A 53,897-nucleotide genomic window follows, 5' to 3' on the forward strand; every position below is an offset into this window, starting at 1 on the left:
GCAGTCTGTCTCGCGCTAGCCATGTTGAATAAACTTCGCTCTCCTTGTATGCTTACTTCCGCGTGCAAGTCCCTCGTCCTGACCTCGTCGTTTTACTAACGTCACGTCTGCCCTGCCCGTCGCTGATTGGTCCACTCCGCTGTCTGTTTGCTGTGGCTTGCTCCGCCCTGGAAATTGTATCCGCGTGAATGGTGGCCAGACTCAATAGCTGGAACAGCGGTGAGTCTGGTGTACCAGGCAATGAAATAAATCATGAAAAAAAATTTTTTTTTCTCTATTATATATATACATTCTTAAAATTATATGCAAAGCAAATGACTGTCTAAGGTGCTCGAAAAAGATTTTTGACCCATTATAAAAATGTTTTTTCGTTCATTTCATTCATTTTTGTTGGAGTTTTATTGCTTTACAACTTTTATGTATATATAAGAAAGTCAATTACATGCAATGACACTTTTCGGCCACCGGGGGGGGGCTTGCCCCCCTTAAAATCCGCTTATGCTCAGGAGGCTGTAATTGACGGCGCCAGATGTCCAAACCGTTTTGACTGGGATGACTGACAGCGATCATTCACAGCATACCCTTCCAAAAATGAATTGAACGTCTATTGCTGTTAATGACATTGAAATATGAGCAATTACAGTCAGCGCCCCCCCAGTGTAAATGAATGTGATATCAATCCTTGTCAATGGCAGGCAATGAGTTAAACAGTAAATAATGTACTGTACTGTACTTCAATGAAGTATTACTTGCTGCTGTACCATCTTTTTTCAGCAGGTGGCAATGTTTTCTGTATCAAACATGGGCGCCGTCCAATCAGAACGTCGTTTTAGATAGTGGGCGGGGTCTGCTTTGAGTGCCTTGCTTTCGTCTCGCCGAAAGCCACCAATCAGAGGCGAGTGAAGCCAGACACCGCCAAGATCAGATTGTGAGTTGCGCTGCCGTAGCAAGGCTAGCCGATAGTCGATAGAAGAAGCTAACTTGTGGAGTGCACCGGTAAGCACAATTGTCAAGCCGTCTGCGGCCTCACCGACAAATTTATGTGTCACGGCTGCGAGGTTTTGTTGACGTTACAAATGAGGGACCACCAACAAGTTTTTAAAAGCGAACACCGGTGGTCTCCTCAGTAGTAATAGCTGTGCTTAGCTCGGCCGCAAGTTGCTAAGCTGTAGCCCGGTCGGCTAACAAAGCGCCGGTGGCTCTTCATTGGTGACCGCGAGTTAGCAACTTGCTAACAAACAGTCAACGCTAAGCCTCCAATGTTGGTAGTTGCCCCATTCGGATAGTTATTGAAATGAACTCATTTTTCAAAAAGCGCTGTCCTTTTGCCGCTTTACAGTTTCAATGTTTTGTCTCTGAAAGGCGAAGGAGCTCAAAAAAGTCGCCTTCTCAAAGTCTTTTCAAACACGGTTTGGAATGCAGTGAAGTCAGTCAAAGCGTAATGTTAAATTAGTGATGTTCTGTCGTGTAGATTCAACAACGCAAATGACTATCCTAAATCCAGACTTCTAGAGTTTTGACGGTCAGAGAATCTAATCGCGAGGCCACCATTTGGCGTTGACAGGTGTGCATATGACGATTAAGATCAACCCCACAACGGCCGTTTTAAGTAGTGACTCATTTTATGTCACACACGCAGTTTTTTTACTTGTCGTATACGCAAGGGTATATAAAAAATGATATAAATCGCGATACGAACGACCAGATAGAATGTTCCTAAAGTATAGTTTGACTTGTCTCAATGTTTCCTGTTTGCTAAGGATTTAGACCTCCTCTTCCTCCGCTCTCAAATGCCAACAACAACGGCAGCCGTCGAAGAAGGAGCTCTAGTACAAACGTAAGTGCACACAGTCTTCTTCTTTATACGAATCTTAATCCGAACCCTGGCACAAACGGCGTTTCCGACTTCCCGGGAACGAGTGAGGAGGGGAAAACAAGCACGATGTGGCCCAGAATTGCATTCAAAGCGTGCGTTAGCTCCCGAGCTAGCAGCGGGGCTCGATCCAACCACGGTGGGTTAGCGGTATCAGCTAGCCGCACCTCAACAAAAGACTGCTCGGATGGGGGGGGATACGGGCCTAGTGTGCTTTTTGCCATGACGCCTCAGCACTTGTTTATTTATTCTTTATTTTGCTGTTTTAGTCAATGTGCGTGAAGTTGGGATGTTCTGAAATGACCTGTAACAAAAGTTCGTCTCAATTCTCCAAGCAGAAGTAGGCCTTAACCATCCAAAAGTTCGTTCTAAGTCATTTTTATGTTGTGTTGGTTCTGTTAAACGGGGTCCAAACATGTGGTCCCAATCCAAATAGATGGTTAAATTCGTTTGGTAAAATGAAGGGAACTATTTGAGTGGTCGTCCATCAGATTCATCATTTTTTGTTGCACTATTTATCATATATATGTATGCATTTTTTATTAACTCATTGGTTGACATTGAAGGTGATAGACGTCCAATTAATTTAAACTGAATGATCAAGTTTCAGTGCCATTGGCGGCGATTGACGTCCAATCTATTTTGACTGGGGTGGGTTTTAGCAAAAACCATTTACATGTTTTTGTTTTTTTGAAGATTGTGGCTTATAGTTATTGAAAACGTCAAATCCAATACCTTAGAAAATTACAATAAAGCATGAGATCATACAAAAATGGATTTTTGAAGTGCAAATTTTCTATATGGTTCAAGTCAGGGGAATGTGCTGACCAATCGAGCACATTGCCACCATGGTCGGTGTGCATGGGAACCAAATGGGTCCTATTCATTGAAATATATATTTTTTAAAGCCCAACTAAGGCTACGTTCATACTGCAGGTCTTAATGCACAAATCCGATTTTCTACAGAAGCATCAAAACAAATGACTACACATGCTGGCTGTCATCCATCATTCCAGGGCGATCATATTTTGATTTCCAAAAATAGGACACAAATAACAGACATAAATAATCCCCGTTTAGGCTTATATTCTAAGTTTCTGTGAATCGATAGCATGCACGCACTGTCCTTGCATGTCATACACACACACGTACGGGCAGTTTGCCCCGACTCTGCAGTGTAAGCAATCTTGAAATATTGTTCATATAGAGAAAAGATAAAACGGATCATTTTCAGGCATATCCTCAACCCATTTGTATTTTTTTATGACTGTTGCCAAGCCCGAACCTTCCCCAAAAGCCATGTTCAAGGCAAGTTAGGCGCTAACAGACAGCTACACCGCTACCGTAGCGCGCAGTCTCTCTCGCTCTTTGATGGCGTAATTGCTGCATGAATTCCGATTTTGGAAATTTACCAGTTCAGACCTCCGCGACGTTCTGGAAAAATGTGGCCCAGATCAGATTTAAACCACATACGAAAGTGACCCAGATCGGATTTGAAATGGTCATCTTCTATGCAACTTGTCCCGTTGATGCCTCACTCAAGTCAGAAAAACATGAAAAAATCGGATTCGTGCATTAAGACCTGTAGTATGAACGTAGCCTAACTTAACGGCTGCCATTGACGGCGATAGAGGTCCAGTCCATTTCGGCTGGGGTGGCATAGAATGATCAAATGAAACCTCCTTTTTCAATTTCAAAACGAGTTCTCAATTTGTTATGTATATGTATCGTATCATGAGACCATTGTGCATTAATGTGGTTTCACAGTTAAAATGTGCAGATATTGTTATGTAGGGGTTCTTTTTATGAAAGTTCTAACTTACAAATACAGGTAGTCCCTGGGTTACGAACTAGTTCCGTTCGTACACTGGCAACGTAACCCGAATTTCTGCGTAAATTGGAATTAACACTTTAAGTAAATCTCAAAATAACTGTCCAGAAAGTCCAAATGTATTCTGTTTCATGATGGAGAATACACTGCCCTCTTGTGGCAGCGTTAGGTCTGACTGGTTTGCTGCCTTGTATGACTGAAGAGCAGACCCAGATGTCAGACATGGCTAAAGGATAGCTGCGCTCCTGTATGGCCCACATCAGGCTATAAGTTGTTTCAGCTAACATTTTTGTGTATGCATTTGTAATTAAGTTTAGAGCCACAGTTTGTGGAATTACGTGTGAGTGATTTGTCATGAGAATTGTTAATACGTTAGCATTCGTAGTACCGTATTGGCCCGAATATGAGAAGGCCCTGATTATAAGAAGAACCCCCTTTTTCAAGACTCAAGTTTGAAAAAAGGCTTTTTGAACACCAAATTAATTTTGATACAGAAAATAATTACAGTATATCCGAAACAAATGATTATAATTATATATTTGACAGAAAAAGCATGTTATTTTGCCTCATTCAAATCTTAATATCTGAACATTTAAATATGTAAACTAATGTGCAATCACATTCGTAAATGAATGGCTTCTGGTTTTTGAAATGTAAATAAACCAATCTATTGTGATAAAACAACAAAATTGCAATGAATGCATTAATCATCAAAGTGAAGTCTAACTAACTGTAGTCTTGAAACAAATCTGAATAAGGAAAAATATTGCAATAAAATAATGCAAACTGGTTAAACTTAAAAGAGTAGCTGAGATCTGTCATGACAGAAAATCGCTTCAATGATATCTGGCGCCATCTAGCGCCGTGAATGGGGAGAGTAGCTGAGATCTGTCATGACAGAACATCGCTTCAATGATATCTGACACCATCTAGCGTTGTGAATGGGTATAATGTCTAGACCGCGAATATAAGACGACCCCCTCTTTTTCAGTGTTATTTCAATGCAAAAAACAGTCTTATATTCAGGCCATTACGGTATTTAAGGTAGCATACTGTTGTTAGGCAAATTAGGCTAATTTAATCTACTAAATTTACATATTGATCAGACTTAATGGACGTTTGATAGAGGTGTGCGAAATTTCGGATTCTTAGATTATTCTCGATTCAGCCGTGGAAGATTTGAGAACGATTCACAAACGTCCAAATTCCGATTATTGAAATATGCCAAGTAAAGCGGAACTAAAACACAGTCAGCATGGTCTTCGGGACCCAATGAGAGTAAACATCATGCTTGTTATTACCCGGTAATGACCATGCTCAACTCACGGCTCTGGCTCAACTCATGCCGCTAGATTTTAAAAAAAAAAAAAAAAAAAAAAAAAAAACCTCTGCTGACAGCCACTGCAAACTACGTCAACATAATGCTACGGTAGATATCACATGTATAAAGAACAAGATGCGAAATGACAAAACTCGGCGGCGTAAGCAGTACATGTATAGAAAACCAGATGCGAAATGATAGACTTGCCGGCGTTGGTAAACAGCCGCCATCTCAAAGCAGCAGACTTCCCTAAAATACTCCTAAATTGGCAAAATCTTGACTTTATCTTTAAACGATGAAACTGTTTTAAAACCTTTTAAAACTAAATTAGACAGAAGGCAAATTATGGAATAATGGGAGCAATTTTAACAACGTTACCGGTTGATTCACAACATTAAATTACCGGTAATTGTAGATTAAAGCAGTTGATACAGAATGGGGACTTGAGTATTTTTTTATTAACTGTTTTGAACTGTTAACTTGATACTGAAATAATCGTTTATCTAAGCCTGAGAGGATTTTTGTACAATTTTTGTAACTAATGTACGAAACATTAAAAGCAGCTACTGTAAATGCTGGGGGGGGTGCTTCAATAATCGATTTATAATTGAATCGTAGCCTCTGAATCGTAATCGAATCGTTAGGTGCTCTAAGATTCCCACGTCTAATGTTTGAACATCAATTGTTTTGTTTCAAGTGTTTTATTGTTAAAATGCGTGTCATTTAGAACATAAGTGTACATATGTGTGCTCCAGCTTTACAATTTTCAAAAGTGAAGGAAGTAAAAAGCTTTAAAAATCACAATTGCTTTGCTGTCTATAAAGGTGAACAACTTAACGTTTAGTGAGGACAAAATACGTAATATTAATAAAGTAAATAGGAATCTGAAGTACAATAAGGTGGCGAGTATGCGGCAAAAAAAAACTGGAGACAATTGTGGATGAGACTGCGGTGTCACCGCGTAAGTCGAGTACGTCGTAACCCGGGGATTACCTGTAATATCGAAAGTTTAAAAAAATGACTCAAAATCAATTTTGTACAGCTGTGTAAGAAAGTGACATGCTTTTAACTTCAATTTATCGCCTCAAATGTTTATTAAATAGCAGCTGTAATTAGGGATCGAATACAGGGTGTTCAAACTTGTGTACATGTTCATCTTATATCTGTTGAAAGATAGGAAATGTGGCAATTTCACAGTACGCATCTTTGTGTATTGTGGAAAACGAAAGTAGTGGTGTTTGTGTTTTCAGGGTCTGAATAGTGAAAGAGAAGAAGAAACCCTTTTCAAGTGAGGCTCAACTTCCACGGTCCTTTGGGATCATGGCTAAAGATGTAAGTGACTACATGCCCGTGACTTGACATGAAATGCGACCTACTTTGGATAGACACTGGATTATAAAAGGGATATTATTTAATATTTCTGTCCTTTGCAGGCTGGCCTCATAGAAACCAACGGAGAGCTGAAGGTATTCATTGATCAGAATCTGAGCCCCAGCAAAGGTAAAAAGGGATTGCTCATGTTGCAGCGCCTTTGACGATGATCGACGTCCCATCCATTTTGACTGGGAGTGAATGACCTCTCACGTGTCCTCTTAGGTGTCCTGTCTTTGGTGGCTGTCCAGCCTGCCACTGCGCCTGTGGCCAAACAGCTCCTGCCCAAAACACTGGGGCCGTCCAACGTGAATATCGCTGCACATGCACACATGCAACATTTACCACACATGGTAAGTCCTCATTGCTGTGTCTCGCTATTGTGTAAGCCCCCTCTATTATCATTGTGAGGTGACCTGGCCGAAGAGTAGCTGCGAGTTGATCCAAAGCTTCTCAAGCCCTACAGTCAGCAGGATTGTATCCATCATCCCATTACATACATGGAATGTGTACATCATGACAATCAGCTTAGATATAACCTTAGTAAGGAATCGAGTGCCTTCCTTCACATTGTACCGCGAGGGAAGCACAGTGTTAAACCTTTTTTTTTTTTAACTTGAGTTATCAAAGCTGTGTTTTGTTTGTATTAAGTGTGGGTAGTAGTTCATTTTTAACATGTTTTATTTCCCTTCCGACTGCACTCTGTTAGAAAATCCAATCAAAGGACTTACACATAGAAATTGTTCGTTTAGAGTTGTTTGTACTTGGTTAAGCCTTTTTATGTTGCCATTGTGCTTTTAACTTTATCACCAGGCGTGGTTAAAGTATGTAAATGTTTGTACTTTAAAGAAAAGGAAAAAATTTATAGCACTGTTTTAGCCTGGCGTTGGGGCAAGAAAAGCCTGGAGGCCCGCCAGGTTTATAAAACAGTGGGATAAACCCTGACTGGTTATGGCCCACAATATGGCTGTAACTAATGATTATTTTCATAATCAATTAATCGGAGAAATGTTACTTTTTTCAATTAACTTCACAATTTACCTTGAAATTGTTTCAGGCATGTTGTAAGTAACAATGAAGACAAAATGGATGACTGTTTCCTTCAAAAATATTTCATTACAGCTTAACAGACTTAACTGTAGTCCACAACTGTATTGATTATCAAATTGTTTATCATAGCAAGTTGGCAACTATTAAGCGATTCAATTGATTAGCAGTTGTAGCCTTATTATGAAGCTAGTTTAGACAGTAAGATGTCTGAAAATTGGCTAAAATGTGAATTGTTTTCCAAAGTAAAAGCAGATATAATGCAAATATAGCAATATAAATACTATATTTGCTATATAAATATTAGCAGATATATTGAAGAAATGATATCTACAACACAAAAGTTATATGTATGTTAACATTTCAAAAATTTAGACAAGTTTGAGGTGAAGAAAATCCTAAAAGATTAATTGGTTATCAAAATAGTTGTCGATTAATTTGCTAATTGATTAGTTGTCGATTAATCGATTGTTGCACCTCTAGCCACCAATAAGTTTGAATTTTGTTTATTTTGTTCAACTTCCTAATTTTTATGTCATCGGCCCGCCATTGATAACGATGGCTGTCCAAATAATTTGTACTGTGAATGCTCATGTATGTGTTGTTGATGATGCTAGAATAATCATTGTCAGCCTCTCCCAGTCGAAATGGATTGGGCATCTAGAACCGTTTTTAGCGAGGTTTGCCGTGAAATTCACCACGAATTGTCATTCATTTCCGCTGTACTTGATCTTAAAATGATCTTTAACAATCTTGAATTCCATGTGATGAAACCAATACGATTCCTGCTTTACATAAACACTTGGTATTTTTCGCTTCTTCAGGTGATTGGTACCCCTCAGAGGCCAACAGTATCCAGTACTATACTGGTGAACAGCCCCCACACGCCCAATTCCCAATTTCTTACTCAGACTCAACCTTCTGATGCCTCTCCTTGGTCGTCAGGGTAAGTCTTTCAAAGCGCATTGAGAAGTACAGTTTTTATAGATATTAATAAGCGTGACACTGTTTACAGGAAGCGTGGAAAGAAAGGTGAAAAGAATGGGAAGGGCTTGAGGCATTTCTCCATGAAAGTATGTGAGAAGGTGCAGAAGAAGGGTGTCACCACCTACAACGAGGTAGCAGATGAGCTAGTAGCAGAATTCAGCTCAGGCGACAACCACATGTCACCCAATGACTCGGTGAGAGTCGGTCACCTCACAACACAAACATTGGGAACTGTAAGGTGAACTGTTTGAACTATTTTTCTTTTAGCATGTGTATGACCAAAAAAACATCCGGCGACGTGTGTACGACGCTCTTAACGTCCTCATGGCCATGAACATCATCTCCAAAGAGAAGAAAGAGATCAAATGGATTGGCCTGCCCACCAACTCGGCGCAAGAGTGCCAAAATCTCGAGGTACTGATCACTAAAAGAATTATCTTAATTGGTCAAGTTTTTCAGTATACATAGGCAATCATTAGAAGTCTCACCGATTGTCGTTTCTGTTAGGTCTCCATTGTAAGTATTATTCTTGTCAATGGCAGGTGGAGCGACAGAGGCGGTTGGAGCGAATCAAACAGAAACAGTCACAGCTTCAGGAGCTCATACTACAGGTCCGAATGGTTTGAATAATTGAGCTTTTCTTTCCACCATTGTGTTTTTAGGAGGAGGCATTATAAAGCGTTGTGATGCTGTTGATACATTATTTGATGTACCTATTAATCAATCAATCAATCTATTCTTGCAAACAAAGTTATTGTATTAGTACTGTAGTTTAGTTCCCTTTTAACTCTTTGACAACCTTTGGAGTTGATAGACGAACCAGTTACTTTAAAAATTGTTTTGACCACACAGTGACTTTGGCACATTGCCACTTACAAGTAGGGCCGGGCGATATCGCATAAAAAAATTCTAATTTCTTCATAAAAAGATGATTAAATTTTCTCCCCCTTTTTATGGCAACAATAAGATCAAAAGACATACAAATCTCGAATTCCGAAATAGTTTAATATTGCACAAAAGTAGCGTTAAAAAATTAGATATTATATTTTAATTATGTGGAAGACGGTACATTTTCTCAATTTCAGTCCCCAAGGATTGAGGTGTACATAAATGTCATTTCACCAAAATAACATGATTTAATTTCTCGGGCCACACAAAATGTTTGTAGTGTGCTGGATCTGCCCGCTCCCCGGGTCTTGAGTTTGACACCTGTGATTTAAAGCCTACCTGATCTACCGGTCACTCTACATTTCTACACTAATTTATGTTAATGTCACAGATAAACCAGTCTTTTGTAGGCTACATATTTACAGTATACAGTGGTACCTCTATATATAAAGCTAATTTGTTCTAGGACTTTTTTTTGTAAGTAGAAATGGTGGTATGTCAAGCAGGATTTTTCCATAAGAATATGATTCCATTAATTCGTTCCACAGCCCGGAAACCTACACTTAATCCTTAATAAATGCTGCTGGAACTATTGCAAATGGCAGTTACACAGATCAAAACAAATAAATTATGAATAAAAATCTGAATGATAATATAATAAAAGTAGGGCTGTCAAAATTAACGCGTTAACGTGCGGTAATTAATTTTTTAAATTAATCACGTTAAAATATTTGACGCAATTAACGCACATGTCCCTCTCAGACAATATTCTGCCTTTTGGTAAGTTTTACAGCAAGGCGTTTTGTGCTGTCTAACAGCGAACTCTTGTGGTCGCTTTGCGACATGGTTTATTTTTTTCTTGCCAGTTCAATATGGCTGCACGACGTCTCTGTTGTGCTTATATGATCCTCGGAAAAGATTTGTCCGTAAGTATGGTTGTTGTAAAGAATGTACATATTATGTTAATAAGCGAAATGTTATATTTTTTGTATGAGACACTTTTTGTTTATGTTTAGTCAACCTGTATAGCGTGCTAAGCTAACGTTGTTGCTAATGCAATGCTTGTTTACTTTTTTTTGTAGTTTTACGTAAACGGTCTAAAGAGGACAATGGTTTGAGGCCATTTTATTAATAAATCAGATGAAAAAGGAAGAAGTCTGATTATTAAGGCGTCGTTCACTAGCTGTTTAGCTTTGGAAAAAGTAGACACTTCGGAGTGAGGACAGCATAGACAGATTTAAATGACAGTAGAGTAAAATGCCCACTACAGTCCTTATGTACCGTATGTTGAATGTATATATCCATCTTGTGTCTTATCTTTCCATTCCAACTATTTTACAGAATATTTATAATTCACAGAAAAATGTGGCATATTTTATAGATGGTTTGAATGGCGATTAATTGCGATTAATTACAATTAATTCATTTTTAAGCTGTAATTAACTCGATTAAAAATTTTAATCGTTTGACAGCCCTAAATAAAAGTAATAATAAAACCTCTAATAATGTAATGAATCTGGTTCCAATGTGGCGGATGTGTTTTGCGTGGTGTACCTAAACACACAGCGTGGCTCACTTGACAGAGTGAGCGAGGGACTTTTTACTTTCACTTTTGTTCAGCTGCGGCGGACAGTAGGCATGTTTTGTTGCACAAGTTCTGAAATAAATGATTATAAACCTGATGAAACTGGTTTTTTTTGGGGCGATTTTACACCAATAATTGTCACCTTAACTTATAAAGACTGGCGAACGGAGGTAGGAGGGGGACCGTCGAGATGGTGGACATTCTACGGCCATATTGTCGAGCCAGTTCACGGATTCGTGCGCCACGCTCATATTTTTCTCTCATTTCCATCTTCATTTCAATAGTAAGCCTCACCTTTTTCCTTTTTTCACCACCTGCACTAACATTCTTGGAACCCATGTTGATCTTTCACAAGAAAATCCGTCGTGCGTCCGTCTTGCGGGAAAACAAACTGTGGCACTGTCATAAATTGTATTTCGAGCATGTCATCGGATGTAGAAACAAATGCACTGTCAAATTTTTCGTCGGATGTCGAAAAAAATCGGGTGTCAAAGCGATCTTATGTCGAGGTACCACTGTAGATAGTCTAAACCAATATTTTTTTTTTTATGTAGGATGTCCAAAGAAAATGTACTCAACAGGCATGAAAATCTCTCGCCTTTCGGCGAAATTAGCTGTTTTGAAGTCAAAAAGGGTGACCTAAGTGAATTGTGTAGATCCGAGGAGAACATTTTTAGTGTGTTGGGGGGGGGGGGGGGGGTGTTTATTATTATTATCATGTGATTAACTTACTACGTGAATTGAGCACTTCAGAAACCGGCCCTTTAAAAAAGTGACACTTGGACGGTCAGCAAATGCTTCTGGCTGCTTCGCTGACATCCCGTCGACGGTTAATGAAGGGTTAAAAAAAAAACAAAGTCCATCTAACTAACGCCACGTTTTAATGAAGTTGCTAAGCCTGTCGCGATATGTAATGAGTTCATTTATCGCAAGGTAAATAAGAATGAGGGCGGTAATTTTCACGGCTGCGTTTTATCACCGCGTGCGTGAGTGCATACATATGTGAGTGGATGTTGATGGCATATAATACTTTTCACAGATGTTTATTGGTCATTAACACGCCGTAGAATTAGTTGTAACATACAAAATAAGGAAATACATCTATATTAGAGCTGGGCGATATGGCCTTAAGTACGTATCACGATAAATTGAGCAAATTTACCTCGATAACGATAAATGACGATAAATTCGCCCAAGCGGACTGTTATATAATTTGAAAATTTGAATCAATGCATGGAATACAAATTAACCGTTTCTCGTTGAATTTATTTACCAGCTTTCAATTTAACAATTGCACATGCAGTCTAAACATTAAGTATTAAAAAAAAATCTTGTAAACAATAAGAATTCTAGTGTGAACATTTATAACAGCTTGTATGACTTGAAAAATGTACATTATAAAAATCAATATGACGACTGTGCAAACATGTCATTCTAACACAAATGACTTGCAGCTTTAACAGTACACTTCAGACAACTTATTGGTAATGGCTGCTGTGACATAATTATTCAACGCAAGTGTTTACGTCAAGGTTTCAGGGTTTTTTTTTTCCCGAAACATTTTTTAATACATGCACCCCCCCACACAGACACAACCAGATTAAAGCTGTATTGCTCTGATGCCAATGAAATATTTAAGGTTTTATGATGGCAGAATAAAGCAAACACATACAGAAAAATAGCTGTGGCCATTAACACTAGAAGTCCCAGAGAATTATTGTACTCCTAATAGTCCCAAGCAATGGCCGATTTGGCCTCTACCCTGGAAAAACCCAGAGGTGGCCAAAATGACCCAAGTGCTTTTGAATTGGAAAGTCGTTGTCCGACAGACAAGAGCCATTCATATATGGGAATATTAGGAGTATTTGTCTTGAGGAAAGGCCGATTTGCCCTTTGCTGGGTTTTCTAGTGTTAAACTGTCATATATAGGCTTCACTGTTGGATTATACTTTATGCTGAGTGCTTTACCATCATGAAAGCTTTCAGAGAAATCACACAGAGATGCCAAATAACGCGACATAATGATTGCTACATGAAGTCCGTGCCCAGTCCACTCATGAATTTCAGCCGCTTCGACAAGTTTAGAGCCGCTATCCGACTCTTTTCACGTTCATTTGTAGCCGCTGTTAGCCGCTAGCGTTAGCCTGTGGCTTGGCTACCAGAAGAAAGCACTGAAAGCATCCTCTCCTGAAATCATGAGAACCAGGGAGGACAGCGGGTGAAAGCCCGTCTGGAACCCGCCAAGAGTTTACTTAACGTCGGGTGAAAGTTTGGCGAAGCTAACTTAAGCCCGACTCCATCCCGTTTACTTGTAGCGTTAGCCACTGGTGTTAGCCTACCGGGCTTCTGTTTGTTTGGCTTCCTGAAAACCATGTGACTCCATACGTAAGCACACTGCCTGCTTTCTTAAAGGGGAATGAACATGGCCGAACAACACAGAGTCAAAGCGGGATGAAAAGACTATATTTTCTTGTTTTATTAAATTACCGAATTTGCCTACATGGTCAAAATTATGTCGGTCATCGTGAAGAATTTCGGTGACGGTAAATTTTCGGTTTACCGCCCTGCTCTAATCTATATTAAACACTGTAAACGTTAGCATTGCTACATTGAGACTAATGGGGAAAAAAGACAACCTACCCAGATAGCAGACCGACATTGAATAAATGTTGATTTTCCATCAAAATCATCAGTATGGTTGACATTGAAATTTTTTACGTCAAGTTACGTTGAAACAACATTGTTCTATGATATGTCTGGTGACGGTTGGGTTAACATTTTTTTATAGTTGATGAACTAATGTTGACAAATAGTTGATTTATGATTGACCGGGAAATATGATTCAAAAGTCATTGAATTATGGATGAGCGGGCGTTTTCGTCAAAAACATAACATTGATTCAGCGTTGTTCCAATATTATTAATAATCGAAATGATGTTTAGGTTTTGTAAGGATTTCAACGTTGAAACAACATTAATTGAGGGTGTAAAAGTGACATTGATTCAAAGATATGAGATCGACAGCGGAATGTTGATCCAACATCTTTTCAAGGTCGGTCTGCTATCTGGGTACTTTAGCCTGCTTTAAATCATAGGCAGTCTTCTCCAAAACGCTAACCTGCGGTTAAAAGGTGACACTTCAAACATGAAAATTCGCTGGTTAATGTTGTGTATTTGTTAGACTTTTAAAGATTAGAATGATCAGGCAGTTGTGGGTGAACACCGTGTATCACGTCCTTTTTTTTTTTTTTTCCTACGCTACGCCACACACGTCAAACATATACAGTGTATCACAAAAGTGAGTACACCCCTCGCATTTCTGCATATATTTAAGTATATCATTTCATGGGACAACACTGACAAAAAGACACTTTGACACAATGAAAATTAGTCTGTGTGCAGTTTATATAATAGTTTATTTATTTTCCAAAATATAGCCATTAATATCTAAACCCCTGGCAACAAAAGTGAGTACACCGCATGGGAACTACGTACATCCCTAAATGTCCAAATTGAGTACTGCTTGTCATTTTCCCTTCAAAATGTCATGTGACTCGTTACAGGAGTGCTGTCGGCATTGCGAAGTGTAAAGCTTACGGTTAGTGGTTTAGCGAACGTACATACTTTCGATGAACATTTCAAAATAAAAGCACGTCTGTTCGTCATAAAAATAATGATTTCTGGAGTTAATACCACATACTTTAGAATTAATACTTTAATATGTCAATATTATAATACTACAGAATTCAGATTTTACACTAAGAATAGCTTTAAAATGACACTTTTATGAAAAATATGATTGGCAATGAATAATTATTTTAATATTATTTTATATAGTAGTATACTATAATAATGCTAGATTATTTTAAGAATTATTTTGAATAATAAATCAGTGTTCTGAATCTGTTTACATTCCATTCTTTTGCAATAGTAAATGCTATCAGCATTTGACCTCATTGTTTATTTGTGATTAATTATTGTTATATACATGTTTATTTGTACTTTAATAACGAATTAAAGTGTTCCAAAATGTTTTTGTGAACTAATAAGCGTTAACAAAAATTTCATTGCTGAATTGGTTTTAAAAAAAAAAAGATTAGATTAGTCGACTAATTGTAAAAATTGTCGGCTGATTAATCGGGAGAAAATTAGTAATTGAATATGTTCTGGTACACATTTCCTCCACAGCCTTCTCACCTTTTTCACCCTTGACCCATTCATGCCTGACTAAAAATGGATTATGTATATAACTAAAAGCTAATAATGAAGTTATATGCTTTATTGTTAAAACTACAGTATTTATTTGTTAAAGGCAAATTGTTGTTGTTACAGCAAATCGCCTTCAAGAACCTGGTTCAAAGAAACAGACAGCGCGAGCAGCAGGCAAAACGACCTCCGCCGCCTAACTCCATCATACACCTGCCCTTCATCATCGTCAACACCAGCAAGAAAACCGTCATCGACTGCAGCATCTCCAATGACAAGTATGCCAATGAGCCACCTTTCATATGGTGAGCAGAAATGGACTCAATAACCATATTTTCTTCCACTTGGCAGGTTTGAGTACTTGTTCAACTTTGACAGCATGTTTGAGATCCACGACGACATCGAGGTACTGAAACGCATGGGCATGGCTTGTGGTTTGGAGGTGGGCAAGTGTTCTCCGGAGGATTTGAAAGTGGCGCGCAGTCTGGTGCCAAAAGCGCTGGAGCCCTACGTGATCGGTCAGTCTCTGCGTTGCTGAAGCGTCAGCCGTAGATGTTCCTACTTTGAATGATGGTGTCTCTCCTTCTGCAGAAATGGCAAAGGGCCCCATTAGTAATGTCTACATCACTGGAGGGTCCTCAACTAATGGTGCCCGTTACACAGCCAGGTGGGAGGCATTGTTATCTATTTCTTAAAAGGACAGAACATACCTTTATTGTGTGCATCCAAATGTTAAGAATCTTGTTTAACCCTTTCATGCACATTTTTTCAAACCTTTACAGGGTACTCATTGAACTCATTGGCTGCACTAAACGTTCAATCCATTTTGACCGGGAGATCGCTGTCAGCCTCTCCCTCTCATCTAGCACCATCAATGCCATTGAAACACGCATTTACAGCCGGTATTCCTAGTTTAACTGAATTGGACGTCGATCGCCATCAGTGGCATGCAATGAGTTGAATAGTTAGTTTTTATCATCTTTATAATCTATAACAACCTATAAAATTATTCATAATTATAAAAATATAAAAACGATTAATACCGTATTGGCCTGAATATAAGACTGCCCTGATTATAAGACGACCCCCTCTTTTTCAAGACTCAAGTTTGAAAAAAAGACTTTGAACACCAAATTTTTATACAGAAAATAATTACAGTACATCCGAAACAAACAATTATAACAATATATTTGAGAGAAAAATTGTTATTTTGCCTCATTCAAATCTTAATATCTGAACATTTAAATATGTAAACTACAGTGCAATCACATTCGTAAATGAATGGCTTCTGGTTTTTGAAATGTAAATAAACCAATCTATTGTGATAAAACAACAAAATTGCAATAACTGCATTAACCATCAAAGTGAAGTCTAACTGTAAATGGTGTTGTACTTAGTCTTGAAACAAATCTGAATAAGGAAAAACACTGCAATAAAATAATGCAAACTGGTTAAACTTAAGAGTAGCTGAGATTTGTCATGGCAGAACATCGCTTCAATGATATCTGGCGACATCTAGCGTCGTGAATGGGTATAATGTCTAGACCGCGAATATAAGACGACCCCCTCTTTTTCAGTGTTATTTCAATACAAAAAACACTGTCTTATATTTGGGCCAATACGGTAGTTAAATATAGATATAATAACAGTTGCTAAGATTTATTATTCTTACACAACCAAAAAGTCATTTGTCCTATAAAGATTAAGGAAAATAAGTATTTGAACACCCTGCGATTTTTCAAGTTCTCCCACTTATCCCATTTAGGAATGAGGGGTGTGTTTGAAATTTTCATGGTAGGTGCTAGTCCACTGTGAGAGACAATAAAAACCCGAAATCACAGTATGATTTTTTTCAAAAAATTTTTTGTATTATACTGCTGCAAATAAGTATTTCAACACCTGAGAAAAATCAATGTTAATATTTGATACAGTAGCCTTTGATTACAATTAGAGAGGTCAAATGTTTCCTGTAACCAGTTTGCACCACTCCTCCACACAGATCTTCTCTAGATCAATCAGGGTTCTGGGCTGTCGCTAAGAAACTCTGAGTTTGAGCTTCCTCCAAAGATTTTCTATTGGGTTTAGTTCTGGCGACTGGCTAGACCCCTCCAGAACCTTGATATGCTTTTAATGAAGCTGCTCCTTGGTAATTCTGGCTGTCTGGTTCAGGCTATTATCATGTTTGAAGACCCAGTCACGAGTCGTAGGGGTGTGCCATCATAGGCACCCCACGATTCAATTCGATTACGAATCAGGGTGTTACGATTCGATTATTGAACGATGATCACGGTATTGACGATGATCACGGTTATCACGATTATCGATGCATCGTACAGTACTACTTAATAAAGTAGCCGAGCAAATTTATGTCCATTATTTATTGAAAATATCCTAATGATTCAACAGGAATGATGGAAACATGCCCATACAGCAAATAGCTGCCCTTAAGCTGCTTTTTTTTTTCTTTTTGTAAATTATTTATTTATTTATTTATTTATTTATTTTATACAAGAAAGTGCAAAAACATTAACCATTTTAAAGGCAGCACCAGTACTCATTTCACTCAATACAATAAATTTACACAGGTGGAATGAATTCCACATTTTCTGGAAACTGTCTTTAGAAATAGGACTTCTTTTAACCAATATACTTTTGTAGTGTTACTGCTGTACTTAATCATGGTTTTACACGTTCTGCATATGAAATGCACGTTTGCTAATTAGGTTAGCGCTCAGCGCTGTTAACATCTCAAAATCAACAACAATAATGGCTAAACCATACAAGAGGGTTTGTGTACTCACGTCTTACAGACGCACATGGGTCTTAGGAACACACACTCAGGACATTTTGCATTTGACATGACTTGAAACTACTGCTGGATATCTGAAAGACAAGGAGGAACCCCCCCCTAAAAATGTCTCATACACAAGTTTATTTTCTGGTCTTTCGAAAAGGAGTAAATCTCTCGCTCAGTAACCGGAAGCATCATAACGTTGTGCGTACGTCCGTTAAAGGTGTCCGGGCGGCAGACGTGTCTTGATTTTCGTTCCGCTATGAGCGGCTGTCATAAAGTTATGAGGGAAAATAGTTTTTGAACCTTAGAAATCGCAATCGAATCGTCACGTGTCGAATCGCGATGAATCTAATAATTTTTTGGGTAACTCCCTTAGTCACGACCCATTATCAATGCTCTGATGGAAGGAGGTTATTCCCCAAAATCTCACAATACATGGCCCTGCTCATCCTCAATACTGTGCAGTCGTCCTGAGTCAGTCCTATGTGCAGAAAAACAACCCTCAAAGCATGATGCTGCTTCCAGCTCCATGCTTCACAGTAGAGATGGCGTTCTTGGGATGGTACTCATCATTTTTCTTCAAACACTATGAGTAGAATTAAGACCAAAAAGTTCCATATTAATCTCATATGACCACATGACTTTCTCCCGTTAGTCCCCTGGGTTATCCAAATGGTCTTTGGCAAGCTTAAAACTGGCCTGGACATGTGCTGGTTTAAGCAGGGGAACCTTCCGTTCCATGTATGACTTTAAACCATGACATTTTAGTGTATTACCAAAATTAACCTTGGAAATGGTGGTTCCAGCTCCTTTCAGGTTATTGACCAGCTCCTCCTGTGTAGTTCTTGGCTGATTCCTCACCATTCTTGGGATCAATGAGACCCTACGAGGTAGATCTTGCATGGAGCCCCAGTCCTAAGGAGATTGACAGTCAGTCTTCCATTTTCTAAAGATCCAACGGTGGATCTTATATCACCAAGCTACTAGGCAATTGCCCCATAACAATTTCCAGCCTTGTAGGTGTCTACAATTCTGTCTCTGGTGTCTTCGGTCTTGACCATTTTAGTAATTGGGAGTCTTCCTTATTGTATGTGGTGAACAGGTGTTTATATGCAGCTAACCGCCTCAAACAGGTCAAAAAGTCAAGACTCAAAAAGCCTACCTCCACTCCACTCTTCGTTGGACTTTTTAAAGGCAATTAACAGGTTTTTGAGGCTCACAATTCTAGCTAGTAGATACGTTCCCAAATACTTATTTGCAGCAGTATAATACAAATAGCTAAAAAAATCATACACTGTGATTTCTGGATTTTTTTCTTTAGATTCTCACAGTGGACAAGCACCTCCCATGAAAATTTCAAACGCCCCTCATTTCTAAATAGGATAAATGGGAGAACTTCCAAAATCGCAGAGTGCACTGTCCCTGAACAGGTTAATAAACTGACACTATATGATAGGCTGTGGAGGCATAATATGATAATGCAAAAGTGCCTGATACAACCGTATCTAACCACCTGAACCCACCATGGGCATGCCAGTACATGTTTTCATTACTTGATCTATTCATACTTTAACTTTTTAAAAGGGAAATGTGGAACTGTAGCCGGTAACATTAACCTACTGATATAGCAAATGCTTTTTTAATTTGTTTTTGGGGGATAACAATTAGACAATTCACAATATAGGATAAGCTATAGCCAGGGGTGCACATAAGTGGTCCGCATGCGCGCATGCGTACTGGACGTCGACAAACGCGCTGGCCCTCAACGGCTTCCATACGCTTTTGCGTACCGATGGCTGACCACTGTATTTGCGGCGGACATGAGAAAATAACTTCTCAAAATGTCGGAGGCAGGCCACACTGAGTAATTACTTCCGTATTCCCCCACCCCCGTCTAAAGACAGACAGACGACCGAGACGTCACCGGATCTACCGAAAAAAAGGACTTTTGCTGAAAAGTGGCTACAGGAGGCATCATGGCTAGAAGCAAATGATGCTCGCACGGAAATGCGGTACAAAATGTGCCGTGAGAATCCCAATGTCGCCGATAAGAGCAGCGCATTTTATGTAGGGTCAAAGAATTTCAGCCATCCAAACTTTGAAAAGCACGAAAAAAACAGAGAGCATGTGGGAATTAAGCAAACTATCGATGTCAAACAGGACCCCACTCGCCCTATGGACAAGTGGCGGAATAAAGGTAATGAACAGCGACATGCACTGACAAACGTGTTTTTGCTCGCATTTTACAAAGCTAAACATGCACGTTCAATGAGGTCTTATGAGGAGGACATCCCACTTTTAAAAAGGCTTGGAGTTAATGTGGGAGCCACATAATGCCCTTTATTTTGAAATGGTGCTTTTTATTTCTTTACATTTCACTTCAAAGTAATGGCAATTTTGTTGTGCCAGTTGATGTTAATCAAGCATTAATTGTTAATATAATTAAAGTTAATTGGCTCTAAGTAAAGCTTGTCATAAATTTATCGCATCAGGCGGGTCGGCTCTCAAGCTGAATGAGGACCAAGTCACATCTCCAGGTCCTCCTCTGAGAACCTGGGCAAAAAAATTATGTGCACCCCTGGAGTCGAAATGCACTTGTTAAAAATTGTACTTGTATATTTTTTTCTTGCACGTTAAACAAAGTGAAATAAAAAATGCATGCATTTTAACCTGGCACTTTTAAACAAGCACATTAAAAAAGATAATGGTACCATCTATGATTGCAGATTTCCGTTTTTAAGAAGTTTAAAGTAGTACCAAAAAGTAATAAAAACCTCTATTAATGTTATACAAGATAGGTTTGGGTGGTAAGGTACGTTTCCAACGCATTGTTTGAGGCACTAATTTGCCATTTGTATAATTAACCCTTAATAGGGCACTCATTGGCTGCAAAAAAAAAACTTAAATATTTTTTTTAAAATGTTTTTTTTTTTTTTTCATTTAATTCATAAAATATTTATTTAAAATGAAACATTAACATACACAGCCAGTCATCTTAGTTTATATGAATTAGATATCTATCGAGGCCAGTGGCAGCCAATGATGTACACTTGTGGTCTAAAGTTTACATACACTTGTGAAGAACATAATGTCATGGCTCTCTTGAGTTTCCAGTTATTTCTACAACTCTGATTTTTCTCTGATAGAGTGATTGGAACAGATACTTCTTTGTCACAAAAAACATTCATGAAGTTTGGTTCTTTTATGACTTTATTATGGGTGAACAGAAAAAAGTGATCAAATCTGCTGGGTCAAAAATATACATACAGCAGCGCTAATATTTGGTAACATGTCCTTTGGCCATTTTCACTTCAATTAGGCGCTTTTGGTAGCCATCCACAAGCTTCTGGCAAGCTTCTGGTTGAATCTTTGACCACTCCTCTTGACAGAATTGGTGCAGTTCAGTTAAATTTGATGGCTTTCTGACATGGACTTGTTTCTTCAGCATTGTCCACAAGTTCTCAATGGGGTTTGAGTCAGGACTTTGGGAAGGCCATTCGAAAACCTTAATTCTAGCCTGATTTAGCCATTCCATGACCACTTTTGATGTGTGTTTGGGGTCATTGTCCTGTTGGATCACCCAACTGCGCCCAAGACCTGATCTTCGGGCTGATGACGTTAGGTTATCTTGAAGAATTTGAAGGTAATCCTCCTTCTTCATTATCCCATTTACTCTCTGTAAAGCACCAGTTCCATTGGAAGCAAAACAGCCGCACAGCATAATACTACCACCACCGTGCTTGATGGTAGGCATGGTGTACTTGGGGTTAAAGGCCTTACCTTTTCTCCTCCAAACATATTGCTGGGCATTGTGGCCAAACAGCTCGATTTTTGTTTCGTCTGCCTACAGAACTTTCCTCCAGAAGGTCTTATCTTTGTCCATGTGATCAGCAGCAAACTTCAGTCGAGCCTTAAGGTGCCGCTTTTGGAGCAAGGGCTTCCTTCTTGCACGGCAGCCTCTCAGTCCACGGAGATGCAAAACACGCTTGACTGTGGACACTGACACCTGTGTTCCAGCAGCTTCTAATTCTTGGCAGATCTGCTTTTTGGTGATTCTCGGTTAAATCTTCACCCTCCTGACCAATTTTCTCTCAGCAGCAGGTGATAGCTTGCGTTTTCTTCCTGATCGTGGCAGTGACAAAACAGTGCCAGGCACTTTATACTTACAAACAATTGTTTGCACTGTTGCTCTTGGGACCTGCAGCTGCTTTGAAATGGCTCCAAGTGACTTTCCTGACTTGTTCAAGTCAATGATTCGCTTTTTCAGATCCATGTATGTATATTTTTGACCCGGCAGATTTGATCACTTTTTCTGTTAACCCATAATAAAGTCATAAAAGAACCAAACTTCATGAATGTTTTTTGTGACAAAGAAGTATCTGTTCCAGTCACTCTATCGGAGAAAAATCAGAGTTGTAGAAATAGCTGGAAACTCAAGAGAGCCATGACATTATGTTCTTCACATGTGTATGTAAACTTTTGACCACAACCGTAAATACTTGTATTTATAAGTTCTAGTACTAAAAAATTAGTTGTTGGCAGTACCTAATTTCGATTTTTAAACATTATCTAAAAAATGTTTTTCTCTCCTTCATTTAGCGATGGCTGCCCCGACGGCACCATGGCGTCCAGCTCCAACGATTCTCACTACAGTGGCTCTCGCGTGGAGACCCCCGTGTCATACATGGGCGATGACGACGATGAGGAGGAGTATGACGAGAACGACGACGAAGACTAACCTGCGTACGCCTTGCCACTCCAATAAGCACAGTCTCTCAAAAACGCCACCGTGGAAACCAGTCCTGTCACCCTCCCCCCTCGCGCACCCATGCCTGTTTTTCTGTCTGGCTTTTCTCAGGGCTGTAGTTGAGTTATTGAAAGAACGAGGGGGGGCGGCCAGGGGGCAGGTGTGCCCTCACCTCGCAGCTACGAAAGAGGGATTGGAACCGAGAACTGTAGCGTGTGGCCTGACTTAACAAAAAAACTGGCGCCCACAAACAAGGACAAGACATCTTGGGTCACGTAGGCCACGTGAGTCAAAATGTCATTTCCAAGTATGTGGATGCCAGGTCTAACTGAGGAGGTTAAAAGTCTTGAAGTCTTTAACTCGTTTTTATTCAAGCCATCCTATAAAAAATGCTGTTGGAGAATAACAAAAAATATTTATCAATTTGCCACTGTTCCCTTTGGCTATATGATCGTTCAAAATTTTGCTCCAGCATCCTGCCATGTATTCATTGTTGGCAACCTGGCTCCATTATGCGTGTTGATGTTTTTGTTCCTTTTCTCACTCAGTCGAGCTGGCTTCCTTCTGTTCTAGTAGGCAGCTGCTTTGTCTTTTTTGCTAGTTTTTTGTTTTTGTTTTTTTTTGTATTCTGCAGTTACGGAATTGTCATGAGGGCCCTGCGCAACATCTTGGTAGTGTTTTCAAAATATTGGCACCAGCAAGGTAATTTCCTAACCCAGGTTCCTGATAGGTTGAATAAGCTTTGTTAATGACATGTATGAACCCTGTTGATGATTGTAGCTTATTAGTATCTTTAGTGGCCAGTGATAATGATACTAGACCATCAGACAATATCCATGTAACTAATGTGTGGTTGTTTAGGTCTTTGTGTATTCCCATCAAAGACCTCCCTTTTAAAACGCTACACATGTACTGACTTCTTCCAAATACCTTTTTTTCTGTAATCTAATATAAGTTTTCAAATTAAAATATAGATTGTTTTAAACGTTTCTGTATTTTTGGTCTGTTTTTCGATTCACTGTAGTTTTAGTAGATCGACGGTGATGTCTTACCCGTTTCGAAAAAGATTGAAGGTCTCAAATGTAGAGCAAGTAGAAATGATTAAGTCCCTTTTGGGTACAGTTTGGTAATATGGCCTAAAAATCTGATTAAAAAAAAAAAAAAAATTATTGCCCATGCATAGATAGTCCTTTCCTCAACCCTAAGACGAGCAGCTGTCGGACTTCGCCAGCTTTGTAGTTTGCCATCTTGTTCCTATCTTCTTGGCTTACTTCTTGTGAAGTTATCAGTGTTGTGGTGAAAAAGAATGTCACATCAAGTACTTGAACGTGCGCTTATCACAGTATATACAGTATAGCGGCGACCTGTGTGGCTAGAGTAAAACATTAGCATTTGCATTCGGACGGCAAACTATGACTAGGTCGCTAAGTGGTAAATTGCTGTATACTGAAGTAAAAACGGTAAAAAAACAGTCACGTTACCGGACTTCAGGACATTTCTGAAAGGAGCTTGGTGTAAGGTGTCACAGTTGCGCTTTACTAGAACTACCAAGGGTGGATCAGTTGATACAAATCCCTTTTGTATCCAGAGAAGGGTCATCTGACCCTAATCAGCATATCTTTTGTGAGAATTGAGGTCCTCATTAGTCATTCTCATTCACACTCGCAAAACCACACAGTTGGATTGCTCCAATTAGCATATTGAGTGTTTGCAGGGCAGGGGTGCCTTGGCTATGTCGGACAGTGGACCGCTCAGGCAGGCAATTGGGCGGACAGCCTTTTTACATATTCCAAAAGCTGCAGTTTGCCTACAGTACAAGGGACGGCGGTATAAAAAAACAAAACATTTTTTATGTGGTGACATGACACTTCACCCTTTTCCTGGGGCTAGGTATTGGAGGTTGTTGCCGAAGCAATTTTTCCTTCTGCGCTATCTTTGCGCCCATGTGTAAGTGAGCCAATTCCTCTGCAAGATCCACCAAGAAGTCCACCCGTCTCTTATATTCAAGGTAACCCCCCACCCCCGTCACACCTAGGCAGCAACTCCACAGGAATGTGTAGGGGCGTTGTCTGCTGGACTGCTTGTTTGAGTGGTCTATTGTTTGACAAAAGCCAAGTAGTCGGTGAGGTTTCGGGGTCATTTGACGCCTTTCTGGTCTTTCTTTATACCCCCCAAAAAACCTGGGAACTTCAGTGCCTGTCACGATAAGTTTTTGTTGGACAATATATTTACCCCAGAAACTTCGTAAATGGACAATGAATCGGATCGTAAGTCGATAGATTTGACTATATATCAGGTTCACATTTTTATTTTTTGACAAACTCAAATCTTAGAACATATGCCCCAAAAGTCCAAAATCCTAAAGCTTGACTTTAATTTCTTGAAACGTTGAACCCACTTAAAACTATCAAAAATGTAATCAGCAAGGCGTCCCCGACAGCAATTGTTGTACTCCAGTATGTGCTCGCACTCAGTCTGGGGCATCAGGGTGTTAGGAGATTACCAAAAGATGTTGACTCAGGTGTGTGTGCGCGCAGCTGTCAGGTCCGTCCAAAGCGCCGGTTCAGACCTCAGCACCATTTCTTTCCCCAGTCTCCTTCCCCTCTGCCGACTTCTCGCCATGTACCGAGTTTGAGAGGCCCAACAGTCGAGCATGGATATCGGGGGCCTGACCACCGTGGTGGCCAATTCGGCTTACATCAACGCCCGCGGCAGCATCGACGGCTCCAACCCGGCGGCGGCTCGGGACAAGAAATACCATGCCCGTCTCAAGTTGCCTCACATCACGGTTTGCGAAGGTCTGAGGGACACGCTGGACTTGGCCTTTGACGGCGTCTGCGTGGAGCAACCGATTGGCAAACGCCTCTTTAGGGAGTTCCTGGACACCAACCAAGAATATCATGGTGCTTGTCGACTGTGGAGGGACATCGAGGAGTATGACTTGGCAGAGGATTCGGATCGAGCCAAGAAGGCCTCCAAGATTGTCCAGCGCTACATGGACACCTCAGCCAAACACTTCTGCCCATTCCTCTCTGAGGACACCATAAGCAAGGTGAAGAAGAACCAGGAAACTGTTGCCGACGACTTGTTCGCAGAGGCTCTGGCCATGACTCTGGACTATTTACGAGAAGCTCCCTACGTGTTCTTCATGGAGAGCATGTACTTGAAAAGGTTCCTTCAGTGGAAGTGGCTGGAGATGCAGCCCATGGACGCCGACTGGTTCCTGGACTTCCGCGTGCTGGGCAAAGGTGGCTTCGGCGAGGTGTCGGCGTGTCAGATGAAAGCCACGGGGAAACTTTACGCCTGTAAGAAACTCAACAAGAAGCGCCTGAAGAAGCGGAAAGGCTATGAAGTGAGTTCTAGTTTCAACTGTGATTGCCTGATTGAAAAAAAATGCTTATTTAGTGATTGTCATTCAAATTATCCAAGACTGACTTTAACGGTTAAAAATAAATAAATAGATAAATCATGGTAAAATTATAGCATTTGTAGTAGCCAGAATCGTGCCAGTAAAAAAAAAAAAACATAAAAGCTATAATGTAAGAAGAATCGAGACCGTTTTACTTTCATATCTATAGAGAAGTCGGGGATTTAAGCATTTATTCACAAGAATTTTCAACATAAAAAGCTCTTGTGCATTGTACAACTGTATAATGACAATAAAGGGCTATTCTATAATAAGTTTATAATTGAATTTGCTTGTTTTCCTCAAGTTTTAAGTTTCTAATGTGGAAATTGATTTATTAGCTGTTGAAAACTTGCAGTAAATAAAAAAAATAATGTATATTTCTGTTTTGGGCTAAAACGTATATGTTAAATATTGCTATTGATCCTGAAAATATAGGTGATTATCTCTGCATTTGGTGATTTTTGTGCATCTAGTGTAAAATCTGGGAATTTTATAGCCATTTTAAGTTTTGTTATACTTATATAATTGGGATTTTATTAGGGAACGACTTTGAATTTTTTGATGCCGCTGCTCATTGAGACTCATATATGCCTAAGGTAGGTGCCTGTTTTGGTTTTCGGTCTGTAGCAGCTTTGGTTTTGAAAATATTTGAATTTTAAGTTGTTTTTTTAAATAGGCCCCCTAAGAATTGGCCCCGTGTCCCGTCAATATATTATGAAGTCTATGGTCAAATTAACTGCAAACTACTGTGAAAACGACATTTTAACAGTTGTTTTCCAGCCAACGACTGTAAAAAGTACACAGTATATGTAATACCGTTGTCATGATATAAAGATTTTGGACTATGTCTCAAACTAAAAATACTCAATTCCATTTTTGATACAAAACCCCCCCCCAAAAAGTCAAAAGTCTTTAAATGAGTTTTATCACAAGTACACTTGGAGGGTCAAATGGATTGGACGTCTAATGCTGTCAAAATATACCCCATTTCTGGTAACCTGTGGTTGTGCAAAAACCAAACAGCTGAGTATCGATACTGTTGCAATCAAATATTTTATCCAGATACAACCCAAATGTGTGACCTTTCCAAATAGGGCTTGGCAGTCAAGCATGCTGACTACTGAGCTAATAGTCCGGTTTAGTTTAAACCACCAGAATTGTCTTTTAAGTACTTATGGAGTAGTCCCCCCCCCCCCCCCCCCCCCCCCCAACCTCTAGAACAGGTGTGGCCAAACTATGGGTGCGGGTTTTTGTTCCAACCCATCAAGCAGACACCTTTTTATCAATCTGGTGTTTTACTAGTGCAATCAGTTGATTGCAGTCCGCTGAAACCTCATTGGTTAAACTGTCTGTCCTGGATCAGTTGTAACAAAGACCAGGACACATTCCACTGCGGCCCTTGAGGACCAGTTTGCTCAGCCCTGCTCCAGATGGACAACACTTCCTCCTAACCGGTCCTTAGTTGCTCGATAGTCAGCACGCTCGACTGCCAAGGTGACACTGTGGGTTGGGATCCCTGTTGGAGACAATGAGAAAAGGACTGCAGTGACGTTATCACTATCAAGCCTACAACATAGATCTTTTTATACCATGATATTCAGTAAAATAAAAAATTCCAAAGAACTATAGTTTCAACATGTTTTTTTTTTTGTTTTACAATTCATAGTTTTTAGCAGTAAATTATGGCAACTACTGTTTTTACAGTTCATAACCTTAAAAATCAATTTTCGGAATAAAAAGTTGTTAATGTTGCAGTCATTTACAAGGGTTGTGGAAATGTAGTAATCGGTAAAATGTAATCACCAGGTTGAATGCTGGTCTTGACTGAAAATTCTTAAGCCTGTCTTAGCATTCAGTCTGAAACGAACAAAACCCTAAAAAAAATGTGGTCACCAATCAATCAGTCTGCATTTGAAGACAGACAACCACATCTCCTGAACTCTCTTGAACTTTTATGCTAGTCCTATGCCATATTCAATTAACTCTGACAAAATGTACCAAACACATTTCTACCCCATTCTCTACCATTAAAAGCAAAGGACATCGAGAGTGCTGAAACCTGAATTCTCACGATGTTTGCATTTTATTGTTGATAACAGATTTGTGCATAGACTCTCACCTGAGAAACTTTCACTCTCACAAACTGTTTCATCTCCATCAATGTCACTGAAACACGACAATGAGACATTCAGTGCCCAACACGTTTCAGCTTTTTACTGCTCCTGCTAATCATCTTTGTCCCTCCCATTGGTAGCAGTATTAAACTAAGACGGGGATAGAGTGATTAGAAGGGGCTTTATGGAAAAGCTCCTCTAAATGGAACTGCTTGGCATTGTTAGATCTTGTCCTTGACTTGTCTTAGGCCATTGATGACAAAGTGCTTCCAACTAGCATCTTCTTTCCGTCTTTTTTAGGGGGCCATGGTAGAGAAAAGGATTCTGGCGAAGGTCCACAGTCGCTTCATTGTGTCGCTGGCGTACGCGTTCCAGACAAAGGAGGAGCTGTGTCTGGTTATGACTATCATGAATGGAGGAGATCTCAAGTAATTTCAGATTCGGAGCGTTTTAGAGCGCCCACTTGGCTGGAAATGTCAATGGAATTTTAAGATGATAAATTACAAGCTGAAAAGAAATATGACGCTCGCAGTGTTGGGAAATTTCATTTTCTCCGCAAAGTAGTTCAAAGTTCAGTTCATAGTACATCATTGGGAATTTTGAGATACAATCATTGTTCTTTTTATCCCCTTCCAATTTGTTACTATGAGCTCCATTAATTTTACGTTTTTTTGTAAACATTATTTCCATGTTTTTTTGTTAACATTATTTCCTGTCTGTTTGCCAAAAGAAATGCAGAACATTTAGAACATGGGTTATAAAGGTACAATATTACCCTAATTTTCGCACTATAAGGCGCACCTGACTATAAGCCGCAGCCCACCAATTTTGGCACAAAAACGGCATTTGTTCATAGATAAGCTGCACTATATCATGGGATATTTACACCAAAAGATATTAACCGGTAAAACCTTATTTGACAGCGACATCATACGACCGACTGTCATAAGATCAAATGAACCATCATTAAACTTTGAACCAATTACTGCAAAGCTTTATTGCTTCAAGAAGCTTCATTTGGCCATCACTGCTCCCTTGGGGGAGACAGTCAACCTCTGCTGCCACCTGCTGTTGACTGTTGTCATCCAACATGCCTCTTAGCATGCATTGCAGCACTACAGATGTAAATAACAATCAAAAATCATGTTCTGTGCGAAATATTTCTTCAGTTACTGTTGTTTCAGTTACTGCAATTGTTTCATCAATTGCTAGTTATGGTATTTACTAACACTTTATTTGACAGTGGTGCCATAAGACTGTCATTACACAATCATAATTATGACATGTCTCTGTCCTGAGCATTCATGAATGCTTATAACAGATGTCATTAAGTCTTATCCGGCAAATGATCTCACTTTTGAATGGATGCAAAAGATCCAAGATGGACAAAAATTGAGTTAGTGACATAATTTGCCAAATGACACTTAATGACATAAGCAATCTGTAATGTCCATGATAGTGTCATTTCATAATTTTGATGATCTTATGACAGTCTTATGACACCGCTGTCAAATAAAGTGCTACCTAAAAAATCAACAAATAAGCCGCACTGGATAAGCCACAGGTATCAAAATGAAGGAAAAAAAGTAGCGGCTTATAGTCCGAAAATTACGGTATGTGCACTGTTTTTTTTCCACAGAATAAGGCGCAATTAAAATCGTTTACTTTTCCCCCGAATTGACAGCGTGCCTTGTAATCTATTCGGTTTTATGTATAAATTCTGGTTGGCTTACCTCATTCACTTGGATTGATGTCAAATTTATTCAAACTGGGCTAGTGTTCATTAAATGATCATGTTTCAGTGCCACTGACTGCGATAGACGTCCAAAGTATTTGGATGTCGATCGCTGTCAATGGCAGCCAATGAGTTAATTTATAAAAACGTTAAAGCTGACTGAGCAGTAGGACGGTTTTTGATGTGTTTCCTTGAGAGCTGTCAAATGATAAAAAATTTTAATCGAGTTAATCACAGCTTAAAAATCAATTAATCGTAATTAATCACAATTCAAACCATCTCCACAATATGCTATATTTTTCTGTAAACTATTGTTGGAATGGAAAGATAAGAAACAAGACAGACATAAACATTCAACATACAGTACATAGGTTCTGTATTTGTTTATTATAACAATAAATCCACAAGATGGCATTAACATTATTAACATTCTTTCTGTTAAAGGAATCCACGGATAGAAAGACTTGTGGTTCTTAAAAGATAAATTTGAGTACAAGTTATAGTAATTTTATATTAAAACTAGGGTTGTTCCGATCATGTTTTTTTGCTCCCGATCCCGATCGTTTTAGTTTGAGTATCTGCCGATCCTGATATTTCCCGATTCGATTGCTTTTTTTTTTTTGCTCCCGATTCAATTCCAATCATTCCCGATCATTTTTCCCGATCATATACATTTTGGCTATGCATTAAGAAAAAAATGAATAAAACTCGGACGAATATATACATTCAACATACAGTACATAAGTACTGTATTTGTTTATTATGACAATAAATCCTCAAGATGGCATTTACATTATTAACATTCTTTCTGTGAGAGGGATCCACGGATAGAAAGACTTGTAATTCTTAAAGGATAAATGTGACTTTGTATATTGTGACTATATATTGCCATCTAGTGTGTTTGTTGAGCTTTCAGTAAATGATACTGTAGCCATTTAACTTCTGCCCAAATGCATGATGGGAAGTGCAACCATGACTGTGCGTCATGGTACCAATTGATATATCTTCTCTGCATTGGAAAATAACATAGGGTGTTAAGCAAAAGATCAACTATTACCTTTCTTCCCCACGATTATTGTAATCGTTGGGAGAGGGATTGTCAGGCTTAGCCATTTAAAAAAAGGCTCCAAAGGCTGCCAAAATTCACTCTACTCATTTTACGCTGCCTTTTAGTTCTATATACTGTATGGGTAAAACGGCGCCATTATAGATTGAATGCGACAATGCATGAGTGGGTCGTGCAGCGCATGCGTTAATTGCGTTAAATATTGTAACGTCATAAATCTACAAAATATTAATTCTCGCCGTTAACGCAATAAATTTGATAACCCCTACCTTAAGCTTAAACTAAAGACTCTGGAAGAGTGTAACACATTATGTCTGTAACGTTAAATACAATTAGAAAACGATTTAATAAAAAGAAATATATATATTAGGGCTTTCAAAATTATTGCGTTAACGGACGTGAATTAATTTCTTAAATTAATCACGTTAAAATATTTGACGCAATTAACGCAGATGTCCCGCTCAGACAGATTTAAATGACTGTACAGTGAAACACTCACTTGTTAATTGTGTTTTATGGAGTTTTGCCGCCCTCTGCTGGCGCTCGGGTGCGGCTGATTTTATAGGCTTTAGCACCCATGAGCATTGTGTAAGTAATTATTGACATCAACAATGGCGGGCTATTAGTTTATTTTTTGATTGAAAATTTTACAAATTTTATTAAAACGAAAACATTAAGAGGGGTTTTAATATAAAATTTCTATAATTTGTACTAACATTTTTCTTTTAAGAACTACAAGTCTTTCTATCCATGGATCTCTTTAACAGAATGTTAATAATGTTAATGCCATCTTGTTGATTTATTGTTATAATAAACAAATACAGTCCTTATGAACCGTATGTTGAATGTATATATCCATCTTGTATCTTATCTTTCCATTCCCACAATAATTTACAGAAAAATATGGCATATTTTATAGATGGTTTGAATTGCGATTAATTGCGATTAATCACGATTAATTAATTTTTAAGCTGTAATTAACTCGATTAAAATTTTTAATCGTTTGACAGCCCTCATATATACATATACATATATATATATATATATATATGTATATGTATATATGAGGGCTGTTAAAATTATCGCGTTAACGGGCGTTAATTAATTTTTTAAATTAATCACGTTAAAATATTTGACGCAATTTACGCAGATGCCCTGCTCAGACATATTTAAATGACGGTACAGTGAAACGCTCACTTGTTAATTGTGTTTTATGGAGTTTTGCCGCCCTCTGCTGGCGCTTGGGTGCGACTGATTTTATAGGCTTCAGCACCCATGAGCATTGTGTAAGTAATTATTGACATCAACAATGGCGGGCTACTAGTTTATTTTTTGATTGAAAATTTTACAAATTTCATTAAAACGAAAACATTAAGAGGGGTTTTAATATAAAATTTCTATAAATTGTTCTAACATTTTTCTTTTAAGAACTACAAGTCTTTCTATCCATGGATCGCTTTAACAGAATGTTAATAATGTTAATGCCATCTTGTTGATTTATTGTTATAATAAACAAATACAGTCCTTATGTACCGTATGTTGAATGTATATATCCATCTTGTGTCTTATCTTTCCATTCCAACAATAATTTACAGAAAATTATGGCATATTATATAGATGGTTTGAATTGCGATTAATTACGATTAATTAATTTTTAAGCTGTAATTAACTCAATTAAAAATTGTAATCGTTTGACAGCCCTAATACATATTAAAAAAAAGTCATGTCCGATATTTTTTTGCCGATTCCGATACTTTGAAAATGACGTGATCGGACCTGATGGATCGGGATGCCGAACGTTGTGTTGCAACGATTGAGCGACCGCTTGAAAAAAAAAAAGCCTCAACAGCGAAAGCGCGATCCAACCTGGTCCACTCCATGATGCTCAGTGGGATTCCTGAAAAATAAACACAAAATAAATAACGCATGTAGAGAACCAAACTTAAAGCCCCACCCTCTCTACAATGCTCAGAGCAACCATCGCATCAGGGCGACAAATTTAAATGAGCAAGTTTCTCTGCCCCACCCTGTATAATAAAATGAACAAATCGTATATATTTATACCGTATATAGTAATCTCAATTGAAAAAAATAGAACTAAAAATGGAACCGTGCCCCCCCCCCAAAAAAAACAAAACAACAGACATTTAAAATGATGTGAAAAAATTAAGGGAAACTAGAGCTTGATAACTTGATGTTGCGCAGTATTGGCACATTATTTCTTAGTAAGTAATACCGATGACATCATATTCGTCCCATACGTATTAGTACCGATACATTTACAGAGATCTCTCGTTTTTCACCGTTAATGGGGACTGCCCCCACCCCACCCATCATGTTCATGTTGGGACAAGGTTCAATAACGGTTGTCTGCCATCTCTCTTTGGTGAAGGTATCACATCTATCTGGTGGACGAGAACAATCCGGGCTTCGCCGAACCAAGAGCCTGTTTTTATATCGCTCAGATCATTCAAGGCATGGAGCATCTGCACCAAAAAAGGATCATCTACAGAGATCTGAAACCTGAAAACGTGCTTCTTGATAATGATGGTAAATCTTGAGAATAAGCGCATAACGTAATTTCAAGTAGGAATAAATGATGTGTCTATGGGTAGGAAATGTTCGAATATCCGACCTGGGTCTCGCCGTGGAGTTGAAAGAAGGCAAAACTATGACTAAAGGCTACGCCGGAACACCAGGTAACTCAACAGCCTGTTTTGAAAATCGGTTCAATTCACTGCTGTTAACTGTGATTACGTTTTACAGGCTACATGGCGCCAGAGATGCTGAAAGGTGAAAAATACGACACTTCTGTTGATTATTTCACCTTGGGTGTGACCTTGTTTGAGTTCCTCGCCGCCAAGAACCCCTTCAGGAACAGGGGAGAAAAGGTTTTGTGCTTTTTTTCACGCATATCAAATCACATACACATTAGACATGTGCCGATTACCGGTTTCAAGGTATGCAGTGGTATGAAAACGTCAAGGTTTCAAAAGTATTAGCTACTTTTTATGTCCCAAAAATGCATGGAGAAATCCCTCACTTGCAGCTGTAGGCTCAACCCTCCCCCACCGGTTGTTGCTCAGTGTCAGCGAGTCAGCTGTGCTACATAATGGCTGGAGGAGGTGAAACTCCTGAACTTCTCCTGAAGCATTGTCTGATGTGCATCATGGCTCGGTCAAAAGAGCTGTCTGAAGACCTGCGATCAAGGATTGTTGATTTGTATAAAGCTGGGAAAGGATACAAAACCATCTCTAAAAGTCCGGTTGTTCATCAATCGACAGTCAGAGAAGTTGTCCACAAATGGAGAGAGTTAGGCACTGTTGCTTCTCTCCCAAGGAGTGGCCGTCCACCAAAGATGGCACCAAGAGTTCAGCGCAGAATACTCAGAGAGGTAAAAAAGAACCCTAGAGTGTCTGCTAAAGACTTACAGAAATCACTGGCACAGTCCAATATCTCTGTGCACACGTCAACTATATGTAAGACTATGGCCAAGAATGGTGTTCATGGGAGTACTCCACAGAGGAAGCCACTGCTGTGTTGAAAAAAAAAAAAAGTTGCTCGTTTAATGTTCGCAAAAAGGCATTTGGATACTCCACAGACGTTTTGGCAAAATATTTTGTGCACTGATGAAACCAAAGTTGAATTGTTTAGGAGTAACACACAAAGTCATGTGTAGAGGAAAACTGGAACAGCTCACCAACATCAACACCTCATGCCCGCCGTGAAGTATGGGGGAGGAAGCATCATGATTTGGGGCTGTTTTGCTGCCTAAGGGCCTTGACAACTTGCAATCCTTAATTGAAGAATGAATTCAAAAGTATATGAGGATGTTTTGCAGGAAAACGAAGCTAAAAAGAGGATGGATGCTGCAACAAGACAATGATCCAAAACACAGAAGTAAATCAACTTCAGAATGGTTTCAGAAGAACAAAATACACGTTCTGGAGTGGCCAAATCAAAGTCCAGACCTGAAAACCATCGAGATGCTGTGGTATGACCTAAAGACAGCGATTCATGCCAGACATCCCAGGAATCTGACTGAACTAAAGCAATTTTGTAGAGATGAATGAGCCAAGATTAATCCTGATCGATGTGCCAGACTGATCTGCAGCTACAGAAAGTGTCTGATTGAAGTTATTGCTGCCAAAGGTGGGGCACAAAATATTAAATGTGATGGCTCACTTACTTATTTTTCCCCCCTCTGTCATTGGTTTCATACTATCCTCATTAAAATATGAAAACCTATCAATGTTTGGGTGGTTTTAGTTAAAGCAGACAGTTTTTTTCATCTGTGTGATTTTGACAAAGATCAGATCACATTTGATAGTGATTTTATGCAGAAATGTGAGAAATGCCAAAAGGTTCAGATACTTTTTCCTATACCACTGTAGAATATTTCAGTGTTTTTTGTTTTGTTTTTCGTTTTAGTTATTTTAACTTAACATTATACTTATGTTCCAATTTGCTCATATGTTTTGAAATATAAAAGTCCTGTTCAATGGATAATTTTTTTTTCTCAAAGTAACACATTTTACAGCTATAATTGCAATATGTTTTGAAATATAAAAGTCCTGTTCAATGGATTATTTTTTTTTCTCAAAGTAACACATTTTACAGCTATAATTGCAATATCGTAATATTGTGAAACCGTGATATTTTTGCTTAAGGTTATCATATCGTCAGAATCTCATACCGGCACATGCCTAATACACATTCATGTTTGTCTTTGATTCAGCTTGAACGTGAAGAGATGAAAGAGCGCATGCTGACTCGGGAGGTGATTTACACAGACAACTTCAGCGAAAACGCCAAGTCCTTGTGTAGCGGGCTGCTGGCGAAGGAAGTAGACAAGAGGATGGGTTTTAAAAATGACTGCTGCGATGAAATCCGAGCACACCCCTTTTTCAGTGACATCAACTGGAGGAAGCTCAATGCAGGTATGGAAGATGTCCGATATTTTATTCTCCTTGTGTGTCATGTCATGAATAATATTTTACTTTATTGAGGTGATCATTAAAATTTTAATATTTTAAATTTTTTTTTTTTTTTTTTTTTTATGGAGAGAAATATTCCAAGCTTGTACTTCATGTTTTGATGATTCTGGTTTACAGATAATGAAAACCTATCAGAAATTTGAAAATATGTAGCATAAAACCACAAAAGGATGCTTTTTTTCCCTCTGTAGAGTTCAAGTCAGGGGAATTTACTGACCATGGTCGGTGTGCGCAAGTGTCATGTTCCGCTGGTATGGGAACAAACCAGTCCCCATTCATTAAAAAAAAAATAGTCCCTTTGATTTAAAGAATAAATTTAAGTTTTGTATAAGCCAATATTTACTCTTTGGCTGCCATTGACAGCGTTAGACTTTCAGTCCGTTTTGTCTGATAGACACTGGCAACAAATGAGTATTAATGATAATTACTAATGATTATTATTATTTTAAGGGACATTGTACCAAAAAAAAATTGTCCGCATCTTATTTTTCAGCCTTTTAATTGTAAATATTCTTATATTTTTCATAATTTTATAATAAAATGGTAAATGGAGAGTACTTATATACTTTATTTGAACACGAAAACAAAAAACGAGTGAATATTTGTATTTTACCAAAATAAAATAAATAAATAAATAAAATAACATTTTAAAAAAATATTGTATTCATTAAAAAGAAAAACAATTCTTTGTTAAATGATCTTTTATTTTCTTTGGCTATCATTCATTTACATTTTTAAATTGAAAACCAAAAAATCTGAAAAAGTAAATATTCTCTTTATTTCTTTTTTTTTTTTCAATAAAATAACAAAAAGGGAAAGATTTAGTAAAATTTCTCCTTATTTTAAAGGTTTTAAGTATTTTTTATTCTATATTATGAGTGGGAAAAGGAGGTGTATAATATTTTCTGATCTCTATAGTCCTTGATCTTTCATTGAGGACTAAAGAATACAAATTTTATTTTATTTTAAACAAATTCGTCTTCTCCCAGTAAAAATGGCAACACAATGATTTGGCCAACATAATGGTCATTACCAATGTGCCCCTTAACAAAGTTGAATTTGAGACTTTTATAATAATGGGTTAAATTAATTTTGCTGGTTAAAATTTGAAAACATGTCCCAGACCTACTTATTTTTTTTTATAATTGCAATTAACCGAACACTTAAAAAGAAGCAGTTCTTCACATGTATTCACAAGTACAGTGGGACAAATAAGTATTTAGTCAACCACTAATTGTGCACGTTCTCCCACTTGAAAATATTTTAAAGGCCTGTAATTGTCAACATGGGTAAACCTCAACCATGAGAGATAGAATGTGGGGGGAAAAAATAGAAAATTACATTGTTTGATTTTTAAATAATTTATTTGCAAATCAAGGTGGAAAATAAGTATTTGGTCAATACCAAAAGTTCATCTCAATACTTTGTTATGTACCTTTTGTTGGCAATAACGGAGGCCAAACGTTTTCTGTAACTCTTCACAAGCTTTTCACACACTTTTGCTGGTATTTTGGCCCATTCCTCCATGCAGATTTCCTCTAAAGCAGTGATGTTTTGGGGCTGTCGTTGGGCAACACGGACTTTCAACTCCCTCCACAGATTTTCTATGCAGTTGAGATCAGGAGACTGGCTAGGCCACTCAAGGACCTTGAAATCCTTCTTACGAAGCCACTCCTTTGTTGCCCTGGCTGTGTGTAATGCTGAAAGACCCAACCGTGTCTCATCTTCAATGCCCTTGCTGATGGAAGGATTCTTTCCTTTATACAGATCAGTCGTCCTGGTCCCTTTGCAGAAAAACAGCCCCAAAGCATGATGTTTCCACCCCCATGCTTCACAGTGGGTATGGTGTTCTTCGGATGAAATTCAGTATTCTTTCTCCTCCAAACACGAGAACCTGTGTTTCTACCAAAAAGTTCTATTTTGGTTTCATCTGACCATAACACATTCTCCCAGTCCTCTTCTGGATCATCCAAATGCTCTCTAGCGAACCGCATACGGGCCTGGACGTGTACTGGCTTCTGCTGGGTGACACGTCTGGCAGTGCAGGATTTGAGTCCCTGGCGGCGCATTGTGTTAGTGATAGTAGCCTTTGTTACTGTGGTCCCAGCTCTCTGTAGGTCATTCACTAGGTCCCTCCGTGTGGTTCTGGGATTTTTGCTCACCGTTCTTGTTATCATTTTGACGCCACGGGGTGAGATCTTGCATGGAGCCCCAGATTGAGAGAGATTATCAGTGGTCTTGTAAGTCTTCCATTTTCTAATTATTGCTCCCACAGTTAATTTCTTTACACCAAGCGTTTTACCCATTGCAGATTCGGTCTTCCCAGCCTGGTGCAGGTCTACAATTTTGTCTCTGGTGTCCTTCGACAGCTCTTTGGTCTTGGCCATTGTGGAGTTTGGAGTGTGACTGATTGAGGTTGTGGACAGGTGTCTTTTATACCGATAATGAGTTAAAACAGATGCCATTAATAGAGGTAACGAGTGGAGCCTCGTTAGACCTCGTTAGAAGAAGTTAGACTTCTTTGACAGCCAGAAATCTTGCTTGTTTGTAGGTGATCAAATACTTATTTTCCACTCTAATTTGGAAATAAATTATTTAAAAATAAAACAATGTGATTTTCTGTTTTATTCTCCCACATTCTGTCTCTCATGGTTGAGGTTTACCCATGTTGACAATTACAGGCCTCTCTAATCTTTTCAAGTCAGAGAACTTGCACAATTGGTGGTTGACTAAATACTTATTTGCTCCACTGTATCTCAAGTCCTCTGAAAAAAAGGGAAATGTCAGCAAAACCGCTAAAATACCATATCGTGAGAATCCTAAAATATGGAAACTGAAATCATGCCCTCCGCAGGTATCCTGCCACCCCCTTTCATTCCCGACCCCAGAGTGGTGTACGCCAAAAGCCTGGACGACGTGGGCGCCTTCTCCTCGGTCAAGGGCGTCGCACTGGAAGACCCCGACAAGAGCTTTTTCGACGAATTCGCCACAGGCAACGTCTCTATCCCCTGGCAGGAGGAGATGATTGACATGGGCGTTTACGGCGAGCTCAACATGTGGGGCCCCGAGGGCGGCGTGCCCGACGACCTGCGCCGCGAGTCCATTCTCGAGCGGCCCAAGTCATCCACGTGCTGCGTGTCTTAATGCGTTCAATTCATTTTAAATGGGAGGGGTGAGAAATTTCTGAGGTGGGAGTTTATTCAAAAATCTGTCAGAATTATCGACCAAAATAATTGAAAAATATACACACATTGGAAATTCATAGTGAAAATTCATGTTTTAGTGAATGATCGCTGCCAAATGGATTGAACGTCCATCGCCGTCAATAGCATTCACTTCCCAGTTCAAGTTAAAAATGGTAACTCATCTGTTTTTGTCGTCCGCTAATACACAGTTTTTTAGTAATATTGTTTAATTTCTTAGTTATGGATATATTGCATTTGATAAAATGTGGATGATGGACAATTAAAAGACAAGGGTGCTGAGTAAAACACTAAGTTGAACTCATTCACAGAGTATGTGTTGTGATAGTTAGTAAATGAAGGGAATTGATATTGGAAACAAGTATTGACGGCAATAGATGTCCCATCCATTCCAACTGGGAGTCCTTCCAGTTAAAATGTATTGGACGTGTATTGATGTCAATGTTATGTACATGTAGTAAAAATGTCTCGGGCGGGTTAGAAATGTATATAAAATTGTGTTAAATAAAACTAGGAATTTATGTGTGGATTTGTTTTTTCGGGAGTGTGGAATGAAGTCAAAGCACATCTTTTTTTTTTTTTTTTTTTTTTAAAATACATTAACGTTATTAAAAGAGTCTTACTTTGAAATTTTAGGACGTAATACTAGTATGCAGTGAAGAGCAGAAGTATTTGCACCCCTTGTGATTTTGCAAGCTCACCCACTTAGAGAATAGCTAGAGGTCTAAATTTTCAATCATAGTTGCATTCCCATTTAAAGACATAATCTTAAAAAAAAATCCTGACTCACATTGCATGATTTTTCAATACTTTATTTGTAATTTACTGGGGTTTACAAGTATTTGTACTCCTGAGAAAATCTGTGCTAATATTTAGTTTTGAAGATCCAGCCATGACTCATCTTCGAGTCTCTGACTGAGGGAAGGAGCTTGTGGCTCAAAATCTAACGATACATTTCACCATTAATCCTCTGTTTTATACAGTACAGTCGTCCTGTCCCCTTTGCCGAAAAGCATGAGGTTTCCATCCCCGCACTTCACAGTGGGGATGGTGTTCTTGGGATTGTACTCGTCCTTCTGTTTCCGCTACACACAATGAGTAACGTTTGCACCAAAAGCTTCTACTTTGGTCTCATCTGACCACATGACTTTCTCCCGTGACCAGGGGCTGACTGGTAATCTGTAGCTTCTGGAAGATCACAGAATGGCCGGTGCTCTGGACGGCCGGCGGCCGCCATACATACATCACTGTTTTTATCCCACCTATCCTCTATGATTATCTACAGTTCGCATCCAATCTGACAGGTGGCAGCAATGCGCCTTGCTGTTAACCGCCAATCTGATAGGAGGAGAACGAAGAAGTGGGCCATTGCCTCAAGGCGCTGTGACTCTGAAAGACTTGTTGTGGCCCACGAAGGGACAGGATAGAGCGATAAGAGCTTCAGCGGACTTTCTAGTTGCCACCGGGCTGAGATGGAATGAAGAGGGTTACTTGTTAAGTACCGTATTGGCCCGAATATAAGACGGTGTTTTTTTGCATTGAAATAAGACTGAAAAGGAGTAGGTCGTCTTAAATTCGGGGTCTAGACATTATACCCATTCACGACGCTAGATAGTGCCAGATTATCTTTGAAGCGAATGCTGACTTTGACTCCCTAGGCAATTCCATTGCAATTTTGTTGTTTTATCACAATAAATTGATTTATTTACATTTCAAAAACCGGAAGCCATTCATTTACGAATGTGATTGCACTTTCGTCTACATATTTAAATGTTCAGACATTAATATTTGAATGAGGAATTGGATATGAATAGGAATGAAATATGGGTAACAATTAATTAATAATAGTTACTCTATTAACTATGTATTTATATTCTATATATACTATACTAGTTTATTATTAATAATACCCTAATTTTCGGACTATAAGCCGCTACTTTTTTCCCTCATTTTGAATCCTGCGCTTATAACCCAGTGTGGCTTATTTGTTGATTTATTTGGGTTAATAGATAACACTTTATTTAACAGCGGCATCATAAGACATGTCATAAGAACATAATAATCATGACATGACACTATCATGGGCATTACTGAATGCTTATAACAGATGTCAATATGTGTCATGTGGCATATTATGTCACTACATCCATTTATGTCCAGCTCAGATCTTTTACGTCCATTCAAAAGTGAGATAATTTGCTGGATGACACTAACCGACATCTATTATAAGCATTCATTAATGCTTATGACAGTGTCATGTAATAATTATGACTGTCTTATGGCAGTATTATGGCACCACTATCCAAGAAAATGTTACCAAATACCATAACTAGCAATTAATGAAACTACCGGAACAGTAAGTGAAGAAATAATTAGCACACAACATGACTGTTAGTTACATCTGTAGCACCGCCATGCATGCTAGGAGGAATGTTGGATGACAACAGTGTTGAGAGCAGGTGGCAGCAGAGGTTGACTGTCCACCCCAAGGAAGCAGTGATGGCCAAATGAAGCTTTTAGTGACAATAAGGCTTTGCAGCCAATTGGTTCAAAGCTTAATGGTGGTTCATTTGGTCTCATGACAGTCTTATGGTGCCATTGTCAAATGAAGTGTTACCAGTTAATATCTTTTGGTGTAAATATCCCATCATACAACGAGGACAACTGCGGCTTATAGTCCAGTGTGTCTTATCTATGAACAAATACCGTTTTCATGTCAAATTTGGTGGCTGGCGGCTTATAGTCAGGTGCGCCTTATAGTCCAGAAATTACGGTAATTATTATTATGATTATTATGGAATATGAATATGAATATCATGAATATATAAAAATTAATTTGGTGTTCAAAAAGTCTTTTTTCAAACTTGAGTCTTGATAAAGAGGGGGTCGTCTTATAATCAGGGCCGTCTTATATTCGAGCCAATACGGTATATTGGCAATTGTTATCCACCAGGTAGCTACAGTTTAAATGAAATAAATGGCAATTAAAGGGCTAGTGCCAGCTAGTCCATGTCCCAGTTTGCAATCGCGTCAAGTTACAGTATGCTAGTCCTACTATCCCTCTCCTAAGAAAAAATATTTTAGCTGTAAAACAACGTATGCACACGCAGCGGCAATATTAATTCAGAAGAAATATAACAACATATGAATAAAATGAATGGTTTTACTTTAAAGTTTAGGTAGTTCAATTAATATGATATATATTTTTAATCATTTATATATCGTTTTGTTTTCTGGTTAATACTTTCCAATTAAGGTTATGTATACAGGATTTGTCTTGAAATGTTTATTGTATTTTCATTGAAATGTATTATTTGTGTGGCAAGATTAATTATGGCATAAACAATGAAGTCATTTTATAGACACAGGGGATACGTGTTATTATAATCAATTGGATACATAGAACTTGCTTTAAAAAAATCAATTCTTTCATTTGTTTATTCAGGTTGATCATAGAGCTAGGACAGAAGATGAATCCAACTCCAGTTCAGCCTTGCAGTACTTTGAGCGCCCCAAGTCAGACAGTCACAGTCTAGACACATTTTCTTCATTTTTCTCTCAAAGTGCGCGAAATTGATCCATTTTACAGTAAAATGTAAAAAAAAAAATTCTCCTTGGGGAGTATGCCCCCGGACTCCACGAGAGGGTCTGTGTTTCCCTTCGTACAGCGATCCTTGTGGGCTGTCCGGGGCTGCTTTTTAGTCCCAGTCCGCCCCTACCCGTGACCCCTCTGCATCATTCAGATGGTCCCTGGCAAACTTCAGACGGGCCTTCACATGTACTGGCTTCAACAAGGGAACCTTCTGAACAATGCATAATTTTAAACCATTTCACTGTAGTGTTCTACTGACTACTGACTTCTACTTTGAAACTGTGCCTCCAGCTCTCTTCAGGTCATTGATCAGCTCCTGACACTTTTCTCATCATAAGTGATGCCCCACGAGGAAGGATTTTACACGGAGCCCCAGTCCGAGGTAGATTATCAGTCATGTTTAGCCTTTTCCATTTTCTAACAATTGCTGCAAACTGTTGAGTTATTCTCACCAAGCTGCTTTCCAATTCTCCCATAGGCTTTTCCAGCTTTGTGGAGCTCAACAATTTTTTTCTCTGTTGTCTTTCGAAAGCTCTCTGGCCTTGCCCCTGGTAGCAGTTGGATTATGACTGACTGTGGGGTGCACAGGTAACAATAATGAGCTCAAATGGGTGGTGGGTGGGTGGTTACTCATGGGGTATAGGCGGACTTTTTTAAAGGTAGACTGACAACTCTTTGAGGGTCATAATTGCTTATTCTCAGGGGAACAAATACTTTGAACCCCAGTAAATTTTAAAAAAAAAAAAAATTTTTTTTTTAAACGCGATCTCTGGATTTTTTTACATTATGTCTCTATAAGTGGCAATGCATCTGTGATTGTGAAATATCAGACCTCTACTTATTTTCTAAGTGGGTGAACTTGCAAAATCACAAGGGGTGCAAATACTTCTGCTCCTCACTGTACATCATTATTCTGGTGAGCTTATTTTTTTGGTCTCAAATTCTGCAACCCTACTATTTTGGCTTAGGAGATTTTTTTTTTTTTTTTTTTGTAATAGAAAGTTTTTTTTTGTTGTTGTTTTTTTTTAATATTCCAACTTTATTTTTGTAATTTTACAGTTTTTTTTAAACATGTACCTTCGTTTATCTCGAAACTCTCCTGAGTTGTTTTAACCCAAGTAAACATAGAAATAAGCAGTCTGCTTTCATGAAAGACTACAGAAACCTGAAAATGTTTTGTTCATGAACAGAAATTGAATCTAACAAGGTCTTGAAATGATTCATCAATTGTTAGATTAGTAGTTCATTTAATAATGGAATCAAAACAATTATATTTTATTCTTTTTTTCAGCTTGTTCACCTTGAAAAATGAATTTTCATGTCTAACAATGTCACAGTCCCTGTGAATCAATATTTGTCTGAAATCCAATTGGTTCTGAATTAATATGGTATCTATGTAGCAGGAACCAGCACTGGAGATTTTGAAGGTCCCGGGCAGATTATAATCACATAGCAACACACTTAAATATGATTGTACCAAAACCAGGCGTGGAAACTGGGAAGTAAAGACAGTCATGCCTCATGAGTCATGATAATAGACTTATAAAGAAATGGATACAATTTTATCTAAGTTGGAAAAAGTCCTTCTTTTGCTTTCATCACTTCTTGGCGGTGGCTTTGTAAATCCTTATTTCCTGCTGCGGCAACTCAACGAGCAGCGTTGCTTGAAAAGTGCTCCGGAACCTCTCCCTGAATCCGACGTCCGACTGGAAGCGAACTTTGTTGGCCCACAGTAGCGTCGTCCGGCCTCCCGGCGGACAGAAATGCCGCATGGTGTCCAGAAGGGAGTCCAACGCCCCGTGGTAGTAAACAACGTCCGCCGCTAGTACGTAGTCGTAAGAGTCCAGGAAGTCTGGCTGGAGGTGGTCACCCCAAGCCAGGGCCTTCACTTGTGGCGTGTGGCGAGAACGGCCTTTGGTGTTCCGCATCAAGTTGAAAGAAAGGTTCGGTAAAACTTCGGGAAGGTCTGTCGCTGTCACACGAGCACCTTGGTGAGAGGGGGAAAAAACTCTCATACATATTAAGGATGTAACGATAAGCTTCTCTTGAACAATAATTCAATTAAATCAATCTAAATGCAAAACAACTAGTGATCCCTCACTACTTCGCACTTCAAACATAGCGCCCTCAGTCCATCGCGGATTTTTTTTCAATTAAAGCAATAAATAGATAAATAAATAAACACAGATGGGCTGTTGCGAGCCGATCATGTAGTCTCACTCTCCCTCCTGCTGCACTTTGTTGGTCAGGCAGTGCACGAGTTGCTTATTAAAGTTAACGATGATTGACAGACTTTTAATCCTTGATCTTGCCACAGATGCTTGGAAGCCGAAGCGTCACAGCGCCGCATGCGTCAATCATCGTTTAACTTGATTAACACTTGCTGTGGCAACACATTGTGTGTAAGTGAGCAGCTTGAGCGGATTTGAGTGGACTCACTCAATGAAGCATTTAATAAAGCATTTTTCTACTAAAAATAATTTGGGGGAACAGTATCATGTGTAAAACTTAAAATACAGACATTGCTGAAAAAGCAGTTTCTGCTCTTGCACCCCTCTTTAAAATAAACTGCTGTATTTAACCCATAAGAACAGCTGTGTTCGATACAACAATATGTCTATATGCTGCCATAGCAGTTTCATGGCGCATTATGCCCCCGGAGTATTTTTAATTTGTCCATTTTACCCTGGAGACCCCTATTTACAGACACTGTGCAACCACTTTTGTTTCAACCCAGCCATCAAAGGAAGGTGTGTAACTATATTTATTATTCAAAATGTTTATCATTTTTAGCTTAGAATCATTAATTGATTTCTAATATTTAGTTAAAAAAAAAGACGTTAAAAATTATTCACTCGCATATTTTATTTGAAACAAATGACGTCACAATGAAAAAAATAGTGTCTGTAAATAGGTCATGGATATCTATCGCACAACTATCGCTTAATTGCATTTTTTGTTACCGTTGCAATTTCCCCGATATTTTAGATGATAAATAATCGATCCAAAGAAAGAAAAACTGGAAAAAAAAAAAAGTTTTAAGGGTATTTGAAAAAGAAGATCTCCACCGCTCCTTTTTGTCTGTGACTTTATTCGCGACCCTTGTTATATTACCGTGTTTCACCCATAAAATTCCCACAAAGTCCGGCTGTGGCCATTCACAGCTGTGTCTTGACACTCGGTGTTACATGCTAAACGGAGTTTTTGGATCGAAACAAGGTAAGTACGCGATAATATCTCATTAAAATCATTGCATCTTTCATTATGCTCTCTCATGCTCTCACCTCAAGGTAAGCCACAAAAAGACATACAGTGTGGCAAATAAGTATTTAGTCAACCACCAATTGTGCAATTTCTCCTACTTGAAAAGATTAGAGAGGCCTGTACTTGTCAACATGGGCAAATCTCAACCATGAGAGACAGAATGTGGGAAGAAAACCAGAAAATCACATTGTTTGATTTTTAAAGAATTTATTTCCAAATTAGAGTAGAAAATAAGTATTTGGTCACCTACAAACAAGCAAGATTTCTGGCTCTCAAAGTCTAACTTCTAACGAGGACTAACGAGGTCTAACGAGGCTCCACTCGTTACCTGTGTTAATGGCACCTGTTTTAACTCATCGGTATAAAAGACACCTGTCCACAACCTCAGTCAGTCACACTCCAAACTCCACTGTGGCCAAAACCAAAGAGCTGTTGAAGGACACCAGAGACAAAATTGTAGACCTGCACCAGGCTGGGAAGACCGAATCTGCAATGGGTAAAACGCTTGGTGTAAAGAAATCAACTGTGGGAGCAATAATTAGAAAATGGAAGACTTAAAAGACCACTGATAATCTCTCTCAATCTGGGGCTCCATGCAAGATCTCACCCCGTGGCGTCAAAATGATAACAAGAACGGTGAGCAAAAATCCCAGAACTACACGGAGGGACCTAGTGAATGACCTACAGAGAGCTGGGACCACAGTAACAAAGGCTACTATCAGTAACACAATGCACCGCCATGGACTCAAATCCTGCACTGCCAGACCGTGTCCCAATGCTGAAGCCAGTACACGTCCAGGCCCGTCTGCGGTTCACTAGAGAGCATTTGGATGATCCAGAAGAGGACTGGGAGAATGTTATGGTCAGATGAAACCAAAATAGAACTTTTTGGTAGAAACACAGGTTCTCGTGTTTGGAGGAGAAAGAATACTGAATTGCATCCAAAGAATACCATGCCCACTGTGAAGCATTGGGGTGGAAACATCATGCTTTGGGGCTGTTTTTCTGTAAAGGGACCAGGACGATGGATCTGTGTAATGGAAAGAATGAATGGGGCCATGTATCGAGAGATTTTGAGTGAAAATCTCCTTCCATCAGCAAGGGCATTGAAGATGAGACGTGGCTGGGTCTTTCAGCATGACAATGATCCCAAACACACAGCCAGGGCAACAAAGGAGGAGTGGCTTCGTAAGAAGCATTTCAAGGTCCTGGAGTGGTCTAGCCAGTCTCCAGATCTCAACTCCATAGAAAATCTGTGGAGGGAGTTGAAAGTCCGTGTTGCCAAACGACAGCCCCAAAACATCATTGCTCTAGAGGAAATCTGCATGGAGGAATGGGCCAAAATACCAGCAACAGTGTGTGAAAAGCTGTGAAGAGTTACAGAAAACGTTTGGCCTCGGTTATTGCCAACAAAGGGTACATAACAAAGTATTGAGATGAACTTTTGGTATTGACCAAATACTTATTTTCCACCATGATTTGCAAATAAATCCTTTAAAAAATCAAACAATGGAATTTTCTTTTTTTTTTTTTCCACATTCTGTCTCTCATGGTTGAGGTATACCCATGCTGACAATTACAGGCCTCTCTAATATTTTCAATTGGGAGAACAATTAGTGGTTTACTAAATACTTATTTGCCCCACTGTACATTGCAGTCGAATGCTATCGTGAGAATTATGGACTCAGCAGGCTAACTGGCGAGCATGCTGTCCATTATCTTTCGACCCTTGTTGCCGTTTGGCTTGCATATTATATGATATCGATGTATTAGATACATTAGATGCTTAAATCATAAAGCCTAGTTCCTAGGCTTCAAGGCAAAATACAATAAACAGATAGTGTTATGTACTCACATTTATATGTTCCCTTTATGCTTATGGAGCCTTGTATTCTCAGTATCTTGCTTTCACATTCATTGATTATAATTGAAAAAATATTGCAAAAAAATACTGCAAAAATTTAAATATTATTGTATTGGAATTTAACCCCTAAAATTCCCCTGGAAATGTATTTTCTTTGCACAGATTAAAATCAAGCCAAATAAAAAAACTGTATGCAGTTAAGTTATCATTAACTATACAGCTAACTCCCCGTTTAGCCGTGTTTATTTACAAAAAGAAACCACAGGGCTAAATTAAATCTACATTTACTCACACACCAATTTCCTTTATCATTGTACATCAAATCACAAGTCTTAGTGCATGCATATTGATTATCTGTCAGGAATTCGGGCAGGCAGGTGGTGTGGACCCAAATGCAGGGAAACAAAAAGGCAGCTGGCGGTGAACTAAAAAAAACGTTATAATAATAACTAACAAAAACACAAAGTACAACCAAAAGGACTGGGGATCAAAAAGGCAATGTTCAAACAAAACTTACTTAATCAGAGGGACTGCTACACGAGGGCTTGGACAGGCGAAAACTGTAGAGAACAAACGCTGACGAGCACATGGGCATTGACAATGACACAACAAGGAGTGAAAAGAAACTGGGAGCTTATATACACACACAGAGACAAGGGATAACGAGACAACGAGGAACAGATGGGTGACACAGAAGGATGCAGGTTGGCGGATAGATGTAGGTTGGCGGATACACTAGGAGCAGGTACAACAGGTGAAATTAATGGGCAATCACAGGAACACACTAGGGGGGAACCAACACAAAACCTAACATTATCAAAGACTTGAGTAGACAAAGGGGATCATCTTGAAGTGTTCATTATTTATTACGTACCAGGATGGGTGTCCAAAACCTTTTTTTTTTTTTTTTTTTTAATTTTTTAAATGAGAAACTCAAAGAAAATTTCAAAGATCTCAAAATTGTCTATTTTTCACTCATTTGATTTGACCTACTTTTAGGTGTGAAAACATGCCTTCCTGTTCAAAAAATGTCTTCCCCCAGAAAATAAAGATTTTAAGCTTTCCAATGATGTATCATGCATGCATATAGGACAGTTTTGAAATTTGGCCAAATTGGAGGTCTCAGAGCGGAACATCAAGTCACCTGAGTGTTTTCTGCCATATATATGGGGCAAGTTATACTTTGGGGGAAAAAAGTGAAAAAGGATGTCTTATGTGTATCTCTTTCCAATGCTAAATCTAAATAAATATATAACAGCCTTCGCAGTTTTTCACTTATCGTGGCGGGTTTAGGTCCCCATTAACCACGAAAAACGAGGGATCACTGTACCAACATTGTCTTCTTTTAGCGATGCTGTTTAGATATGTTAGCATATGCAGTGAAAGCAGTAAGGTCTCACATTTATACAACACCGAACAAGAAGAAAAAGTAATACCAAGCAAGCTAGTCACTACTGATAGCAAACCAGTGCCCGCTCCAATCTCCAACACTGTTTTGTCTCTCATGTTGAACTGTTGTTGGTTGTTCTCCAGGTACTGACACAGAGCTATGGCCTAAGTTGGAAACAACACATGTAAAAATAGTTACAGCATGGTCTCTATATGAAGTCAAAAGTTGCAAAATATCCTAATTAAATAGGCTAACAAAACTAGCATTAAACCCCTAAAGATATTTGAACACAAAAGGTGCAGCAACACATGCATACAAACAATTAAAAAATAAGAGAACAACATTTTAACGTGTCCTTGATGTACATTTAATGAGCTTCCAAATTTCAAGGTCCAATTCACAGTCATCACATTTTTTCACCATCAAATTTGAGATTTTTTATTTCATTTTTTTTCAATTGCCTTTGAATAATGCTATATTTTTTTCTAATTATTATTGTTTATGTCCAATAAAAGTGATCAACTGACTCATTTTGACCATTTACTGTCTGAAAAATGGTCTTGCCAAGGGTGTTGCTTTTAGCCGCTGATATCTGTAAACATGGTGAGCAGTTCGCAGTTTTTGAAAGTTACTGTTGTGAGAATTTATTTGAAAATTTGTCGGGATGATCGACTACAAAATAGATCAAATACAGACATCGTGAAAATTCATAGTGAAAATTTGCGTTTCGGCGCCATTGGAGGCGATAGACGAATCCAAATTCCTAGTTCTCATGGATTGAACGTCCATCACCGTCAATGGAAACCAATTAGGGCTTTCTTGATTAAACGTCTATCAAACCAATTTTCTAAAGTATAGCCCTGCAGAATTCCATTAATTTGAATGGGGAAGGATGTTTGAAAGTTCCACTGTATCATCAACATACTCCAGGCCAGATGAGGGCGCCAAAGCTATCTGTGGACTCTCGGATGCTGATGTGATGACCAGCGAAATCAAACGTCTCCCATTGCAGGACATCGTAAACGCTGCTCTCTCTGACATGTTTGCAATCTGGCAAAAGAAGAACCCCGAGTGAATATGAAAGTGAAAATAATGAAATTTAAATGCTTAATGTGTACCGTCATTGGCGCCAGTTGTGGTCCCGTTCTTGATCTCGTCACATTCCATATCTGTCTACTCAGAAAAGGATGAGAAAATTCTTACAATACAATACTGTACATACAATGCTATTTTTACCTCCCCCCTTTGTACCAGGGTTTGGGAAAAATATTTTTCAGCATTAATCTGAACCCACAGGTTAGTGTTCTGTGGGTACAGTTTAGTAAACCGGGGGTACAAATTGGTAAACTGTTCCCCAGTTAAGTAAACGCAGATTACTAAAGTGTGGATACAGTTTACTAATCTGTTCGCACAATTTGCTAATCTGTGGCCACACTTAACAGGTCTGTAGGTACAGTTTAGTAAAATGTGGGTACAGACTGGAAAACTGTTCCAACAGTTAAGTAAACACAGATTAGGAAACTGTGCATTGTTTACAAAGGAAAAAGGAAATGTCAAATATAAACACGGACCTTGGCACAATGTAATTTACAGACACAAATCAAGTCAGAAATCTTGGCGTAATTATTGACTCAGACCTAAAATTGGATAGCCATCTAAAGTCCGTCACTAAATCTGCTTATTAGCACCTAAAAATTATAGCCATAATTAAGGGGCTTCTGACTAAATAAGAGATGGAAAAACCTATGCATGTATTCATTTTCAGTGGATTGGACTGTTGCAACGGTATATTTACAGGTCTTTATAAAAAAAATTTTTGTTTTAAAAATCAGTCAGGAAGCTGCAGCGAGTACAGAATGCTGCTGCCAGAGTCCTTACAAATACAAGGAAACAAGCCACATTACACAGGTTTTGAAATCGTTACACTGGCTTCCAGTGAGTCAAAGGATAGACTATAAAATGCTACTACTCGTCTACAAAAAACTTACTAATGGCTTTGGACCAAAATACATGCTTGATTTTTTGGATCCCTATGAAGCATCTAGACCATGGGTCCTCAAATACAAATCTTGAAGGTCCACAATTATTTTTTTCATACAAGCATGGGTCCATTTATTAATGTCGGTCAAGTACAAGGCAGGTCGAATGTGGTAAAGGTGGTTTTCTTTTGACCAAACAAAAATACATTGTACATTCTGATTAAATAAAAAATAATCAACAAAACATTTTTTTTACTTAAAATAAAAATACAAAAAAAAAAAACATGCAAGTATAACCTTTACACATGTACACAAAATAATTGATAAGCTCTGTCATTAAGTTGCAAACAGTAACTATTGACAGTACATTTTGTAACTGTAAAACACTGCTTGACTAAAAAGGAAACGTGCAAGTAGTACAGTAAATGTTCACTTGTTCAGAACATAAATGACAAGCTTTGTTCTTAAGGTGCCAACATAACAATAATTGACAGTAACTTTAACTGTAAAACACTGCTCAATGAGAGAAATGGCATTTGGGGGTCGCAAAGCTGTTTACTCACATCATCAGCCAGTACTTCAGTGCGCCTTGTGGTTGATAAATCTGAGAGTGAGATTTGTTTGATTTTTGTTGTCATTTCCTCCTTTTCTTTCCCTTGAACATTGCTGTCGTCACTTCAGTCATACACTCTTTTAATATTTCTCCATCAGAGAACGGCTTCTTATCTTTGGCCAACACCCACGACACTCTGAGTGAGCACTCAGTTGCAATTTGTTGTTGTGTCATAGATTTAACAATTACCTTGCTTGACTCTTGATATGACCGCTTTAACCTGTTAATTTCTTGCCTTCTCAATTCTGATTTAGGAGGAAACTTCTCTTCAAAAGAGCTTTGCTCTTTCACATAATGGCGTTTCACATTTTCACTTTTTATCAGAGCAACTGTCTTTAAGCATATTCAGCACATAGGTTTGGTACTTGCAGTTGGTAAAATGGACGCATATTTGTCATTCCATTCCTTATTGAAACAGTGATTTTCGTTGTCCACTTTTCTTCTGTTGGTCAACTTTGAGCATGCCATTTTGTTAGACTCGGTCTTCGCCTGGTGGCATGTGTGGTGTTAGTGAATGACTAAACTTTGTGATCTTGAACATTGCCCGCCTGCAGCGAGAGTGCCGGGGTAACACATGGAAATAAATAAATATAACACATTTGCTCACAATTTTTGAATGAAAAATAAAGTACACGTCTTGCCTAATCTGTTCCCACAATTTGCTATTCTGTGCCCACAGCTTACAAATCTGTCGTAGCAGTTTACTAAATAGTGCATACAGATTACCCCAAAAAATATTATCTCCTGCCCTGGTGCCAGGCGGGCTCCGTATATTCTTGTGGTTGTTTATAGCTTCATTTTTCAATATTTACACGTTTTGAAACATGACAACTTAGATTGGTTTAGGACAGACCATGCTTCGGGCCCCCAGACTATTTGGGGGGCCCGAAGCAAAATAATGCAAAGGGGCCCATATTTTTGGCCCACCATTTCGTCACAGTGTACTGTGAAACCCATACATGCAATCCAACCCATACGTCCATATTTCGTATATTAATCAGATTTTGTTGCACTGCATACTTCAAACTTCTCACCCCAAATGACTGTCAGAACTTACAGTAGATAGCGCCAAACCTTTTTCTAAAAGAGGAAATAAAGAAGTTAAGGAAGGACTTATATTTTTTAAGCTTGTAATCAAGTATCAAAACTCACAAAAGTCAAATAAAGCAAACTGTAGTGAACAAAATAGAATATAAATTAAACAATTGCCAAATTGGGGGCCCCCTAGTGGTCAGGGGTCCTAAGCAGCTGCATAGTTTGCGTATAGGCTGGGTTTGGACAATGACTTTTTTTGTACTGCAATCGACTAACTTTAGTCTTACCACTGCAGTTGAAAATAAAAAGTCAGGCTTTAGGTGCAGAATTCTTTTTTTAAAATTTATTTACCAGTAGCTACATAATTATGATTGATTTTTATTTTTTTTTCACCAGAGTTTTATGTTGCAACCCGAGTATTTTGTAATATTAGGAGTTTATTCCTCTAACCCAGGGGTCATGAATTAAAAATCCTCTGGGTCTGAAATTAAAAAATTACAACAATCTCGGGTCCGGAAATATTTTTAATGCTTCTTTTTTTCCCAAAAATACAAACGTATCTTTACGTGGCCATGCTGATAATTACAACATTCAAAAATGTAAATAATAAATAAAAGGTGCTTAAAACTAAAAAAGTGCTTTAATTGAATCATTAAATAGCAACATAAGCGCATGTTCAAGATTTTTTTTTTTTTTTTTTAAATTGTGGATGCTGACAGGGGGACTTGCTTTATTTTTTGACAGACCTCTTCTTTTTGCTTTCCATGAAGCAAAGTTTCAGCAACTGCACTCATACAATCTTTGACAATTGGTGCGTCACTGAAAGACTTTTTGTTTTGACCCAATATCCACGCTATTCTGAGGGAGCATTCATTTGCGCGTTGCTGTGCAGTGAATGAATGAACCATGAGCCTTGAGGTGCGATCATATTGAGCCCTTAATTCCGCTATTTTTTCAGAACGGATGGCAGAGTTCATAGGGAAACTT

At 38.6% G+C, this 53,897-nt stretch overlaps 3 protein-coding genes across 4 annotated transcripts; 2 read left to right on the top strand and 1 right to left on the bottom strand.

The window, feature by feature from the left end:
* Positions 1-871: 871 nt before the first annotated feature.
* LOC130927515 (transcription factor Dp-1-like) lies at positions 872-23,598 on the top strand. 2 transcript variants are annotated; one of them, XM_057853403.1, is made up of 13 exons: positions 872-996; positions 1,761-1,837; positions 6,276-6,357; positions 6,459-6,525; positions 6,622-6,749; positions 8,268-8,389; positions 8,459-8,624; positions 8,698-8,844; positions 8,973-9,041; positions 15,235-15,386; positions 15,460-15,626; positions 15,700-15,775; positions 22,502-23,598. In XM_057853403.1, exons 3-13 carry the CDS (start codon positions 6,346-6,348, stop codon positions 22,638-22,640), a joined length of 1,245 nt encoding a protein of 414 aa, XP_057709386.1. In that variant the 5' UTR covers positions 872-996; positions 1,761-1,837; positions 6,276-6,345; the 3' UTR covers positions 22,641-23,598. The 2 variants fall into 2 exon arrangements, with proteins under 2 accessions (XP_057709386.1, XP_057709387.1); XM_057853404.1 differs by having other exon boundaries at positions 911-928.
* A 1,597-nt stretch (positions 23,599-25,195) lies between these two features.
* LOC130927510 (rhodopsin kinase GRK1-like) lies at positions 25,196-39,709 on the top strand. The gene is made up of 7 exons (XM_057853398.1): positions 25,196-26,001; positions 28,473-28,600; positions 33,366-33,523; positions 33,589-33,672; positions 33,740-33,864; positions 35,712-35,913; positions 38,825-39,709. The coding sequence occupies exons 1-7, from the start codon at positions 25,303-25,305 to the stop codon at positions 39,112-39,114; spliced, it is 1,686 nt and encodes a 561-aa protein (XP_057709381.1). The 5' UTR covers positions 25,196-25,302; the 3' UTR covers positions 39,115-39,709.
* A 4,385-nt stretch (positions 39,710-44,094) lies between these two features.
* LOC130926699 (protein-lysine methyltransferase METTL21C-like) lies at positions 44,095-50,450 on the bottom strand. Its single transcript, XM_057851781.1, has 4 exons — positions 50,402-50,450; positions 50,209-50,333; positions 49,330-49,447; positions 44,095-44,752 (listed from the first exon to the last, which is right to left on the bottom strand). Exons 1-4 carry the CDS (start codon positions 50,448-50,450, stop codon positions 44,364-44,366), a joined length of 681 nt encoding a protein of 226 aa, XP_057707764.1. The 3' UTR covers positions 44,095-44,363.
* Positions 50,451-53,897: the final 3,447 nt, after the last annotated feature.

This window comes from Corythoichthys intestinalis, chromosome 12, assembly GCF_030265065.1.
Source record: "Corythoichthys intestinalis isolate RoL2023-P3 chromosome 12, ASM3026506v1, whole genome shotgun sequence".
In the NCBI taxonomy this organism is placed as follows: domain Eukaryota; kingdom Metazoa; phylum Chordata; class Actinopteri; order Syngnathiformes; family Syngnathidae; genus Corythoichthys; species Corythoichthys intestinalis.

Excerpts from the sequence above, each read along its gene's own strand:
- LOC130926699 (XM_057851781.1), bottom strand. The coding sequence starts at position 50,450 with ATGGAATGTGACGAGATCAAGAACGGGACCACAACTGGCGCCAATGAC. Across the intron at positions 50,334-50,401 it reads CACAACTGGCGCCAATGACG|ATTGCAAACATGTCAGAGAG; the intron begins GTACACATTAAG and ends TTCTTTTGCCAG. Across the intron at positions 49,448-50,208 it reads GCGCCCTCATCTGGCCTGGA|GCCATAGCTCTGTGTCAGTA; the intron begins GTATGTTGATGA and ends TTTCCAACTTAG.
- LOC130927510 (XM_057853398.1), top strand. The coding sequence starts at position 25,303 with ATGGATATCGGGGGCCTGACCACCGTGGTGGCCAATTCGGCTTACATC. Across the intron at positions 28,601-33,365 it reads ATGAATGGAGGAGATCTCAA|GTATCACATCTATCTGGTGG; the intron begins GTAATTTCAGAT and ends TCTTTGGTGAAG. Across the intron at positions 33,865-35,711 it reads TCAGGAACAGGGGAGAAAAG|CTTGAACGTGAAGAGATGAA; the intron begins GTTTTGTGCTTT and ends TCTTTGATTCAG.
- LOC130927515 (XM_057853403.1), top strand. Across the intron at positions 8,390-8,458 it reads GCCTCTCCTTGGTCGTCAGG|GAAGCGTGGAAAGAAAGGTG; the intron begins GTAAGTCTTTCA and ends CACTGTTTACAG. Across the intron at positions 15,776-22,501 it reads GGTGCCCGTTACACAGCCAG|CGATGGCTGCCCCGACGGCA; the intron begins GTGGGAGGCATT and ends TCCTTCATTTAG.